At 36.5% G+C, this 71,361-nt stretch overlaps 6 protein-coding genes and 1 long non-coding RNA gene across 8 annotated transcripts; 6 read left to right on the forward strand and 1 right to left on the reverse strand.

Annotated features, from left to right (window-relative positions):
• The first annotated feature begins 1,211 nt into the window (after positions 1-1,211).
• LOC145002242 (uncharacterized) lies at positions 1,212-2,389 on the forward strand. Its single transcript, XR_013661858.1, has 3 exons — positions 1,212-1,974; positions 2,145-2,226; positions 2,339-2,389. It is a non-coding gene; the product is annotated as an uncharacterized LOC145002242 (long non-coding RNA).
• A 3,419-nt stretch (positions 2,390-5,808) lies between these two features.
• On the forward strand, positions 5,809-7,865 carry LOC145003216 (zinc knuckle (CCHC-type) family protein). Its single transcript, XM_078962343.1, has 7 exons — positions 5,809-6,075; positions 6,206-6,268; positions 6,397-6,545; positions 6,637-6,750; positions 6,851-7,052; positions 7,153-7,267; positions 7,371-7,865. Exons 1-7 carry the CDS (start codon positions 5,854-5,856, stop codon positions 7,769-7,771), a joined length of 1,266 nt encoding a protein of 421 aa, XP_078818469.1. The 5' UTR covers positions 5,809-5,853; the 3' UTR covers positions 7,772-7,865.
• A 2,193-nt stretch (positions 7,866-10,058) lies between these two features.
• On the forward strand, positions 10,059-11,121 carry LOC145001208 (SWIB/MDM2 domain superfamily protein). The gene is made up of 2 exons (XM_078960564.1): positions 10,059-10,385; positions 10,796-11,121. Exons 1-2 carry the CDS (start codon positions 10,152-10,154, stop codon positions 10,919-10,921), a joined length of 360 nt encoding a protein of 119 aa, XP_078816690.1. The 5' UTR covers positions 10,059-10,151; the 3' UTR covers positions 10,922-11,121.
• A 5,928-nt stretch (positions 11,122-17,049) lies between these two features.
• LOC145001473 (nudix hydrolase 3-like) lies at positions 17,050-21,867 on the forward strand. Of its 2 annotated transcripts, XM_078960843.1 has the most exons (19): positions 17,050-17,260; positions 17,588-17,767; positions 17,857-17,934; positions 18,039-18,135; positions 18,243-18,458; positions 18,548-18,741; positions 18,827-18,998; positions 19,082-19,305; positions 19,393-19,474; positions 19,866-19,931; positions 20,011-20,088; positions 20,152-20,247; positions 20,360-20,466; positions 20,554-20,722; positions 20,799-20,882; positions 20,982-21,076; positions 21,171-21,261; positions 21,348-21,494; positions 21,593-21,867. In XM_078960843.1, the coding sequence occupies exons 1-19, from the start codon at positions 17,175-17,177 to the stop codon at positions 21,653-21,655; spliced, it is 2,325 nt and encodes a 774-aa protein (XP_078816969.1). In that variant the 5' UTR covers positions 17,050-17,174; the 3' UTR covers positions 21,656-21,867. The 2 variants fall into 2 exon arrangements, with proteins under 2 accessions (XP_078816969.1, XP_078816970.1); XM_078960844.1 differs by lacking the exon at positions 17,050-17,260 and having other exon boundaries at positions 17,628-17,767; positions 18,026-18,135.
• Positions 21,868-26,323: 4,456 nt separating this feature from the next.
• LOC145003268 (F-box family protein) lies at positions 26,324-28,656 on the forward strand. The gene is made up of 9 exons (XM_078962403.1): positions 26,324-26,575; positions 26,742-26,912; positions 27,038-27,111; positions 27,191-27,266; positions 27,385-27,495; positions 27,640-27,814; positions 27,885-28,000; positions 28,071-28,134; positions 28,451-28,656. The coding sequence occupies exons 1-9, from the start codon at positions 26,498-26,500 to the stop codon at positions 28,519-28,521; spliced, it is 936 nt and encodes a 311-aa protein (XP_078818529.1). The 5' UTR covers positions 26,324-26,497; the 3' UTR covers positions 28,522-28,656.
• Positions 28,657-33,294: 4,638 nt separating this feature from the next.
• Positions 33,295-36,799, forward strand: ABCE2 (RNAse l inhibitor protein 2). Its single transcript, XM_078959587.1, has 11 exons — positions 33,295-33,558; positions 33,998-34,083; positions 34,167-34,264; positions 34,343-34,460; positions 34,537-34,626; positions 34,706-35,010; positions 35,095-35,290; positions 35,383-35,568; positions 35,655-35,924; positions 36,012-36,257; positions 36,356-36,799. Exons 1-11 carry the CDS (start codon positions 33,456-33,458, stop codon positions 36,473-36,475), a joined length of 1,818 nt encoding a protein of 605 aa, XP_078815713.1. The 5' UTR covers positions 33,295-33,455; the 3' UTR covers positions 36,476-36,799.
• Positions 36,800-40,304: 3,505 nt separating this feature from the next.
• On the reverse strand, positions 40,305-42,566 carry LOC145001870 (cell division cycle 20.1, cofactor of APC complex-like). Its single transcript, XM_078961203.1, has 5 exons — positions 42,269-42,566; positions 41,721-41,993; positions 41,361-41,636; positions 40,719-41,282; positions 40,305-40,614 (listed from the first exon to the last, which is right to left on the reverse strand). The coding sequence occupies exons 1-5, from the start codon at positions 42,347-42,349 to the stop codon at positions 40,468-40,470; spliced, it is 1,341 nt and encodes a 446-aa protein (XP_078817329.1). The 5' UTR covers positions 42,350-42,566; the 3' UTR covers positions 40,305-40,467.
• Positions 42,567-71,361: the final 28,795 nt, after the last annotated feature.

The following is a 71,361-nucleotide window of genomic DNA, read 5'->3' on the forward strand; positions in this document are numbered from 1 at the left end:
CCGATATCATTCCCGAGACCCGAAGCAAGTTTCGAATCCCCAAAGATCCCGAGAAGTGAAATTCCCGAGCCAAAGCTCTGCCCGCGAGAAGTCCGGTTTTTGTGAAGATCTCCCGGTTTCACCGAAGAATACTACTTCTACAAGTCGTAGCGCTGTCCGATCATCTTCTGATCATGTGAGTGTATAGTTACTTTCTTCTAACACATAAATATAAAGTATTAGCTATGAAATACGTGCTATGTGTTATATATTATTTGTCTATTTGAGATGGACTTGAAATTGATGTTTTTATACGAGTGTTAAATGATTTAAATTGTGTTTGTATTTATATCTACAAAAATGTTAGGTAGAACATGGGTAGATGGAATTGTTGGTGACGATGAGACTTCGTGCCTATTGAGTAAGCCTTGGTGACGATGCGACTTCGTGCCTAAATTCCAAGCGATAAATAAGCCCCTAAATTCCATAAATCAGGGATGTATTCCTATACAATCTGTAGTGATTCGGTACTCATGTAACCTACATTTTTCTTCTACGTAACCTAGACCCATCAGCCACCACCTCAATGAAATTTTTTTGTTTTGGTTTCACAGGTCAATTTATTCATCTCTTTCTCTGAATGTGGTAGCTTTGGTTTAACATATTCAATTTCACAATCTCATAGGTATGTGGTCTTTAGGGTTTAAATGAGGGTTTTGATTTAGCTGAAAATGAACTAGAGTAAAGAGGAACTTTCGATTGTATAATGGTTGGAGAACGTTCAGTCAAAGCATGTGGAGAAGATGAAATAAAAGAGTCCCATATAAAGCATGTATGTAATTGGTCTTCATTAATTGAAGGTTTTAGTTTCTTTCAATCGATTACTATGCCACAATTCTCATTCGATCAATGTTCAATCAATCGTCAATGTTACCTTTTATGCAATAGCTTTCGATTTCTTCCTTTATTTCGTCTGCAATTGTGTGGTAGGTAATAGTTCATGGTTTAGTGAGAAATCTTTAAATCAGTATCATGTCTTCCATCCTTTTTTGGTTTTAATTTTTAATGTACAAGATCGAATTGTAACTTGGTAGTATCATCGTTTTCATCAATGCATGCCAAATGTTTGACAAAATGCCACATTGAATCAATTTCATGTATCATAACCCTATCTCCCTTTTTATAAAATTCTGATTTCTTTTCCATGTTCCCCTATTGCAGGAGGTAGGCTATGGTTCAGTTATATTGTCATCTTGGGATTCCGATCTCATCAATTGGTTTAACCATGTATGAATGATAACGATGGTGGATTCACTTTAAGAATTTATGGTTCACGAATTCTTCTTATTGAGGTTCTTAATTCATGTTATTCAATTTTTTTTTGTTCTATCTTTTTTATTATTACAAGGTCTTTCTACTAAAAATTTGCTCATTCGTTGTTTGAATTCTTAGGTAAAAGTTAGGGACAAACTCTGATTAAACCTAATTTCTTTCCAAGAGAAATCTTCATGATTTCTTAAAATAAATGAGAATTTTTGTATGGAAGCATAATAGAATATGTTGTATTCTCCTTTACCTTCCACTAATTACTGATGAACTCATTTCTCTATCACCTGAGAGGCTAATACTGGTTCCCCTTCTCAACACATCGATGAACAAGGTAATCTATATCATCCTTTCGTATTCTTTTTGAAAAAAAACCATTCCAAGCCCTTGTGTATGTTAATTTTTTTTATAGAATTCTTTGTTCAAAGATGCATGGATTCTCCTGGGCTTTGTAATTCAAGTTTGTCATGATTATCTTCTTTGACCAATAGCTAACATGTTTGTTGGTGATTTAACTTTCAATTCTTTTTGTACTACTGTTCAAGTGTATAGGGGTGAGACAATTATTCCTTTCAGCGATGCTTTGGAACATAATCTTTTTGATCTCCTAGATGATGAAAGCAACAAAATACTATGATGAGAACAATATACAAAGGTTTGTTGAGAATGGTGAGTTAGTTTCTTTTCAACATTTACTCTTATTATGACGGGTAACACGAACTTATGTTATTTCATCAATAAGTCCAAAATTTGTGGAAAGTGCTCACATGACAATAGTAAAATGCTCTTTACTTCCTATATTCTTGTGTAATCTAATCTGAAGATGATGTTTCATGCAGGTGAAATGCTTGACAATTCGAAGGCTAAATAAGTCACTTCAAGTTGTTAGAGCAATTCATACATGTTTTCAAAGATGCAAAAGTTATTACTTGTCCTCCTTAATCAATATGTCTTCAATCTCATAATGTAGTTGTGTTTTTGAATCTTTAAAGGATTGATTTTGAGGATGAGAATTTATTTTTGATATTTGTAGGAAATGAATTTGTGGATCTTAATGATTTGGGAAGTGAGTCCATTGTTGATGTATTATTTTTACTCTATTGTTATGTGTCTCAATCCTAAGTGAAATTTATAGAAAAAAAATCAGTGATAATAATTTATTTTATATGTATAGGGGTGAGACAATTATTCCTTTCAGCGATGCTTTGGAACATAATCTTTTTGATCTCCTAGATGATGAAAGCAACAAAATACTATGATGAGAACAATATACAAAGGTTTGTTGAGAATGGTGAGTTAGTTTCTTTTCAACATTTACTCTTATTATGACGGGTAACACGAACTTATGTTATTTCATCAATAAGTCCAAAATTTGTGGAAAGTGCTCACATGACAATAGTAAAATGCTCTTTACTTCCTATATTCTTGTGTAATCTAATCTGAAGATGATGTTTCATGCAGGTGAAATGCTTGACAATTCGAAGGCTAAATAAGTCACTTCAAGTTGTTAGAGCAATTCATACATGTTTTCAAAGATGCAAAAGTTATTACTTGTCCTCCTTAATCAATATGTCTTCAATCTCATAATGTAGTTGTGTTTTTGAATCTTTAAAGGATTGATTTTGAGGATGAGAATTTATTTTTGATATTTGTAGGAAATGAATTTGTGGATCTTAATGATTTGGGAAGTGAGTCCATTGTTGATGTATTATTTTTACTCTATTGTTATGTGTCTCAATCCTAAGTGAAATTTATAGAAAAAAAATCAGTGATAATAATTTATTTTATATGTATAATTGCAGCTAAGAGTGAGATGATAGTTTATTTCAGATTTTAGGATTGATTTTGAGGATAATAGATTAGTACTTTGATATGGTTGAATGCCCGTGAAAACTTATCATGTAGCTCATGGATTAACACATAAAAACAATTCATTCAATTTATTTATTTAATTATTCAACGCTTGCTGCTACTTTTTATATTGTTCAACCAAAAGACGGAAAAATGTAATTTGCATTGTGATTTATGTTCTGATATTGGTGTGCGTACAAGTGATGGTAACAACAGATAATAAAAAAAAGCGATGTTTTTTTTTCCTCATGTGTTGTTACCATTTGATTGTAGGAACATAGGAAAACATAGATATTTTTATTGGTTAGATAATCTTGATTATCAGGTCATTCATGTTTATTAGATCTCACTTGATTAATACAAAGTTAATTGATTGGTTTCATAATCTTGATTATCTGGTTTATTTACGTTGATTAAATCCTATTTTTCTTTATTAACGTTTAAAGATTTTTGGTGAATTATCATTATTAGGGATAAAGATACTCTGGGGAATCATTTATTAAAGATGTTCAGGTTGTTGTAAGGTTTATCATTCAAATCATTGTTTTGACAATCATTTGTTCATTGGTTCATCATGTTGAAGGAGGAGTACCTATTGCCATTAAGTAAACCCAATTCCCTTTTTATTATAGTGTCATATATTCAATTTAATGAAATTTAAGTATCTTTGTATTGATGCAAAAAATAGCAATGCACATTCGCTTATTCGTTTATTTGTTTATTATAATGTCAAATTATCATATTTATTGAACTATGTTACCTCTTTTGGTTTGATGGATGTTTAATTGGATGGCACCTGGAAAAAAAAAACATAAACTTCTGAACAAATTGTCTTTGACAAAAACATAATCAAACTTTTATTCAAAAAAATTATCAAAATTTTAAACCATTGAAGTTTACGATATAACTTTCTCACTAGATTATTTCATTCTCTTGTATAAACTTGACTTCATCCCTCCGATTCTTCTCAATTGTTTTGTCTTCCCATTTCAACAAACCTCTCTTCTTTTAGTTGAACAAGCTTTGGTCTTCAAATAGGTAATTATCAATCATAATTTATAATTTCTTTGATAATAACGAAGAAAAATTAAACATTTGTTGGATTTTTGCTCACTCTCACCAACCAAATTAAACGTATGAGTGACTAATGTAAGAAAGATTTATACCTTTAACATGTCAAATCCTGTTTTTTGAATGTTTTCACCACCAATTATAGTTCAAACTTTAGTCGTCAACACTTTCTCCGTTTATTCTCCCTTTGCTATAATCAAATTGGACTTTTAATATATGAACTTTAATCACATACTCAATATATGATATTTTCTTTGACTAATTCTACTAACAAAATTTTCAAATGATATCTGCAATCATCTCTGGTCAATGTATTAGTGATAACATTAATGTAAGTATCTATTAAAATTAAGTCATATATGAATAATTTTCATAATTTATGTTGGTTTTTTTCTGTTTGTGTAATTCAAAAATAAAATACTAGTCCTTACAAACATATACACAAACTTCTAAATTTAATAGTTTTTATAAATGTTTGATTTTTTCATTACCATTTTAAATTATCAATAGTTTTTTTCTTTCATATCGTAGTTTCCACTGGTTTTAACATAATGAAAGAAATATAGAGACAAAAAGTAAGGGCGGGGTGAGATTTTTTGTTTTATTTTTTAGATATCAATCATTTAAAAAGACAAAACAAAATGAAATTTTATATGAAATTAACACTTTTTTTTTTTTTTTTAATATAGTTAGTCGTAAGGATCATTGGTGCTACATTTTAATCTTTTAATGATGACCCATGTTCAAAATTTCTCTAAATAATCCATGGTAACCGAAGGAGCCCATTTATGTTCCTTCCACTTACTTTTATTTCATTACAAAGTTCCTTATATTTGTTAACTAAATTTGGGTTTTTAACCTAATAGTTGCATGTTCAAGTCCTAGGCCTAAAAGCGTTAGTCGAGTCTCTTAGTATTCCTAGGGGTTGTTAGGATAAAAACAACCTTAAGGTGAAGTTAACGAAGTTTCTATGATATTTACCTTTGCGTAAGTATTCCTTAATAAGCGATATCAATAAGTACCATGAGTAAAATGTGAAAAGAACCATATTTAGCGAGTCTCTATCAAATAAGCTATGATACGATGGTAATACCGAGTCAGAAATTAACCAAATGACTACCCTTCCTTCGCTTCTGAAATATGGAAAAGGCATTGAAAGAGGTCTCCCATGCCCCCTTCAAGTTTCCCTAACCAAGAAAAATGGATAAAATTGGACTTGTAGCTTAACGTTCCACTGGGTAGGTTTGTTTATCCTTCCTATTTCAAATTTATTGTTAGATAGTTATAGTGACCCAATTACAAGAGATGTATATTGTTGGACGGAAGGATCGTATGAAAATAATACTTTGAGTTAGTGGCCTTTTAGTCCATGGTCCATTGGATGGTCGGTGCAAGGCTACTGTGGTATTTTCTGCGATAAATAAAAAATATTTATATAATTTTTGTGTTTTTCAAGTTGTAACCTTTGAAAAGTAACTGGGTCGGGTCAAGACGGGATTTGGGCCATTGGCCATACCCTTAGGCCTTTGGGTGGTGGCCCAATAAAAAAAATTCGTGAAATTTGCTCCCAGCAACTAGAAAATAAATCTTCGTTCGATCAGAGTTTCAAAGAACGAGAAGATCACCATGGATGATGAAGAAAGAGGGCCAAGGTTGAGCAAGAGATTCTCAGACAAAACTGCCGATGGAGAAGTTGATTACAAAACTAAGTCGGGAACTGCTTGGTCTCATTCTTACCTTAATCAAAAGCCATGGCATCCTCTCTCCTACCCTAACCAACGCCGCAAATGGATTGCGGAACAGACTAACGCCCAACAAGAACGTCGTGCCGAAGAAGTTGCCCGTGAGGTAATTCTAGGTCAATTCACTATTTATTGAAACATTTGTTCAATTTCCCCAATTACTCATCTGTTGGATTGCTCCAGATTTTATCCCTAATGCGCATAACCTCTTGTTTTGTAATGGTTTCGTCACGCAGTATGCTCAAGAACAGGAGTTTTTCCGCCAGGCTGCCCTTGTTTCAAAAAAAGAGAAGGAAAAAGTGAGGTTTCGCATCTGTTTCCCATTGTTTAGACTATTTGTGAGCTTGAAGTTTGATAGAGTCTTAGGTTTGATTTCATGTTACATTTGTTTATCGGACTTGATTTTAATTGACCTGCAACTTTGAAGATGGAGATGATGAAAGCTGTTAGCTTCATGTATATCCGACCACCTGGTTATAACGCTGAAAGCGCCAAAGCTGCAGAAATTGCTGAGGAGAAGAAAATTCAGGAACCCTCACAAGATCCACGTTCAGAGGACACCGATTCAGCCCATATGTAATTGATTATGTCTATGCTTATCATATTACTGATTGCATTTCAATGATTTTCCAATATAAAATAACTTATAGCTATGCTTCTGTTGCAGGTTGCAAAATCCAATTCCACCCGATGATCAAAAGAAGAAGCCAAGACCTAAAGATGTTTTTGGTCGTGTCCTACCAACAGAAGAACAATTTGAAGCCCTTAAAAATGCCCCAAAGTTCGTATCCTGCTTCTATATCTTCCATTGTTGATAATATACGAGGATTGCATTTGCAGATTGTGTAATAGAAATGAAATGACAACATTTTTTTTTTCAGGCTAGAGACGGGTGTAGCTGGAAGGGCAAGGCCATTTGGAATTGAAATAAGGAATGTAAAATGTGTGAGATGTGGAGCTTATGGGCACCAAAGTGGTGATAGAGAATGTCCATTGAAGGATGCTATAATGCCTAATGAAGAAAGCCGATTGAAAAGAGATGATCCGTTAACTGCTATTATAGCTCAAACCGAAGCATCTGAGGTGATATATATTTTAAATTTTTAGCATAACTGGTCCCATCTTGTATAATCATTTAATCACTGTAAAGGATTCTGATATGTAAATTCATTTTGCTTTGCAGCCTCTTAAGTGGGAGTTAAAACAAAAGCCTGGAATGAGTCCACCTCGTGGTGGGTTCAGACCAGATGATCCAAATCAGCAGATTGTTGCAGAGGATATATTTGATGAATATGGAGGTAAGCTCAACTGTAAACTAAATAGTAAATTCCACACACACACACACATATGTAGCTTATATTAGATTGTAGATTGTATAGAATATTGATATACTATGTGTAGGGTTTCTTGGTGAGTCGGTTATCCCTGATCTGCTAGCTAACTTCTCTACAAGCAAGCAAAAGAAGTCTAGTGGCAAGAGAAAACACAAACACAAACACAGAGACAAAGCGCGCTCACCACCAACGATTAGTCATCATAAACACAAATTGTCCGATGATGATGATGATGATGATGATGATGGGGGAAGGAGGTTAAAAAAGAGTAAAAGTGAACAGAAGAAGAAGAAGAAACAAATACGCGCTGAATTAAGTTCATCAGAAGAAGATGATAGGAGTAGGAGGAGAAAAGGGAGTGGACATAGGCGGCATGAAAGTTCAGACTCTGATCAGCAACAAAGATATGGAAGCCGACACCGTAGCCATCATCACCGCCACCGGAGACGTGCCGATTCATCACATTGAGATTGTACACTTGTTTGACATTTTTTTTAATGACATTCCTAAGGTGTTGTTTATTTTTATAAAAGAGTTTAATGTAGACAAGATTTAGGGGTTCTTTCCTTTTTTCCTGTTAAGTTATCCCTTTTCCTCGTTAAGTGAAGTCTTGTAGGAGTAAATTGGATGAATGAATATTTGCTTTGTGGATAAAATTGGATAACAAGGTCTAAGTCTCTAAGATATATAGTCTATAGTCTATATCGAATAGGGAATATGACTTATCAAGGTAATTAACTTTTCGGTATGTTCACATCTGGGTAACTATCTTTTTTTTGTACATATGTAGGTAACAAACTTTTTGAAAGTGTTCACATATGACCATTATGACCTGCTATAGCAGGTTAAATCCTACATGTGAACTCTTTCAACAAGTTTGTTACCTAGATGTGTACAAAAACATAGTTACCCAAATATGAACAAAATGAAAATTAAAAATTAAATTACATGAATGGTCCCTGTGGTTTGGGGGAATTTGTGGTTTTTGTCCCTAATTTATTTTTTTAACTTAAATGGTCCCTACTATTTATTTTTGTTGCGCGTTTGGTCCCCGTCTTACCTAAAAATACTATTGTGCCCTTATTAATTTATTTTTTTAATTAATTTTCTTATCTATGTGTTTATTTTATACATATTTAAAAAAATTAATAGACCACACATATTTGTATCTCCTCGGATGATCTCTACTGTTTATTTTTAATTAATTTTTTTTTTAACTTGGATGATCCTTACTATTTATTTTTGTTACGTGTTTGGTCTCTTTCTTATCTAAAAATACTATTTTTCCCTTATTAATTTTTTAAATTAATTTTCTTATTTATGTATTTATTTTTTATAAAAAAATTAATATACTCCACATATATGTATCTTATTACCGTAAACCTGAAATCACATTTGAGAAATTTAATTTGAGTCTTACCATTCACCATCTTATCTCTGATCCTCCCCATCTTCTATTTCTTTTCCATCTAGTAACATCAACGTCTTCACCGTCCTTTTTTTTGGTACTTCAACTCTGGAGAACCAACACCATAACCTACTGTCTCTTCATATTTAGTGGGTTGTAGTGTTGTTTCGACGGAGTTGAAGGACCGAAAAAAGAAGTGATGATGAAGACGTCGATATCACTAAAGATGAAAAATAAATAGAAGTTGAGAATGATGAAAGATGGGATGGTGAGGAGATACAGATATGTGAGGTCTACTAATTTTTCTTAAACATATAAAGCATAAGTACATAAACAAGAAAATTAATTAAAAAAATTAATAAGGGCACAATAGTCTTTTTAGGTAAGACAGAGACGAAGTTCGTAACAAAATTAAATAGTAGGGACCATCCGAGTTAAAAAATTAAATTAATTAAAAAATAAATAGTAGGGATCATCCGAGGAGATACAAATATGTGTGGTATATTAATTTTTATAAATATGTAAAAAATAAACATAGATAAGAAAATTAATTAAAAAAATAAATTAATAAGGGCACAATAGTATTTTTAGGTAATATGGGGACCAAACGCGCAACAAAAATAAACAATAGGAACCATTTAAGTTTAAAAAAATAACTTAGAGACCAAAACCACAAATTCCCCCAAACTACAAGGACCATTCATGTAATTTAATTTTTACTTTTCGTTTTGTTCATATTTGGGTAACTATTTTTTTTGTACACATCTAGATAACAAACTTATTAAAAGCGTTCACATTTAGGATTTAACCTGCTATAGCAGGTCATAATGGTCATATGTGAACACTCCCAAAAAGTTTGTTACCTACATATGTACAAAAAAAAGATAGTTACCCAGATGTGAACATACCGAAAAGTTAATTACCTTGATAAGTCATATTCCCTATCGAATAAACTGGTTATAATCATTTTATCGTTGCATTCCACAAACAAACGGGGGACAAAAAGGTAAAGAGTTGGTGTCTGAAATCATTATGTTAAGTTTTTTTGATTTAACTGTTTTTTTCTTGTGAAAAAAAGATAAAGAGTTGGTGGTTGAATTCATTAAGTTAAAAATTTTGATTTAATGATTTTTTGATTGGAAAAAAGTAAAGAGTTGGTCTCTGAATTCATTAAGTTAGGTTTTTTGATTGAATGGTTTTCTAATTCATTTTATCCTTGCATTCACAAGAAGTGCTGGGGTCTTTTTAACATTACTGAAACGTTGAGGGTGTATTTTGCAATTTAAACATAAACCAGGGGGGAAGGGAAAAAGAGATACTGGGTCAAAGCTCAAACTCATTAAGTTTAGTACTAGTCTTCCCTCCATTTTCGTCAGGGTCTAGGGTTTTACTGGAGTGCTGCGAAACTCAAGAAATTTTGCAAGCAGCTAAAGTTGAAAAATGGCGTGGTCGATTCGGGCTTTCCATCAAGGTTGCCGAGTTTTGATGGCAGCCGCCAACAGCTCCGCTACCGCCACCGCCACCGCCGCTGCACCAAAGCGTGGCCGCCCCGCCGGTATTCTCAAAGTCGTTCCAGTATCGCAACCTCTTGGAGAGTTTCTCGGCGTCTCTGAAGTTTCTCGAACTGATGCTGTGAAGAAAGTTTGGGGCTACATCAAGAGTAACAACCTACAGGTTCGTGATTCCAACTTTATCATTTCTTTACACTCTGTGATCTTCGCTAATTTTCGTATATGTATTACATGAAAGGGGATCAGTAACTTTAGGATTGGAGAAAGTTTACACCTTGTGTTTAAGGCTTGTTACAACCAGAGGCTTGAATGTTTGTTTCATTTTTGGTTAGGGGAAGGAATGAATCGAATTTATTAGGGATTTGTTGCCTTGAAATTGTGTAGTAATTGCTTCCTTACTTCTTAAAAGTGATTAGTTCATCATTTCAATATGGATTATATAATGTATGCTCTTATCATCCCATGAAATTAAGACATTTTTTTATTAGTCAAATAGATTTTTAAACGTTTATTCCCAATCAAATATTGCAACTTGAAGGGTTTGCTGAATTCTGTTGTCATATCATTGTGCAGAATCCATCGAACAAGAAGGAGATTTTGTGTGATGCCAAATTGAAGACAATATTCAATGGGAAGGACCAAGTTGGATTCTTGGAGATTGCTAAGTTATTGTCCCAGCATTTTGTCAAGTCCAGCTAGCTGATGCTGGTATGGTAATGAATGACAATAATACCCTTTATTTCAAAATGTTACATGGTTTCTAGGTGGTTTTTGGGTGTTGGTGGATTCTAGGGTGTGACACTCAAGTCACAACCTTGTGCTTTGTATGTTAATGTGCTACATTTTAAGTTGTAACCGACTTACCAATGTGGCTTTAAAAAAAAGAATCTAAAACCAAAGGCATATGTAGTGTACTTATCAATTTTACTATTTATAAACCTTTATCTGTTTTCAACTAACTCACAAGTATTTATCACTTCCTTAGAACTTAATGAATCCTAGATTCATTTTGAAGCTCAAAGGCTCAAACACATGAAGATTTCGTCCCTTATGCTTCAATTCCATAATAATCCTCTAATTTGGGTGTTAGGGTTATACCTTTGATTCCATAATAATCCTCTAATTTGGAGTGCTATACTTTGAAGATTTCATCCCTTATGCTTCCAAATCGTTAAAATTGTCTTAAAACTCAAGAAGGAACTGTGTTCTCATCTTAAAACACATTGGTTGTGTAACTCTAATGCAACTTCTTGATAGCTTCCAAGCCATGTAAACCGTCGATTTGGCCATTTTTACCCTTCTCGACCCACAATAGCAACCTAGTTTGCACTCAACTTTTAGTGACATTTGTATGCTTTTAATGCACATTTGTACTCTTTAATTATTTTTAACCACTTGGAACACTTTATACTTGCTAGCCATTTGAGTATTTATGAACAATGCTCATTTGTTTTGAGGATAAAGTGATAAACTACATAAATCATCCTTGTGGTTATGTGAAATTTACGAATAAGGTCATAAACTTGTTTTTTTAACCTTCACAAGTCTTGAAAATAAAACCAGTTTAACCCATTTCCTTCCGTTGGGTACCACCATTTGACCACGATATCCTGCAATTAGGTTCGATTTAAAAATAACATTATACTTTGTAAAAGACTAAACTTCCATAAAGCATGTAGCGAAAACCCCAACAAACTTAATAACATTTTAAATGGCAATATGTTCACAATTTTCTGGGATGTCCAAGTGTCTAATCAACCATCAAAATATAAGTAACATATAAATCTTTAGCCACATTTCCGTCTCTTGTAGTAAAAAAATATACTTCCACAATATCCACACCCCCTACAAAAATGTGACGAATATTGTGTCGTTTGTGAGTTTATGATTTATGTATAAAGAAGCAACTAAGAAGCGAGGTGGGTGTTAGGTTGGTGGGTATACCCCACATGGTTGTGTGGTAGCCACGATAACACCGCTTCGCCCTGTAAAAATGTCGCATGTCAAGCCTCTCATTGTGGAAATTAAGCAAGAATCACCTCTCTCTCTCTCATATATATATATATATATATATATATATATATATATATATATATAATTGAACTACATCTACAAAACAATATTCTCTTCAAATATTTTCCAAAAAGGATTTAAATAATTTAGCCAACACCATCCCTAACATCCACAAGTAATCAATTGTTGGTAATAACTTCAAATACATCCACCGTATGTTAGAAATAGTGTCCAATGTTATTAAATATTTTAATAATATTTCTATTAATAGCAAAGTCTTTTTGGATTGTCCTCAAAACCCAAATGGAATAATCTAGAAGCTTATGGAGATATGGTGGGGATAGTTTTGGAGAGTCCCCGATAGGGATAAGGTAGATTTTGAATTAGATAAGGATACCGAAGAGTTTGATTGTCTTGAGGATTTATCTATTGCATATAAATGGATTGTTTCCAATGCCTTGCTGCTGATTCCCTTTATAAAAATCGTCCACATCTCTCCTTTTATCTTAGAAGTCAAAAAATCATAATCTCTCTCTCTTAGGGTTAGTGATTTTCGATTATACCTTCCTAAGGGGTTTTCCTTATTGGCTTTTGGTGTTTTTATCTGACTACATTAGAGGGATTCTACTTTGGGTCCTTCATCCATTGCAAATTCTGTCATTCATAAGGTCTCAATCAAAGAAGCAAGAGGTTAGTATTCTTCTATTAATATGTGTTTGAAAGTACATTGTTATAACTAGTAAAACCTAGATTTTAGGATGCATGTACACTTAGGTGATTTTTGTTTGTTGTCATGATTAAATGTATTGATGCTAATAAAACCCAATACCATAAACATATTTGGTTTTGATTCTCCAACATCGTTTAAACCAACTACAAGTTTGACGCCCCTATCTTCTTACCTAACCAATTTCAATATCAAGGCTTCCAAACGTATTACCATCGCAAAACCTAATCCTACCTTATTTCCCAACTTAAATCCTTTTCCTGAAACGCAACCTACAACAAGCCGGAACTCGAATATGTTTTAGAAACTCATCTCTCAACCCACTCAAAACTTAAGCATGTAGCCAAACAATCCTAACAAAGAAGAAAAGTTAGGAAACCGTTTCAATTGTGGACAACAAAGGAAGAAATAACATTGGCCAAATTATGGATCAACCTATTGAAGGACACATCGACCGATAATTCACAAGCGGGTCAATATTTATTATGGAAACAATTAGAAAAGTTTTCATCGGGAATGGGGTGTGGCGAATAACACAAAAAATCCAACTTATCACCAAGTATCGAGAGATGAACAAAGCAGGTACGAAGTTCAACGATTTGTACAAGAATCTAAAAATTACAACAAAAAAGTGATCAATCAAACGAAAACATTTTCGTCGCGACACTCAAAATCATCATGATCCTTCAAAGGTTCTACCATGTTCTCTGAAATGGCTCGAAGTGGAGGCATTACACAAGAAACCGGTGGCTCGAAAAGAGCGGAAGCATCTAACTTAACTTACACAACTTCATCTGATACTCGAGTCATATTTAACCTTGAAATTTAAGAAATAACATGTTCGAATAAAGCGAAAAAGAAAGGGTCTTCATCTAGTGTAGTGAGATATCAACAAAACGAACATTTAGAGAAATTGAGAGTTACATTCCAACCATATAATTTTATTTTGACGTGTATTTGGAGTTTGATAAAGAAAATCGGCTAAAAAGTAAAAAAATGAAGAAAAACAACAAGCATGCTACTAAAAATAACCACAAAGACACACACACACACAAAAAAAAAATCAACTTTAGGCTTGTTTTAATTATTTTATGTATTTTAGTTTTGAATTCATGGAAAATATCGTGTTCTTATTTATTTTTAAAATTTTTTTTTATATGTTTTACTAAAAAAGGGTAAGCGAGTTGTTATCATTTCTAAGGTGAGAGGAGAGTTCATTTCTAAAGGTGAGGGGAGAATGAAGAAAATAACAGAAAAAACATCATAAATGGTCCTTATGGTTACCCAAAATCTGAAGTTTAGTCCCTGTGGTTTAAAAACCTCATAGATGGTCCTTGTGGTTTCAAAACTTTTAACAAATGGTCATTTTCGCTAACTCTGTTAACATTTAACCGTTAAGTGAAGAACATTTCTGTCATTTCACAACCACAGGGACCATTTATGATGTTTTGCCTTATTTTAAAGAAAATGAAAAAAAAAATATAATTCTTTAATATTAAATTTCCCCACCATCTCTCTCTCTCTCTCTCTAAACCCTCGATCAGATCCTAAAAGGCACCACCACCCAGAATTTCTTAGCTGCCTCCGTCTTCCACACAAGAAATAATGGTGACTGAGATCTTTCATTCCTTCCTCCCATGCTCGCATCGCCTCCAAACGGTGTCACCTCCTTCCTCGACTTCTCGATTCTGCCTCCTAATCTAGATTCATGATGTGGAATTTGCGAGTCTTCAATCAAATTTTAACTATCATTATCAATCTTCTACTACTACTGCTCATCATCGATTCAATCATAGTCTCGAATATTGAGATTTCATGTTGTGGAATTTGTGAGTAATTCACTCAATTTGGAAGATCTGGTTAATTTGATCCCTATATCTTACTGTATTCCTTCCACTTTGATTGATCATTCCACTCTGTGAATCTACACTTGATGAAGCAATCAATCATTCAATCAATCGTTTTTTTTTCTTGATTAGAAATTTGATTATATGATTACCTTTACAAGGTTGTATTCACAGGTTACAACTAATAAGGGATGAGGCCATCGTCTTCATCAATTCGAGAAGGGAAAAAAACACACAAGAAGCAGAAAAGGTTTGGTGTGGAAGATTTGTTGCCGAGACCGGCGATCCCGTTTTTCCGATGAGTTCGTTTCTTCCTTGGTATTTAACCCAACAATGGGACTGTGGGAACGAAGAGAAAACATCAATGACCAAGGGAGGGTGCTACGCGACGTTGGTGAGCTCGAAGGGTGGTATGGGAGGTCGGGGTTGGTCGTAATCACGAAGGGAAGAGATGAGGATCAGGTAGGCTACTACACCGTCGGGATGGAGGCAACCTCTTCTTGGCCGGTGGTGAAGAAAAACGGGAAGGGAAGAGAGAAGTGAGGGTAGAGAGAGAGAGAGAGAAGGAGAATGAGAGAGAGAGAGGGTGGGGCCGACCATTTAATATTAAATAATTATATATCTTTTTTTTTAAATAAGGCAAATCATCATTATCGGTCCTTGTGGTTGTGAAATGACAGAGTTGCCCTGGTTAAATGCTAACGGAGTTAGCGAAAAGGACCATTTGTTAAAAGTTTTGAAATCACAGGGACCATCTATGGGGATTTTAAACCACGAGGACTAAACTTCAGATTTTGGGTAGCCATAGAGACTATTTATGATGTTTTTTCAAAATAACGTGATGCTGATTCAATAAATAAATAAAATATTTAGTGAAACTATACCTTTTGTTTCTTTCACAATAGACCTGTTTGAGAGTTTTCCCATTTCTAAAAGTTCATGAAATTTGAAAAAACTATTGTTTTGAGCTTTTTCAAAAAACTTGTTAAATCACCAAAGATATTTACTTCAGACTTTTCAACAATTTGATGGAATTAATAGTTTTTCTACCGATTAGAAATTTATAATTACATAATAGTCCTATAAATAAACAACCTAAAACAAGGTCTCCTATTGTTAAGACAAATTAAGTTTTTTTCACTTTAAAGTTTTCATGAAAAAACTTTCATAATGCACTTAGACCCCTTGCAGAGTCCTAGGGGCAACGCCTCTAACGGGTCTAAGAGATAGAGCCCCTAGTGGTGGTCGATGAGTACTGCCCCAAAAAGGTCTTCAAAAATTTAAATCAGAATCATAGTGGAAAATTCGGATTTTAATAGGTAATTATGGTAAAATTGAAAAAACTTATCGGTCTTGGAAACTATTGATTATGCTATTAATTTCTGGATCACTTAACTAATTCGGAAGGCAGAAATCTTGTTTATCAACTATAAATAAGACTCTTCTCTTTGAGCCAAGACACACCCTTCTTAACTCTTATTCTTCTCTGACGACCTCATAATTATTCTAACAATTTAACTTATGTTTTTCTGCCCAAATCTGTGTCTATGAATTTCTTGTAACCCAAACATACAAAATATCAGGAATGTGAACCTATCCGATCTATTGGAAATTCAGATCTCTACCACAAACCTTCTAAGCCCTAACGTGTTATACCTCTCTCATTTTCTCTTTTAACATTTGTGTCATGTTAAGACCGCCTTATTTCCTATCAATATTTCATATAAATGCTCAATGTACACTCCTTTTATGCATATTCTCAACATGGAAAAGAGACAAGGCATCAAGGAATGATTATGGTGTGGCTCGATCGTCGGAGTTAATGAGCGCGACCACTGTGCTAGTCGGTAGAGTGTTCTTTTCGGGCAACATGTACAATGGTACTTGTCCCATTGTGTAGGTACATGTACAATCAACCACTAAGCTAGTGGTATTTGTCCCATCGTATAGGTACATATACAATGGCGGAGGCATGCACCTAGCCTTAGTTTTAGGTGGGGTAGAGCCGTTGAGCCGTATAGGGCTTATTATACTTAACAAAAAAATAACTTTAAAAATATAAAAGAAACATAAAAGTAGAGAAGTCATTTTTTATTTCAGATGTGACAAATACCATAACAAAAATCAGACTTAAATACCAAGACCATTAGCTTCAAAAAAATAAAAAAATTTACTAGACCTACAACTTTGACTGCCATAAAAAAATCCATTTGATTTCTTTGCATTTTCATATTATTCGTATCGGGTGTCTTTTCCTTTGCTTGCGAAGCAATTCCATTTCAGGCTTCCAGCTGACATTTTATGAACTCTCTCTCACTTGAGCTCAAAGCAAAATCACACAATCCTTTAAAAAGATAGCAGAAAAATGAGCGCTACTGATCACTCAAATGAAGAAGAACGCTTCGACGTCCTCACTAAAACTGGTCAAAAAACCGGTATCTCCAAACCCAGGTCAGATTACATATTTGTTTTCTACAGTTATTTGATTTCATAACTGTTTTCATCTTCTAGTTGGACTATGTTTGAAAAGGTTCTTTAATATATGCTTCTAGGGCTTCCTGATCATGCTAGAACTCCCCTGGGAGTGTTTGGATGTGTGTCAAAACTCTAAACTTATTATTGTGATTTGAAGTTCAATATCAATGTTAGAGTGTTCGGAAACTGATTATGATTTCGATTGTCATTAGTTAAGGTCAAAATAATAAGATGTTAAGATTAATTTGAAATCACCCAGCCATCCCTCTAAGTCACAATTACTGTTTAATCTACCTTGTACAGAGGAGCTGTTCACAGAGATGGGGATTATCACCGAGCTGTTCATGTGTGGATTTTTGCTGAAAGTACACAAGAACTTCTTCTACAGAAACGGGCTGACTGCAAGGATTCATGGCCTGGATTATGGGATATCTCTAGTGCTGGTCATATATCTGCTGGGGATTCATCCCTTATCACTGCCAGGTGAATTATTGAACTCTCATGGAAGCAAATTTTGGATCTAATCATTGATATAAGTAACTAATTCATTGTTATATGTTTATTGTTTGCAGGAGAGAGCTTCAAGAAGAGCTTGGTCTGACACTCCCAAATGATGCCTTTGAATTACTTTTTGTTTTCCTGCAACAGAGGTAGACTTTACTTTCTTATTAACATGTTTTTCATTAAGCTACAGAGATTAAATGTTCTGATATTCATTCCATGATTTGCTATTGTTATAAGTTTGTAATTGCAGTGTCACAAATAATGGTAATTTCATTAACAATGAATTCGATGATGTTTATCTCGTTACAACAGTATCCCCAGTTCCCTTGGAGGCTTTTACTCTTCAGGTGATGTATAATTCAATCGTTTTTATTTTGAGAATATATACCAAACTTTTATAAAGTTGTTATTGAAAATTTGAAATCTAAACATGTGCTTGTTCTTTTTCTTTCAGGAATCTGAAGTTTCTGCTGTTAAGTATATCTCCATTGAGGAGTATAAGCAGGCCCTTGCTAAAGAAGATCCTAAGTATGTTCCCTACAGTCTAGAGGGGCAATATGGTCAACTTTTTGACATAATTATGAAAAGGTACCATTGCAATGTGGAAGCACCAAGTTTGGATCTTCAAAAGAAGCTCAATCGTTATGCTCCTATCTCACTTACTGCAGAGGTTGTATAATTATATTCTCACTTTAGCATCAATTTTACTACAATATGAATTATCTTTTTAATATGAATATCTTTATTCTTAGTCCACAGTTGACTGGTTTGACCGAGGAAGACAAGGAAGCATTAGTGTTACTCATTCATGCTGCAAGAATGATGGATGATATTTTCCATCAGCAGGTTTTATTCAGCAATCCATCTCTAAGAGAATGGTTAAAGGGGAATGCTCATAAGTCTCATTTTGACAAGTTGAAATGGAGTTATTATTCAGTGAACAAAAGCCCATGGTAAGACCCTGTTCTGCAAGTACCTTATAAGACCACTCATCATATCTTTGGTATTTGTGTAAATTAAGGTTATTTGGTTTTGTAGGTCTTGCCTTGATGAAAATGAAGCATTTTTGACAACTGCAGACTCTGCCATTAGATTACTTCCGGAATCAACAAAGCCGATTCCAGGGTGGAATGGAATTGAATACAAGGCTGCCTTTCCCTTGAAGAAACCACCTGGTGCTAATTTCTACCCCTCAGACATGGATAAAATGGTAAACTTTTTTTGTTTTTATTTTTACAAGTGGCAAAGTTGTAAATTATTGCTTGTTGACTCAGAGCTTTCTTTTTGAATTAGGAATTTGAGTTATGGACAAAAGGGCTTTCAGGTGATGAGAAACAAGATGCAGCTGGGTTTTTCAGTGTTATTAAAAGGCATAGTGATTTGCATTCCAATTCCAATAATAAAGTTACTCCTTCCAGTGATCTCTATAGCATTCCTTATTCTCAAGAGTATTCTGCAATTCTTGCAAAAGCTGCTGAATTATTGCATAAAGCAGGTGATTTGACAAGTTCACCTAGGTAAGAAAAGAATAGTGTTTGTTAAAAGTTTTAGACTTCATGTTATAGGAAAGTAAAAGTGTTTTAATGTAATTTATGGTTTTATAGTTTGAAGAAACTTCTACATAGCAAGGCTGATGCTTTCCTTTCAAATGACTATTATGACTCTGATATAGCCTGGATGGAGTTGGTTAGTTGCTAATTTTTTAGAGTAAATTACCTTTTTGGTCCCTGATTATAGTTCATTTTTTCAATTTTGGTCCCGAAAAGTTTTCTCTTGCAGTTTTGATCCTTATTTGAGGTTTTTATAATGTTTTGGTCTTTGTTCAAGTAAAATGACTACACTTTTGTGACCAAAATTGCAAAAATCAGCTATACCTGGAGACCAAAAATTAGATTACTTTTTTTTAACCCGAGTATAAAATGGGGCGAAGTAGCCACCTCCAGTGCCTTGTCACATATATAATAATGAATCAAAAGTTTAGTAAAATCAAGTTTAAATCTTCATTCACTAGTAAAAAAATTGGTTTGTTCAATATTTAAATGTTTTTTTGATAGTGTACATCTTTCTTGTTTTAAAGGATTCTAAGGTGGATGTTACTATTGGCCCATATGAGACTTATGAAGATGTACTATTCGGATACAAGGTATTATATATAGGATTTGTCTGTGTTGATTTTTTGTTATATTTACTAAGAAATAATGTTTTTTAAAAATCTTTCTTAGGCCACATTTGAGGCGTTTATTGGAATTCGGGATGATAGAGCAACTGCTCAAGTTAAACTGTTTGGAGACCATTTACAGGTGCAATTTTAGATTAAACCTTAATTTGTTTGTCCTGTATATCAATTAATTAAAATTATGTAGATTTTGGAGCAAAATCTTCCATTGGACACCATTTATAAATCATCAGAAGTAATATCCGCACCTATACGTGTTGTGCATCTTGTTTATAATTCAGGGGTGAGTCCTTTAAAATTACAATTTGTTTTTTTTTTGTTTTGTTTTGTTTTTTTTTAATTTTGATATTTGTCATTAGGCAAAATGATTTAAAAGATTAATAATGTTATTGCAGGATGTGAAGGGTCCTCAAACAGTTGCATTTAATCTTCCAAATGATGAGCGAATAGTAAAAGATCGTGGCACATCAATGGTGATGCTGAAGAATGTTTCTGAGGCTAAGTAATTAAATACATTCTTTTACTTTATTTTTTTCTACTACCTACATTACATATATTCTTAAAATTTATATATTTGTGTTGAAAACAGGTTCAAGCTTATTCTGCAGCCTATAGCTGATGTATGCATTATAAAAGAACAACAAGAACTTGTTGACTTTGATTCTTTTTTCACTCACACAATTTGCCATGAATGTTGTCATGGGATAGGACCACATACAATAACACTTCCAGATGGTCAAAAGTCAACTGTGAGATTGGTGGGTTTCTTTTTCTTTTTACCAAATTTAATAATCTTTATTAAATTATAATCGCTTTATATGAATCAACAAACAGGAGCTACAAGAACTCCATTCAGCTTTGGAAGAAGCCAAAGCCGACATTGTTGGTTTGTGGGCCCTAAAATTTCTTATTGATAAGGTCAGTAATTTGTTGATATATATTTATATTTTAATTAATATATTAATTTGTGTAAAGTAAATTTGAAAATGATGAAAAGTTGACCATTGGGTTGACCAGGGTGTGCTTCCAAAGAGCCTGGTGAAGTCAATGTATGTTTCTTACCTTGCAGGTTGCTTCCGGTCTGTACGTTTTGGGTTAGAGGAAGCTCATGGGTACTCCACTCGATTTGTTTATATATTAATCTGATTAAATTTTTTTTTTTTTTTTACTTCTTAATTAATTATCTTGAAAAATTTTTGTTATCAGAAAAGGTCAAGCTTTACAATTCAACTGGTTATATGAGAAAGGGGCATTTGTTTTACATCCTGATGAAACATTTTCTGTTGACTTTGATAAGGTAGTGTGGTTGTTTTATCAAGTTTCTATTGGGATGATAATGAAAAATTACTTTTGACTTTTTTTGACTGGTTTGATAAATGATAGATTGAAGATGCAGTTGAGGGGTTAAGTAGGGTTATACTAACAATACAAGGAAAAGGGGACAAAGATGCTGCTCGACAACTTCTTATAAAATACTGTGTCATGACACAGCCTTTAAAACTTGCTTTGAAAAAACTAGAAATGGTTCAGGTAAATTGCTTAACATGTATTTACTACTATTTAGTAATATATAACTTTAATTATCCCTTATATTTACTCCTTATTTTATTTTGATTTGTATTTTGCAGGTTCCAGTGGATATAATTCCGGACTTCCCAGTTGCTGATAAATTGCTCCAAGAGAAGTCATAAATGTTTTTTTTTTTTTTTTGAAACCAACTTTTTGGCCAAAAGATAAAGTCGGTTGACTAGTTCTCATATTGTGAAAAATGAGATTTTGCCATTGTTATCATTTAAAAATTTGTCTGTCATTTTTTGCAACTTCAAAAAATTTAGCATTGAATATTAAAAGAAACATGGAACACCCATTTGGAAATGATATGTAGCTGTTAATGATTCTGTTATTTTGTGATTTTCTTCGTAACAGTGTTTTGTTGATCAAATCGGATGGATTATGATGCCTATATAGAGAAGTAATTTTCCAAGGAGATGAATAATTAGAGACTTCACTCATACGTTTCTCTTATGATTGCATGTTTAATTTATGAACTTATAGCTTATGTGTAAGTTATAGAATCATATTCATTGAGTTATAACAAATGTTATATTTATGATACTACATATATTATGTTTACCTTAAAGTAGGGTTTTACCCGCTATGTGTTGTGGCGGCAGTAACATGTTTAGGTTGAATTTTGACGATTGTATTGATGAATGTTAGATACTGTTGCATCTGTTGGTAGATTAATATAGGAGGTTGGTGCCACTAATAACTCCAATTTATACTATCGAATGAAAATATATTATATGTGACTGAATTCATACGTAGAAAACGTACATAAAAATAAGCATGAAAAGATATATAAAATTTACATCAAAACATAAAATAAACTTCAATTTATATCGATAGGTATATAAATAAGCAAGTAAGATTATTTTATAAAGATACTACACGGAAGTTCAAATAATAAAAAACGTATTATATGTGATTGACTCATATGTAAGAATCATATATAAAACAAACGCACAAACATAAAAATAAAAAAAAATGTAGAAATGTACAAAAACTCGAATTCATACTGATATGTACATAAAAAACAAATATATATATATATATATATATATATATATATATATATATATATATCGACAAACGAAAATTCTAAATGTATGATAAAATGTTGACAACCATAAATTTATATCGAGTGATACATAAAAATAAGCGCATTAAAAATTAGTTTTTTTTTTTTTTTTTTTTTTTTTTTTTTTTTTTTTTTTTTGGGGGGGGGGGGGGGGGGGGGGGTGTTAAGGAATGGAAGTTAATAATGAAAATCAAATTATACAAAAGTTCAAAGCCAAAGGGGTCAAAACAATTTTTCAAAGTTTAAAGCTAAAGGCGTGAAGGTGCATTTTACAAAGTTTAAAGGTAAGAGAGTTATAGTGATATTTTACAAAGTTGAAGGGTGGTAATTATAGGAAAATCATATTATATATACTATCGGAAATGCATAGGATGATGGCTTGGGATACTCTTTTGGATATGATTCAAAAAAGACTTTCTGTCTGGAAGATTAGAATGTTATCTCTTTTTAAGATGCTAGTTAATGTTTCTCGGAAGTTGGAGAGAATTCAGACTAGATTTTTTTGGGGTGTAGAGATCAAGATAGAATTCTTAAATAGGTGAAATGAGAGGTTATTTTAAATAAGAAAAAATATGGTGGGTTAGAGATTGGTAGTTTGAAAGCTTTTAATGAGGCTTTAATTTACAAGTGGAGATGATGATTCCTAAACGATGGTAATCTCCTTTGATTTACTTTGTTCAAAAGTTGTCATGGAAGTGATGGTGGTTTTTTGTTGTCTTCTTCTTATAGGTCGAAGTCGGGGGCCTAGATGAGGGTCGTTAATTTAGTTTGGAATCTTCATATTAATGGTAAGATTCCGTTTGATTCTATGAGAAGACAAGTATGTAATGGTGCGAGTACTAGATTTTGGTTGGATGTGTGGGTGGGTGATGCTATTTTAAAGGCTAGATTTCCAAGATTGTTTGTTGTGGTGATCAATAGTGAGACGGTTATCAGTGATTATTGGGTGGGTAATACTTGGGAGATTCCATGGAGGAAATCAATAAGTATGGGAGTGTTGGAATCCCATCTTTGGCAATTACATAGATGTTAGATTTGGTTCAGATTACGGATAGATTGGACTCATGGAGATGAGTTTTGGGTCAGGTGGAATATTTCTATTCCTATAAAATTAATATTTTTATATGGAGGCTTATCCTTAATCGCTTACTGACGAGGAGTAACCTTCATCATCTGAGAATTGATTTGTCTTCTATTTTATGTCCATGTTGTGGGGAGGTGATAGAAGATGGTGTTCACTTACTTTTGAAGTGGTTGATGACTCGTCAAGTATGGCTTAAGTTTATGGTGCCATCCTTTAACTCTATTGAAGATATTTTCGAGTGGATTGATAGTCAAGCTATTGCAAATGCTCGAAGACTGATCATTGAGACGACTTGTGCTACTTTAATTTGGGTTCTTTGGACTTACCGAAATGCGTTAGTTTTTAGGATCGTGAAGTACAAGAGAGCGTTGATTTTTGATTCTATTATCTCATTTTCTTTTAATTGGTTTTGTAGGAGGAATCGTAAAGTTAGGAAAACTAATAAACAAAAAAATTTAGAAAATGAAGCTGCGAAAATAGCAATATACAAAGTGCAAAATCAAAGGGTAAAAATAATATTTTAAAAAGTAAAAGGGTGTAAAATATTATTTTATAGAATAAGGGTTAATAGCAATAAAACATAAAAGAAAATGTTTAAAATGGAAAAATAACAAAGTAAAAAGGAGGGGATGTAAAATGTCAATTTATAAAATAAGGGTTACCAGCAATAAAGGTTAATAGTAATAAAAACATAAAAGAAAAATGTTTAAAATAGAAAAAATAGGAAAAGCGAAAGGGACAAAAACTAAAAGAAATGGCAACCGATATTTGTAGGTATGTCAAAAAGTTCCATACAACCTCCTAATAAATTATACACATATTTATATATATTAATTATATAAATATAATAAAAAATAATATGATTTTGAGCTTCCAAACTTCAACAAAAAACATGTTTTTAAGTTGTTAGTATAATATTTTTAAGATGCAATAATTTTTTTAACATGTAAAATTTTGCTATAAATAAATATTTATTACGTAAAAAATAGTTTTCTTAGCCCAACAAACGGTAACCCAAAATAAATCGAGAGCAGGACGGAGGTAGGAAGTTTGGATATTTCGGAGTCCTATCTCATATGTTTACATGTGATAAACATTGCAAGAAGAGTATGAAGCTATAATAAAAATGTTTTTCTTAACATTTTCCCACTTAACATGTTTTATTATTATGGTCTAGTTAATTTCATCTAAGGTATAAAAAATATATTTAGAAAGATTCCTATAGTTAGATTATTTCTAACATTTTCCCACTTAAAAATAATATTAACTAGCGATCGATGATGAACTGTATACAAAAATGTTGTTAGCTGTCATTACAGTCATGAAATTTATATAAAATAAACTTGTCACTAACGTCTTGATAAACTGTAGTGTTTTGATAAACCTTAAACTTATCAAGTACGTCTTGATAAAATTTGCTCATTACACACAATTTTTCTACGGCTGATATTCATCCTTTCATCCATCGTTGATAGTGATAGTCGCTCTTCTAAGAGTGATAAGCTAATGAATTTTTTTATTAATAACATACGGTTCGATAAAATAAAATAAATTTTTGTATATTTGGAGATGGGGAGAACGATATTTCAACAAACAAGATACTATATTATATTGTAATAGAGTAAATGGATTATTATGAATTAAAACGATAAAAACATATTTTTGTACAAAAGAAAATGTTTAACCACCAAAATTTAACTTAGTTATAAACTATAAAATAAAGAGAAAATTACAAAATTTAACTTAATATAAATTTTTTAAAAAAATTAAGAAATGACCGATATAACCATCGAAATTACAAATAGACCTTCATGTTATGTGATTCTTTACTTAGACTATTTTGGGATTATACATACAATATCATTAAAAACATAAAGAAAATTGTTTTGTGCCATTTTGGTACGACGAAATCATAGATAACATTTTGAGAAAGATGACACAACCTATATGGGTAATGTATTTTTTTTTTCTTGCAAAATAGTTAAAAAAAATTTAATTAGGTTTATCTTTTTTTTTTCACTAAAATAAACTTCGACTTAAAAAAATCAACTCATCTATATAAAATATAGATATGTTAACTGATTTGTACGATAAGTAACTTATATAATAACAGTAAAAATGTTATCCTCCTTAATAAATGAAAGTTTTTTTTGCCACATGTCAATTTCTCATGAGTTTTGATATTTGTCATTTTATGGTAATTTTGAAATAAATATTATCCACTTATCAATTTTTGATTTGTTTTAATTTTTAATTAAAATCATATAATTATATATGTAAAGTATTAAATATTATATATATGATATTAAATTGTAAAAAATACGTTTGTTTTTTCTTATTTTAAAATTATACATAAAAAATTTCTTTTTTATACTTTAAGTTTAATATTTTTTTAAATCAACCCGTATAATATACGGGTTTCACACCTAGTATCTTATAGAATCAATTTGATAAGATGAGGAATAATGTTAAAATATTGATTATTAAAAATACATTTAGTCATTTATTCAATATACTATCGTTAATTAGACATGTAATTTATTTTTTGTAAAATGAAATTGACGGTTCCAAATAAAAAGAAAAGGATAATGGTGGTGGATGTGTAGCTACCCGATTGACGCGACCCGACCCGAATATGTGCGACGCAAAGGAGCCCCCAATTTTCTCCTAGGGGATTTTTCCATTCAGAACTCATCAGCGGAAAACCAGATCTGCCGGCGTGCTTTTCCGGCGGCCTGTTCCGGCCGTCTAAATTTATATTTTCTACAACAGATTATTTATCTAGATCTAAGAATTTGTGGTGTAATCATGACCGTTTCAGAAGATGAAGACGAACATCTGGCTCATTTTTTAGAATCCGAAGTTCTTTCAGAGATCTCCGATCAGGTAACACGTAATTCTTTGTTTGAAAATGATCAACTTGGGTTTTCGATGTTGTTATCTAGATTCTAGCTTTTTATGTGTCTGTGTGTGAAAAATTATATTATATGGTTAATTTAGTTCGGTGATCTAATATTCCGAGCTTAAAATTGGATTTTGGTGTGATATTCAGGAAGATGCAAGATCAGAGAAAGAGGAGGTGCGACAGCCGAAGCGGCTTCGGATGGAGCAAAATGGTGGCGTGAATAACAGAGTAATAAATCCAAGGAGGATAGATGATGGTTTCTTCAGCAGGATTCCGCCAGAGCTCTTCCCTCATATCCTCAAGTTTCTCTCCTCTGAGGTGGTGCTACTACTAACTGCTCCCTTTGATTACTCTTTTCTAAATACAAGTTGAAATAGATCTATTTGATTTTTTGCTACAAACTTTCCTCTGATGGGTTTGATGATGATCTTGAGAAATTGCAGGATCTTGCTTCATGCTCATTGGTCTGTAGATTCCTAAACTTCGCATCTTCAGATGAATCTTTATGGCGTCGCCTGTGAGTAATTTCTGTCTCATAACTCCAACTACAATTATAAGTTTACTGTTTACAAATTATCTTTGATTATTGTATGTAGGTACTGTATGCGGTGGGGAATCTTGCCACCAACAAAAACCTTGCGTGATCGTGCTTGGAAGAAGCTTTATATTCAGGTAGATTTACTAACTAAAACACAAAATTCATCATTTTGATATTTAAATCATAACAATTTACTATTCCTCCATCCCTAAGCTGCTTACCTTTCAAAGAAACAAACTTTCCCTTGTGTAGCGTGATGAAGAAGACATGGTTGAGTTTGTTAGAAACTGCCCTAATGAGTTCAAAGAGTACTACATCCAAATGCAAGTAGCAAAGAGAAGTCAAGCACCTCTCCCTTGTCAGGTGAATAAAGTTCATTGCTATTCAGGAAATTACAGGACAGACAATGACATGACATGACAGAACAAAACAGGCTGTACTGTGTTTGGCAAACACAGTACAACCAAGAAGAGTTGACTATTATTGATTACAGTTACACATGTGTAGTTGAAAGATGATTGGATGATTCTAGACAAGTCTGTTGCTGATCAAGTCTCAATATGGAAGAAGAGCAAAGGACTAACAGACAAGGTGTTCTCTGATCACAATTGTTCAGGAGAAACCTGTTCTTACTATCAAATTGGAGATGTTTTTGTTTGTGAGACTACTGGATATGTTCATGGTACTTTCTGTTTCTCATCTTCATATGTTGTTGCAAACATTTTAATATGATTATTACTTTGGTTATGCAGTGTGTGATGATACTTGCAAAGATGTTGTCCTTGATCCAGAAAATGAGCTCTTGGTTTGTACAATTTCTGGCCATTGTTTTGACCGATTGCTTTCTCCATCTGAAACTGGAGATATGGTAAGTTGACCTTAAAATACTTTCCTTAAAAAAAAAAAGACATGATTTTATTTTTGTTGAAAATTACTAGGAAGAACAGCAACAAGTTGGTGTCACTGATGAAGCAGAACCATTCATGGGATCGGGCCGTTTTGGTACTAATTTAATTTTACATCCACTAGATTATAAATTGAGTAAATTACAGTTTCAGTCCCTTAGTAGTATAACTGATTTTTGCAATTTTGGTTCCAAAAACTTTTCTCTTGTTTGGTCTTCCTTTGAGGTGTTTGGTCATTTGCTTGGAACATGGACACAAAATGTTACAAAAACCTCAGATAAGGACCAAACCTGAAAGAGAAAATTTTTGAGGGCCAAAATTGCAAAAAGGTTACTATACTTTAGGACCAAAAATGCAATTTATTCTTATAAGTTTCATGATTATGAATATATGTTTGTTTATATATGTTGTAGCGCGGGCATACCAATTGGGTTATAACTGTGAAGATGAAAAAGAGCTGGAAGCTTGCTTGAGGTTCTGCTAAAGCCGATTTTGATATTACTATATTTTCTGGAATTTGATATTTAAGTGTTGTTAAATAATTAATATTTTCTATACGCTATTTTAAATTAGTTAGTAGCTTATAACTCAGTAAAAGCAATAATGGAATTGCCTGTCACTGTGAGCTTGCCATGTTGGATTTCACAGTTTATACTGAAATCCCACATCCATCATGGGTTAAATTAGAGATAGGCAAAACCTAACACCACATAAAAGAGGTTTGAGTGAGAGATTTCTACCCGTTTAATTAAACGGATTGACAATTTCACAAAACGAAAATTGAACGGGTAAGTTTAGGTTGAGAAACTCAACTCTAAAGTTTAGGTTGAGAAACTCAACTCTAAAATGACCCGTCTATTTATTAACATATAGGATGATTTGATTTTATTTTCATTTTAATCTTTAGATAAATTGGACAGACCCAAAATCAAAACATAAACCTGATATAAAAGAAAAAAGTTTTGGTAGAATCGTTTTGTAATATGAAAACGATTTAGCCACCTAGGTCAATATTTTTTTTTTTTTTTTGTTTTTATCATTTTTCTTACATCCTCCATGCACCCGATTAGCCACTCCTTCCTCATGACCTCGCTTCTCGATTTATTAACTCCTATTATTTCCATTTTGTCTTCTAAACTTACTAAAATATTTGCCATGATGCCTTCCTGAGTCCAGCTTTTTCAACATTTTGAATGTTTCAACTTAACATGAAAAAGTATATCTATAAGGTTTAACCCCTAACCCACTAACTCGATACAAGCCTGAGATAAAATAAATTTGTTGACATGGCATAATTAATTCAAGAAACATCCATAATGTATTGAATTCTATAAAGTTTAATAGATTATCACATCAATATTTGATGTTGTCCTTCATCTTTGAGGTCGAGGGTTCAAAACCCGTCGTGGACATATGTAGAAGTAGTGTTACATTAATAATAGATTAGATTTGCCAGTTAAAAAAAAAAAGATCATCATTTTATCTTTCATACAATCTTATTAGGTTACAATTTCAGTTATCATGTTCCAATTTCCGAGAGTGAATACAGTAAGGGCATCCACAATGGATTGAACTACATAGAGTTCAATGGATAGTTATATTATCTTTCTAGTTTCTACAATCTATACAATCTATCATTTTTTTTCCTTATAATGTATTGAACTCTACGAAGTTCAATAGAATATTAAAAAAAGGGGGTAATTTATAGTATATATTTAAGAAATTAAAACTTTTATTTTTCCATTGAAGAGTTCAATGACTATTGAAATTCCAAATCTATTGAATGATACATAGATTTGTCACCGTATTAATTTCTCTTATTAAACTCACCATTGTGAATTCTCTAAGTGTAGATGATGGATTTTATGTTTCAATTTATGTAATCATGTTGTATCTGTTATCATTTTGTGTAAACATTTATATTTAACATTTTGGTCCATGGTGGTATGAGGTATCATGTTTGATTCCCAATATTGTCTTTTAAAGCCTTCCATTAGCTAAAATGATTATATTTGTTCGATTTAAATGAACATCCAAAATCACTATACAAAGGTAAAAACTTATATTCTAGTTGGTATCTTTATATGGATGTTAAAAACAAATAGTGTAAAATTTGGTGATGAGTCGATAACTTGGATCGACCCATGACCCACTAAACCCCTTTGTATTAATTAATTGGTCTCAATTCCTTGAGTTGTCGGGTATACTGGGCATGAGCCCTGTTTATGGTCGGGTTACATGGTCAATACGATCGTACACACTATCCCCATGGCTCTTCGTGATACTTACCACGACTTGCAATGAACTAATGATGGGTAATCATCCTTTGTCTCTCCTTATTCTCTCTTGCCCTTCCCCCTCTATTCTCTCTCTCTCTCTCTCTCTCTCTCTCTCTCTTCGTTGGCAGTACACCGATGACCACAGTGATAGGTTATTTGCTGATCTGGAAGCTCTCCACGTTCATTGGCTGTAAGGAGTATACCGGAAGGCCTTATATATGATATCTTCTATTTTTTATTGTCTTTTCTGCTTATTAGTTATTACAAAATGTGATTCTTTTTAGATACTAACTTTAAATATAAGGGAAAATGTTGCAAAACCCTTTAATTTTTAAATTTTATTTTTAATCATTACCGAATTGCATTTTTCTGGATGAAGATGTTAAGATGAAAATAGAAAAACTTGTTAGCCGCAATGTATCGAACTCTCAACCTTAGGGGACAAAATAACGTTTGATGTATCATTGTTACCACTTGTAGCTTGTTTTACAAAACTTTAAACCCCAACATATACTTGCATGCATGATCATACATTTTTTATTTTTAAATAATTAATAACCCACTACTTCCACATCATCAAAATCATTTTTCTTGGTTTAAGTTTAGACAATCTAAAATATTTCATGGAATGATTGGTTGAAAATCGCTTTCTAGTTTTCTTTCTAGCTATTTGCTAGGTTGCTTATAAAGTTTTGTTGGTTGTTTAAACAATAAAGGAAAACCTCTAGTAACCTAGAAAATAAAAACCAAGAAAAATGCTCAAAGTGCTAAAAAGAAAATTTTTGGATGATATATGTTAGGATCAAGATCCTTAATCCTATCCAGGATTCTGGATTTCAAAGATATCTAAAGATCCTTAAACCTATCCAGGATTTCAGATCTTAAAGGACTCTTGGGATCCCGAACATATATCAAGATCTTGAACATCACCATTATTATTTCCTAACAAGTTTAACGACTATATTTATTGTTTATTTCTCATATGTGCAGAAATGGTTAACATATGACTCATTCACAACGAAGAATCACTCCAACATGCTTGAAACCTAGAAATACAACGTAAAAGCACGTTGTAAATACCAGTTCAACAGGATCCCGAAAATCTCAGACTTGTATTTACTTAACTTAGATTATAAATACAGTTGTAAAACACACACAACAGATACAACTCTCTGACACCTTACTCATCTACACTCACTTTATTATTTGTAATTGTATTATCAAGCTCATTTTTGTAATTTGCATACAAATCAATAATATCATACAAGGTAGATGATCATTATCACCTCCCCGTGTTTTATATCAGAGATCCTAGTAAGGATCAAAGGTTTGCCCTGTAAATCTCTTGTGTTATCTTGTTCTCAGTTCACCATTTGCATTAGTCATAACACCATAGTCTCTTATGCAATTTGGTTGATATCCATTTAGTCGATTTTTGACAAAAATAATATAATTTATCCTAAAAATATATAAGGGATGACTTTTGTAAACATCGAAACCTAACTACAATTGCTTTGTAACATTTACCTGAATATAACCACATTTAGTTAATCAATACATGAATCATATATATTTTTAAAACATGTTTGTTATAATTTAAAAGTAATTTTGTGTGAAACTGATAATCAATAAAAGCATTTTTTTATAAAAAGTTGTTGCATATAACAAAAATTAAAGATACTTACAAAAAGTTTGCGATTATTAGAAATTTAGAATTCATCAGGTTAAAAAAACGAAACCCACCCATACCGAATAAAGTTTTGGTTATTCGTTTTTCCAGATAACCCACTTCCATTAATCGGATAAAAAAACACTATTTAGTTTGTGTTTTGTATTGTAGATAATGTTAACCATTTATGTGATGACATTTTTGTTCTTACATTTTAAAATTTGCTAAACAGCAAATACATTTAGTTAGCATTTAAATGAATTGACCCACATATTGATCCAATTAGATAGGTCGATCCATTAGATCGACTATCATTGATACACTTGACAAATATTGATATAAACCCGACACGTAACCCATAGGGTTTTGAATATTGATATAAACCCGACCCGTAAGCTTCAAATATTGATATAAACCCGACCCGTAACTCATAGGGTTTTGAATAATTAAACACATATCCTTATCCAACGGATCAATGAATTTCAATCATTTTATGTGATCAATTTACAATATTAACATTAGACTATAGTTACACATTACAATACATACAACATGAATTGCTAAAACCAGACAACATTCATTCATAAACAAACTTCAATTATACATTCATAAACAAACTTCAATTATAGCAAACATGCATTAGAAAAATATAAACATCAGAATGCATCTTTAAAAAACTCAAAATCCAACCGATCCACTAACTCAGAGATCTAATCACATATAAGTATATATTAAATTAATTAATATAAAACTCTAAGTAACTTCTAAAGTTAAATAAATACTTTTTTTTTTTCTGTTTTCTTAAGGGTAACTAATCTTTTGTAGTCACCGACGTTCTTAGTGTTTTGCATATTTATTTGTATTGGCAGTCGATTGTAATTTGATCATCAAGAATTGTAATGATTGTACTCATTGAGTCCTGTACAAAACATGTATGGGTGATAAAAAATTTATAAATAAGAAATTTATATTTTAAAATTTTAGACATGACAAATCATAATCGGATTAGATCGATAATTATCTACACCCAACCTTTTTAATAAAAGGTTAACGGATATAAATTGTTAACATGTAAACGAATAATAAAATATAATCCAAAACCATTAACTTTGCATGGCTTTGAGACGGATGAGGGTCAAAACCCATTTCATTGCATTGGGTCATATAAATAAATCATACTACAAATATGACCCGACCCATTAACAACAGCCTAACGTGCCGTGATGAAGAGGATTATTCATGGACAATTACCAGTTAGCGGGTATATATTGTTACGTATTGTATGATTCAGGGACTGTTGATGCAATCTTTCCCAAGTACAACTAAAGCAATCCCCTCCACCTCCAGAACCCTAGCCTAAGCAAATTGTGCGTGCGTGTCTGCTGGGGTTCTACCTTCACTCATCATCGTGTGTTCCAAACACACGCCGAATTCTTTCTTCTCACAACTGCAACTGTTCGATCCCTAGCAATGGCTGATCGACTAACGCGTATTGCCATCCTCAAAGAGGACCGTTGCAAGCCAAAGAAGTGTCGTCAAGAATGTAAAAAGAGCTGTCCTGTCGTCAAAACTGGTACAATCGCCTAACTCTTTCGTTATCGAATTTGGATTAGAAACCTATTTTGTGTTTTCTGATGTTGTCTTTTTTGCTCTGATGATTTAGTCTTTGATGTACTGATCTGTGTAGGGTTTAGTCTTTGTTGTAATTGAGATTCATTTGTATGATTTATCTCTGGGTAGATACAGCTGCACAACTTTGTGGATGCCGATCGATTTATTAAATACTATAATGGAATTGGGTTTGGGGGGGGGGGGTGTATAACTTGTTGTATGGTTTCTTTTCTAATTGATGGTAGCTTTAGCTTTGATGGGAAGTAAATGGTGAGTTTGAGAAAACGAGAAATGGGATGTGTTTTAGCTCAACTAACAATTTCGAGGGTAAATGGTGATGGTGCTGTAACATTTCTGAACTTAAGATGTTTGAAACACTTATATGCATTTCCTTTTGGCAGGTAAGTTATGTATTGAAGTCACTTCTGCATCCAAGGTGGCATATATCTCTGAGGAGCTTTGCATAGGGTGTGGTATATGTGTTAAGGTATGTGTACATTGTGATACCCTTTGGTTGGCTTTTTGTTTCCATACAGCTAGAACATGATATCCTTTGCTTTGTTAATGCAGAAATGTCCATTTGATGCAATCGAGATCATCAATCTACCAAAAGATCTGGATAAAGATACAACTCATCGTTATGGGGTCAACACCTTTAAATTGCACAGGTGAACAAGCCACTCTGCTTCTTTACAATTGTGTTGCTGTTTACATTGGACACTGACTTGATAAACCTCTAATGGCAGGTTGCCTGTCCCAAGGCCTGGACAAGTTCTTGGTTTGGTTGGCACAAATGGTATTGGGAAGTCTACAGCTCTCAAAGTTCTAGCAGGAAAATTGAAACCTAATTTGGGTCGTTTCAATGTAAACCTCTTGATCCTTTATGGTATATCTGTTTACATTCTTTTAATATTAATGAAGGCTTCATTTATTCTTCCAGAACCCTCCAGATTGGCAAGAAATTTTGACCTACTTCCGGGGATCAGAGTTGCAAAACTACTTTACACGTATTCTTGAAGATAATCTAAAGGTGTGTTCTACTTCATTTGATTTATGTCGATATGATTATGTTTTACCATTTTCTAATTGTTTTTCTTGTATTGAAACAGGCTATCATAAAACCTCAGTATGTTGACCATATCCCAAAAGCAGTTCAAGGGAATGTTGGGCAAGTGCTTGATCAGAAGGATGAGAGAGATGTGAAGGCAGAACTTTGTGCTGATCTTGAGCTTAATCAAGTTATAGATCGTAATGTTGGAGATTTATCTGGTGGAGAGCTTCAAAGATTTGCAATTGCTGTTGTTGCCATACAAAATGCAGAGATTTATATGTTTGATGAGCCTTCCAGTTATCTTGATGTCAAACAAAGGCTTAAAGCTGCACAAGTTATTAGATCCTTGCTTAGACCCAACAGGTTATTCTACTTATTTCTTCCTATTGCAGCATTGTGGTTTTACTATTTTAAGATATTTAAATACCGAGAGAGTTTCAATTTCAGCTATGTGATTGTGGTAGAGCATGATTTAAGTGTGCTGGATTACCTATCAGACTTCATTTGCTGCCTTTATGGGAAACCTGGTGCTTATGGTGTTGTCACACTACCCTTCTCTGTCCGAGAAGGAATTAATATATTTCTAGAAGGATATGTGCCTACTGAAAATCTTCGTTTTCGTGACGAATCCCTTACTTTTAAGGTAAACTTTTCACATCTTTTTACAATCATTCTGTTTTGTTACAGTTTCACCATTTTCTTCTGAATCAACTTTTTCTTTTTATGGAAAAAAAGGTGGCTGAGACGCCACAAGAAACAGCTGAAGAGATTGAAACATATGCACGATATAAGTACCCATCAATGGCTAAAACTCAGGGTGGTTTCACACTTAAGGTGGTTGAGGGTGAATTCACAGACTCTCAGATCATAGTAATGCTTGGTGAAAATGGAACAGGGAAGACAACGTTTATCCGTATGCTGGTGCGTGTTTACTAGATTGATTACTGGCTGGGTAGGTAGGTGGCTTTATATTATTGATGATGATGAAATAAATTATAAATGTGTAGGCTGGTTTGCTGAAGCCTGACACTGTGGAAGATTCTGATGTGGAGATACCTGAATTTAATGTTTCTTACAAGCCTCAAAAGATCAGTCCCAAGTTCCCTCATTCAGTCAGGCATTTGTTGCATCAAAAGATTCGCGACTCTTATATGCATCCTCAGTTTGTGTCTGATGTCATGAAGCCTCTTCAAATTGAACAGTTAATGGATCAAGAGGTTGTTAATCTTTCTGGTGGTGAATTGCAACGTGTTGCTTTGTGCCTGTGCCTTGGCAAGGTAAGAATTTTCTCTTCAATTTTTGCATCATTCTACTTTGATTTCATCTTATACTGTTTTGATTTGTGGGTTTTGTTTATGTTTCAGCCTGCTGATATATACCTGATAGATGAGCCGAGTGCATACCTGGACTCTGAGCAGCGTATTGTTGCCTCAAAAGTTATAAAGAGATTCATCCTCCATGCTAAAAAGACTGCATTTGTGGTTGAACATGATTTCATAATGGCAACTTACTTAGCAGATAGGGTGATTGTTTATGAAGGGAAGCCATCTATTGATTGTGTTGCAAATTCACCTCAGTCATTATTAACCGGAATGAATCTCTTCTTATCTGTAAGTTATATTTTGTTTTCTGTGTTAATAATAAATAATAAATAATAAATATAATAGAATGGGAATTCATCATATTTGTTTTTGTTGTTGTGCTGCAGCATCTGAACATCACGTTTAGGCGGGACCCAACAAATTACAGGCCAAGAATCAACAAGCTTAATTCAACAAAGGACAGGGAGCAGAAATTTGCTGGATCTTATTACTATCTGGATGAATAAATTTCTTCTCTTCTCATTGCAGGGCAAACCCTACCCTACATGACTCGTAGCTCTGTCACATACATAGCTGTATAACCAGAGAGAGGCATGAGCTCATCTTCCTTCAGTTGTTGAACGTGTTTGATGTTTGATGTTTGTTTTGTTTGAAAAGAGAGTTTTAGATGATATAGCATATGCAGTTACATGTTGCAGATGCTAATATATTTGTTTTATAGTTTGTAATTTCCGGCTTCCTCCATGATTGCTTTACTTTACTTTGAGCACATGTTTTTTTTAGCCGGAGGTGATGATTTTTGAGATGACTGATGATGATGTTTTGGAACCTCTTTTTCTTTTCTTTTCTTTATTTATTTTTTTGACGCTTAAAAAGATAGTATTTCCAGGTGAGAATGAATAGAGTAAAAGACGAGATTTTATTTTAAGCTTCATTTATATTTTTTTCACTCTTATTCTTTGGGGAAGTTTGGAACCTCTTTCTTAGTTGTACATATATGCTCTTAAATATCATTATTTATCTAGATAATATTTTATTAGTCTTATTCAATTGGTGAGAATTAATTTCATGTCAACACATAATTCGGTCAATCCTCAAACTAGTCCAGGTATAGGAGTGGCTTAAATCTTTATAATCATGTATATATTCACTTTATCATACTATAATTTTTCATGATTTAGTAAAACTATTTTAAGTAAGATTGTTTGAAAACGTAATGTACACAACACATAGCTTAAACAAAATTGCAAAAACGGTCTCTGTGTTTGGCAAATTTATGTACTTTTGGTCTAAAATGAAATGTTGATGCATGTCCAATTTTGAATACCTTGTGCGATTTTAGTCTCTATGATTGATATTTTTATGTAGTTTTGGTTCACACTCAACTTAAAAAGATGGATATATCCTTATATTTCTTTTATTAGTTTCCTTTTTAATTTCTTATTATTAAAAAAAAGAAATAATACCTACCCCACCCCTTGTACTCACCTCTCTCTCTCTCTCTCTCTCTCCACCATCACCGGTCACCTTACCACCTACCGATGTTCATCGTTGTCACCTCCTTTCACCACCACCGAATCCGACACTGTCACCCCTTACCATCAATACCCTCACCGGCGACTGTTATACCATCAGAACCGATGAAAAACTATAGCCCTACCGTTAGAAGACCACCAACACCACCTATGGGATCTGCCATGGAAAGCCCAAAAAAATCTCACCTTCTTTTTCTCTGCTCTATCTCCGATCACCATCTATAAGATTGGAGGAGGTGGTGGCTCAACAACTCGAGATCCGATCTAATCATCGCCGCACATTACCTTCGTCAACCTGATGTACGAGACCACTGCCACCAACCTCCTTCGTCACTTCTCCCTCACCCTTTCTACCAGGTTTGCTCGATTTCTCTCATATCCTTCTATAACCCCACCGATGTCGTTTGTAGGGGGATCGAGGAGGTGTTTCTTTATAGTTGTGCATGAGGCTGAAATAGATGGCGATGGAGGCTATGGAGGTGATGAATGTGGTTGTTTCAGGCGAGACAGAGGAGAAAACACGATGGATCTAAAGTTGTCGGAGTTTTGTCCTCTTCTACAACCGATCTTCCACCTAGGCAGGGGTGGACCTTAGTGGAGCCCGGGGGGTTCCCGGGCCAATGCTCAATTTATGGCACGTACTATAATTCTTTTTTCCTATTAGGTGCACTGACTTGAAGTATGAGTGACACCCCTACTAAAACATTCTGCGTCCGCCGCTGCACCTAGGAGTGTTTGTTTGGATGGATCGGTTCGATCCGATCCAATTAAGTAAATCCAAATTGATTTTGGTTTTCAAAATATGGATTCGAATTGTTAAAACTAAATTCAAATCCCATTCGAACAAATCCAAATACAATTTGGTTGGATCGGTTTCTATAATTCGATTTTCAAAAGCCATAACATTTTAAAACGATATATAATTATAATATTATCCAATTTTTATAGAAGAAGCAAAAACAAATTATTTAGTTGTGATTTATAATTTATAAACAACTACTAAGAATGTATATTATAATTTAATATTTATTAGATAAAATACTTTTGAGAGAAAATCATATTAATTTTTTTATTAGGTGAAACTTTTTGAACTTTTTTGAAAAACATAATTTATAAAATTAATAAACAATTATAAATATATTAAAATAAATAAATAATAAATTGTTATTCGGTTTTTTTGGATTATTTGGTTCTTATTTTATAAACCAAAACCAATCCAAAATCCAAAATAATAATTCGGTTTTGGTGAAATCCAATCCAAAAATCCGAACTATCTAAACCAATTAGTTCAATCCAAATTGTCCAATTGGATTATCTAGTTTTATCCAAACAGTGAACAACCCTACTTCCACCATTGAAGGCTCCATGTTCGGTAGGTGATCCGATTTAGGTTTAATGTCTCTCGTTGTCTTTGTTGACCCGATTCCTTTAGCATGTCACCCACCTGGAAACGATTTTTGGTGGGCGATTCAATTTGGGTTTGAGCACCCCTTGGTTTGATCTGAGCACGTCTTTCCGACGAGGGAGATGCGTGGGGAAGATAGGAGTTTTCTAGCAGGAGAGAGAGAGAGAGAGAGAGAGAGAGAGAGAGAGAGAGAGAGAGAGAGAGAGAGAGAGAGAGAGAGAGAGAGAGAGAGAGAGAGAGAGAGAGAGAGATGGGTGGGCGACGGATGGTGGTGGTTGGCGACGGATGGTGGTTTACGGTGGTAGTAATTGCTGGTGATGGTGGCATCTAAGGGTTGTATGTTCTTAAGTGTGTGTAGGTATGTTTTCTTGTGAACAAAAATAGATAGAAAGAGAGAGGGGTGGGTGGCTGGGTCATTTTATTTTTTATTTTTAATTAATTAAAATATTAACATAAAAAATTTAAAAACAAATCTAAAGGGTAAAATAGTCATTCTAAGTTGATAGGGACAAAAAATAATAAAAAGATTCAATTTTAAACCAATGGTGCATCAATATTTCGTTTTACCACAGAGAGCATTTTTGCAAATTTGTCGCTTATTTATGTTCAAGAGTTATGTAGATTTTACAAATATGTGTGATATAATACTACCATAATAATGTCATGATCAAAACACAGTATATATATCTTGGAATGTAAGCAAAACATAAATTATCATCTAAACAACTCACTGAATTGTTGTTGGACGTTAATTATTAACATTAAAATTAGAGATTGCTAGTATACAACGCAAACACGTAGTTGCAGTATCATTATCAACAATATTCTCTTAAATCAACTTGTATATATTATTTAAGACAATGTTTATGCACTGTAAATCAAATAAAATACTGAGTTAGCGTTAGAAATATTGGTACTATGATTTATAGTGGTTCGAACCAAACCGAACCTACTCGTCCTACTGAGCTGAGCACTTTTCCGGATTTTCAATCCATTAAAAAATTCCTTATAAGGTAAAATAAAACACAAGCCTTTCACAAATCAAAGTATCAAGCCAGTTTTTAATTAATCAAATATATTCTTTAAAATCAATCCACAAAAGCCTCCTCATTTTAGGCTATTATTATTTCCACATTTCCATTCAGTTAATTCATTTGGGAATATTATCACACTTAATATTCGTTATCACTCAAACTGTCAAAACATATATTTTTCTGAAATTATGCTCCAAACTGATTTTCGTTCCCCCCCCCCCCCCCCCCCCCCCTTTTTTTTTTTTCAGATTTCTCAATGTTACAAAAACCAACAAAATACCAAGCTTGTCAATGTACAAAGGGGTCAATTTTGCCAATAATGAAAATAAGACGATGTTAATTGTAAATTCAAAAAACCACATTTGCACCAACAACTTATATTATCAAATAAACTGCCTTTTTCATGAGTACGTTGACACATACATGTTGTCATTCAAGACCTAACTAGTTATATAAAAACAAGTATCTGTTCCACACGAAATTCACAATTTATACAAAAAACTAGTTACTTGAGATTGATTACTTCATCTAATACGTGCAAATGAAGCAAATGGTTCTTCTGCCTTTGCAGCATCTTGCTTACTCTTACTCATTTCTGGTGTACCAAAAACATTCCACAATCTTAGCGTTTCATCAGCACCCACAGATGCCACTTTATACCCATCTGGACTCTGAAACACACAACATAACACAATCACCACAAATTACAAGAAATAACAACATGGGTAGATTAATATAAGAATGTGGCGATTATGGGTAAAAGATTTAGACATACCTGTGTCATGTTTAGCACCCTTGAAATATGGCCATGGAGTTGAGTCAACTGAACCATAGAAGGATACTTCCAAAGAATAAGTTGATTGTCATTAAATCCATGAGAACTCAAAAGCTCCCTTTCATGTCTACTCCACAACAAAGATGACACCTGTGACCCCGTGTTGACAGAATTCAAGCACAAACCCGTGTTTGAATTCCAAAACTTTATACACTGGTCTCCTACTCCACCACCAGAAGCCAGTAAATTGCTCTGAAATGGACACCAAGATAAGGCTTTTACAGCAGAAGTATGGTCAGAAAAGCGGTGGACCCTTCGATTTGATTGGAGGCTCCATATATTGATAAGGTTGTCATTGCCACCACTCGCCAGCTGTTGACCGGATGTTGACCATTTTAGTCCACAAACTTCTTGATGATGACCTCTGTATGTTTCAATGATATGTGATCTTATTCTCACATCATTGTTGATGATTAAACTGTCCATGCTTCCTGTTGTCAGTATGTGATTGTTCCAATCCAGTGACCCCACCCTCCCTCCATGTCCTTCTTGTAATGTTCTCAGCTGATTAAATAATAATAATATAAGTTTGAAGATCTTAAAGAGTATTGAAAAAACAAAAATTCATAACATGTTTGTTACCGGTTGATTGGTGGAAATGGAGGCATCCCAGAGCTGAACCTCGGAATTGTTGAAGCCGACTGCAATGTGTCTTCCATCTGGGGCCCACTTGACACTTGTAACAGGGCCACTATCATCATCGGTTGATAAAAGTTCAGAGGTTGACCCATGTGAAGCATCCCATAGATACACAGTATTTCCAAGAGCAATAGCAAGCGTGTTTGTGACACCCCAATCAAGTAGATTCAAATAGTAGTCATCTACAATGTCAGGTGCATCTAATGTTCTTTCACTAGACTGTTGAACAACACATAAGAATGAAGAGTCTTATCAACTGACCACAAATGAAAAGATGATGGTTGAAGAAAGAAGAAGACTTACTTGTGAAATATGTCTGGCACAACGCTTTGTGGATCTCAACTTAGGGGAAACTGGGGAAGTCTCTTTGAGACTATTGAGTGAAGAGGGGGGTTTGTTTTTGAATGAAAGGATCCGTGTCCTGTTCATGTTGAAGATTTCTGCAAGCTGCTTCCTGTAAGATTCTTTAGCAGGTGAACATGGAGATGTACTTTTGTTTTCAACCTTCCTGCCCGAAAGCATGTAGTTTGCATAGTCAAAATCCATTGCAGCACGATTTGGTATGAACCGGTCCAACTGTCGTACGAAAATGAAGATTTCAATTCAAAAACAAATGTCTAACGCCCCATCAGAAAATTCTGATCGACAATGTGATTATAAATCACACATCAAGAAGAAGATAAATTATAACAAGATTCCACAATCGGCATACAAAACCTCATACAACACAATGAGTCTCATAAAATCGAGATAAACCCTAACTTTTTCCCACAAAACCTAGCAATCATAACCAGAATAAAACAACGAAACCGAAACCTGTAGAAGAAGAAGACAAATACACAGGCGCTTACATTTTCATCACGAGAACTCCTCCTTCGATGCTTGCCATGGGAAAGAGAAGATGATTCGACGGACAGATTTCCTGCATCCATAACCAATTTCAAGATCAACTAACAACAAAATTATATAGAGAAAACAAAAGTATACGCAGAAACAAATAACGGTAAACAAAATTGAAGTATGTGACGAAGAGTTCGAGCAGCGATTGCAAGAAGATGGAAGAGAGAGAGAGATGAGTTGATGGCGGAATCGAGCAGATTGGCAGCAAGAAAAAACGCGTTTCAGAGAACTTGGATATGGTGGTTAATATTTTTCTGCAACGGCTACATAAAATATATACGTTATTGTTTGTGAATAAATGGGCTGGGTCGGGTTAAAAGCAATGGGTCGGACTCAGATGGGGTGGGTATTTTTCTTTTAATAATTTATATACTAAGATTAGGTTTTAAAATTAGTATTGCAAGGGAGGACGGTTAACCAAATCAAAATTATAATTGTTAACTGAAACGGTCGGTATATTAATTTCTTAAATCTAAACCTAAACTGATAAACTTTATTAAATTGTTTTTTCGGTTAACCTATTAACCGTCTATGAATTAATAAATGTTTTTTCGAAACTAAAAAAATCCAAGTGTTAATATTCAAAACAAGGATAACAATTCACTACAATCTTTAAAAACTAAAATGATGAATATAAGTTTAAAATTTAATAAAAAAACCATCTAAATTATTTATTTGTTACGATAATTACCATAATTTTAGATGGATATTACAGTATCAGATAAACAAGATTGTTTAAATTGACTCGCAACATTAGTTACTAATAAAATTTGATATGTTATTAGTCTAATAGATTCATAATGTCATTTTTTATTTTGAATTTAAATTTTGGTGTAATTGGCACCACTATAATGAACAATAATATGTTATTCTATTGCAAATTGCAAATCTTATTTGGAAAAATTATTAAGACAATAAAAATTTGAATTTTTGGTTAACCGTCTATGATAGATGTAACATCCCAAAAAATCATGATAAAAAATTTTGTTTTTTAATTAAGTAACTTATAAAACTGTTTATTGAAAAACACCATCGAATTATATCATTTCATAAAACCATAGTCACATATCTCAAAACCATATCATAAATAGTAACAATGTTAGAGTATAATCTCATGAATCTCATAATGCGGAATCCTGCGTGTGTGATGCGCTGCTACCGAGCTGACTCCTTCCCCTTCGAAGAAGAAGTACCTGAAAACAAAACTGAAACTGTAAACACAAAGCTTAGTGAGTTCCTTTAATCATACCACATACCATATAATAACATATCTAGCCAGACATATCTGGGTGTCGACCTCCCATTCGGTCTATTTCAACCGGATAGTTGCTTAGCATATCTGGGTGTTGGCTTCCCCTTCGGTCTATTTCAACTGGATACCGGGGACTATTTCACCCCTAACACTACCATATAAAATCATAACATACTGGCACATATAACATAACAGATAGTGGCATACCAAATAATTATCACACATATAATTATCTATTACGAACTCCTACTAGTGGACCGATATTGTGGCCTTAAACCCACTTCTAATGGAAGATAACTCACCTCGCCAAACTGAGTGTTGAATCCCACGAGAGGTAACCTCTAACAACTACTCTGATAACTCCCATCTATCATAATCATAATAATACTTAGTTAGCATCTATAACGCCCTTAGGGTAAAATAACCATTTTACCCCTTGGTCTGAGTGGAACATTCATAAGTCCCAATTCTAGCTTATTAAGTCCAACCCTCTTATGGCCCATCAAGGACTCCCTAAGGGCCTACTAATTGCCTAGTAACTGAATTGGGCCTTAACCCCCAAATGGGCCCAATAAGTTCTGAGTCCTAATACCATATAATAACATATCTAGCCAGACATATATGGGTGCCGGCCTCCCATTCGGTCTATTTTAACCGGATAGTTGCTTAGCATATCTGGGTGCTGGCTTCCCTTTCGGTTTATTTCAACCGGATACCAGGGACTATTTCACCCCTAACACTACCACATAAAATCATAACATATTGGCACATATAACATAACAGATAGTGGCATACCAAATAATTATCAAACATATAATTATCTATTACGAACTCTTACTAGTGGGCCGACATTGTGACCTTAGACCCACTTCTAATGGAAGATAACTCACCTCGCCAAACTGAGTGTCGAATCCCACCGGAGGTAACCTCTAACAGTTGCTCTGATAACTCCCAGCTCTCATAATCATAATAATACTTAGTTAGCATCTATAACGCCCCTTAGGGTAAAATAACCATTTTACCCCTTGGTCCGAGTGGAACATTCATAAGTCCCAATTCTAGCTTATTAAGTCCAGCCCTATTATGGCCCATCAAGGACTCTCTAAGGTGTAACGCCCATAGATTCGGGCTAGTCAATTTAGAGATAATAGGGGTCGAAAATGACTTTTCGACAAAATATTATTTAGAATAAATAATTTGAACCAAGTTGTAGTATTTGTCACAAGGTTTCCGTACATATAAAGAATGCCGAAATCCGAGTTATAACGAAGAAGTTATGACCGGTCGAAGTTTCGCGACGGAACCGGCACGGCACCGGGAAGTGTAAAAAGTGAATTTACGATAGAGTGAGATTTAGACTTAGTGATCTAAATGAAAGTCGTAGAAAATGTTAAACCGAGAAAATCCATAAAAAGAACGCCCAAATCTGACTTCGTATGAAGAAGTTATGATTTTTCTAAGATTCGGCTTAGCAGTGTACAGCCCGAAACTCGAATTTTAGTTCGAGCGGTTTTTGGCTTATGTGACCTAAATGAGAGTTGAATATCTCATTAATAGGAACTCAAAGGTAAAAGGACAGACGAGAATTAGCCAACGGAGTCAAAATGAAAGTTGTAGATATTATTTTTACCTACGCGTGGATATAAAGAACGTCAAAAACGGAGGTCGTATGTGAAATTTACGGATTTTAAAAGTCGAAAGTGTGCTGTGCAAAAATGGGTGATGTGGCAAATTCTTGTCCATTGCTTTCTCCCCCAAGTCTTGCCACTAGATGGTGACATGTGGAACCAAGTTCAGCCATTTTCACCCTATAAATAGAACATCTCCCACCCTCATTTTCTTCACACATTTCTCATTCTTTCTTCTCTTTACTCTCTCTAGAACCTCTCTCTAGCCCCGAAACCCCCCGAAAAGCCTAGGGAACCTCCCTAGCACAAGGCGGAAGCCCCAGAGTGCTCGACGGCTCCGAGAAGAAGAGCTTTTCCGCATGGTAATGCTGCTCCAAGAAAAGCCTGGTTTTCTATAAAACCCGCTGTAAGTGAGCTACGCCTACGCTATTTTTAATATAGTTTTTATTTAATTATATTAACGTTATTAAGAACATATAATAAGAAATTAAACTATTATTATGGGTTATATAAGTATTATTTAACGGTTATATAATAGTAATAATAGCTAGACTATTAATTAGTCTCGGTGAATAATAGACTAAACTCTAGTGGTAATAATACTAGGTTTCGTCGAAGGAAATTATTTTTTTCAAGAAGTGAAGCGCTATCTGAGTTTGGAATCACCACCTTTTCAAGTGAGTGCATAGTTACTTTCATCTTACACATAGATATGAAGTATTTTATACAAATTACATGCTATGTGTGCATATTATCTGAATACTTGTTGTCTATGCTGGATGAACGATTTTATACATGTTTGAAATGATTTAGATTGTATATGTATTTTATATCTACGATAATGTTGGGGTAAGACATGGGTAGATGTAATAGATGGAGTATGAGTTGGATGATGAGTTGAGAGGTGAAATAGACCGCGAGGTGAGGATGAGAGGTGGACGATGTGAGAAGCCATTTTCCCAAATGATGGTCCCGTCATTCAGCAGAGTATGGATGACAACCACAGACTATTCTAGACAGTCCAGTGGAACACTAGCAGGCTCGCAACCTGTAAGTGTTGTGAACGACGTGTTCACCCGGTGTACTCTAAACCCTGGTGATCATGCAGACTTGATGCCTAAACCTTGGTGATCATGCAGACTTGATGCCTAAACCCTGGCGACTATGCAGACTTAGTGCCCGTTGTGTAAACCGTGGCAATGATGGACTTTGTGCTGATTCCTTAGGATAATCCTTAGGAATGAATGAACGAGAAATAGCTGATCCTTAGGGTAGATCCTTAAGAGTAAAAAAAGATAATGGGGATGAGTAATTGGGTTTAATTGCTTGATTGTTTAAGCATAATAATTATATTATTGTGGGTTGAAAACCCTATGTACTCACCAGGTTTCCCAACCTGACCCACTCAGTTTATTTATATCACAGGTGTTGATATGAAGTCACATTACACTGAGAGATTAAAGAGATGTAGATCACTAGTGTAAATAAATGTAAGTTCTATTTATGCTTATGTTCTTGTATTGACGATGACATCCCAAACGTTTTAAAATGAATAAAATACGTTTCTTCGAAAATGTTTTAATAACGTATTTATCGTGTTTTTCTGGGAACGAATTCCGCAACATTTTTATTAAAAGAAGAACTCTGATTTTTATAAAGCATAAACAACATCGGTCTTTTCTGGCCGTGAAAATGGGGATGTCACATAAGGGCCCACTAATTGCCCAGTAACTGAATTGGGCCTTAACCCCCAAATGGACCTAATAAGTTCCGAGTCCTAACATATAATAATTCCAAAGGGTCCAATCATGGCCCAATAGGCCCAATACTCAAGTTCCAGATTCCCAAGTCTAGAATTATACTTCACAGTGGGCCACAGGGCCCAAAAGTTCCAGGCCCATTTTTAAGGCCCAAAAGCCGAAAACATTCATTCTACATGCATACGCGCGACGTACTTGGCACGTACGCTGACCAGGACGGGGAGTTGACCCAGTACGCATGGCGTACCAAGGAGTACGCCCAACGTACTGGCCAACTTCTTTGGGACTTCATTAATAACTTAACCCGTTAAGTCTTTACGTCCAAAATGTAGATCCAGGTCCTTTAAGACCTCCTAAACCATAAAGTCATGAACTTTATGTGCTTGCATGCAAGGTTGGGGTCAAAACATGATTTTGGTCCTTTTAAAAAACTTTATGACCCACAAACACTTGCATGGTTTTGGCTTAACCATCAAGGTCTGATTTTTATGACTCTTAGTGCCTCTAAGAGCCCAAAAGGACAACTATTATGGTCTGAAATCGTTAAGATGCAAGAAGCCTCAACAATTGAGTCCAAAAGTAACTTTAAACACCCCCATAAACAAATCTATGAATATAATGGACAAGGTTTGAACTTGATACCTCAAATAAGTCAGAAATGGTACTAATCTTCTGGATCTATAATCTCTTGGTGGATCCTTGATCATTGTTCAAGTTCATTTCTCTTGCAAAGCACCAAAAATACATCAAATACTCTCAAATAGATCCCGAATCACAAGAACACACAAAAGTAGGCTAGGGTTTTCATGGAGGCTGTATAAGGGTGAAAGGAGGATGAACAAACTGGGGTAATGTTCTTTATATAGGCAGTAAACCCTAAATTTTAGGGTTTAAAGAGTTGCACACGTATGTTGGGCGTACGTGCTTGGCCTCCGCGCTTCCTTTCCACGAGTACGCTTGGCGTATGTGGCAATGTATGCCCCGCGTACGCAGCTTCCTCAGCCCACTAGCAAGGCCCATAGGTCAAAGCCCAAAACAAACCACTCCACACTTCAATTAGGATGAATAATAATAATACCTGGAAAATCTCGGATGCTACAAATCTCTCCCACTTGAATTAGACTTCGTCCTTGAAGTCCGTTGCCGCTGCTGAAAATAACTCGGGGTAGTGCTCTCTCATCTCCTCCTCTGGCTCCCAATTCCATTCTGAGCCTTTATGGTGCTGCCACTGCACCTTCACCAACTCAACTTCTTTGTTACTCAGCACCTTCATCTTCTTATTTAAAATGGCTGTCGGTCGCTCGATGTAGTTCAGGCTATCATCCACCTGAATATCCTCGTGAGGTACCACTGTAGAGTCGTCTACCAAGCATTTCCGCAGCTGGGAGACTTGAAAGATGCTATGAATCTGACTAAGCTCGTTTGGGAGATCCAGCCTATATGTCACCTTGCCCACCCGGGCAGCAACCCTGAAAGGACTGATGTACTTGGGCCCAACTTTCCCCACTTCCTGAACTGGAAGACACCTTTCCAAGGTGACACCTTCAGGAGGACCATATCCTCGACCTGGAATTCCAGGTCCGAATGACGCTTGTCGTCATAACTTTTCTACCGACTCTGAGCAGTCTGAAGCCTGCTCCGTCATCTTGAGTACCACTTTGGTACTCCCCATGAATCTCTGCCCAACCTCACCCCAACAAATCGGGGTCCCGCACTTCCTCCCGTATAACATCTCGAAGGGAGGACGATCGATACTCTCATGATAGTTGTTGTTGTAGGAGAACTCAACTAATGGAAGGTAGGTATCCCAACTACCACCAAAATCTAGAACGCATGCCCGTAGCATATCCTCCAGAGTTTGGATGGTTTGCTCGCTCTGACCATCCATCTGCGTGTGAAAAGCGGTGCTAAAGTGTAGACGAGTACCCGACTCATCGTGGAATTTCTTCCAGAATCTGGAAGTAAACCGCACATCTCTGTTAGAAATCATGAAGACTGGCACTCCATGTCGGGCCACAACCTCCGGAATGTAGATGTCAGCCAGCTTCTCGGCCGATATGCTCTCCTGAATCGATATGAAATGGTCACTCTTGATTAATCGATCCACGATGACCTATATGGAATCCACTCCCCGCGCGGTCCTAGGAAGTTTGGTGATGAAATCCATCGTAATATCTTCCCATTTCCATATGGGAATATCTAGCAGCTGCATCTTGCCGTGTGGCCTCTGGTGCTCGGCCTTGACCTTCCTGCAGGCCAAACACCGCTCTACATACCATGCTACATCTCGCTTCATGCAGGGCCACCAGTAATCAGGGCGAAGATCCCTATACATCTTCGTCGCCTCGGGATGAATAGAAAACCTGGATTTGTGCGCCTCCTCCATCAAAACCTGACGTACACCCCCATGATAGGGAACCCACACCCTACGATGTAGCGTCAACAACCCATAGCTATCGTAGTCGAAGGAGGAAACCTGTCCCACAATACGCTCGCTCTACCGATGTTCCTCCTTCATGGCCTCCTTCTGGGCCTCTCGGATCTGCTCCAGAAGCGGAGTCACCATTGTCATCCGCAAGCAAACATCTCAAATTGGGGCAGCCTTGCGGCTAAGAGCATCGGCCACCACATTGGCCTTTCCCGGGTGGTAGAGGATCTCACAATCGTAATCCTTCACCACATATATGTTGGGTTATAGTATACTACAACATCATATGGTACACATACAACCCTAAATACATTGGATCTATGTTTTCACTAATTATACATGCAAATGGTTTCCAAGGTATTAAACCTACAACTAGCTTGCATTTCATATAAACCATATAAAATACTAGTTAGGATAACATACCTTTTGATGGAGCTTGAAGTCTTGATGTATTTAGTCTTAAAGAGCTTAGCCCCAATAGTATGGAAGCCTCAAGTGGAATCACAACACATCATGGACAAAGGAGAAACTTGAGAGAGAATTCCCATGCACACAAAAACACCACCAACTACAAGAATATGCTAGTGGCCATTTAGGACAATGGAGTATGTATTTATATGTGGGATTTCATAGGTCATGGATATAACCCAAATCCATACCTATGGGTTTTATGATCCATGGTTCATGTGGCCCACCTCTTTATGTATCCATACATAGACTTGCTCCAACATGGATCATAAGCCCAACACATATAAATATAACTAATTAACATAATTAGTCCCCATAGATTTAATTAGTCTCTTTTGATCACTAAATTAATTCCAAATTAATTCTTGATCAATACTAATTAACTCATATGATTTCATATTAATATATTATAACTTATAACATATTAATAAATCATATATAACCTCTTCTCTCAAAAGTCTATCCTAACAAATTGTCCTAATGATATGCAACCTAAACGGACCATGCTAGTCTCGGGTCGAGTACATACCAATAATAGGTATGGGCTTAGACATCTAATCCAATAGTATCCCACTTGGATAAGTCTAAAACTATTATTGCAAGTATGAGTTTGTAATCCGACTAGCAATCGTAGCTCTTAAAGCCGATGTCGAACTCTGAACAAATCAATGACACGTCCATTAGATAAGTGATCAAATATTCCTCCATTCTAGACATCATATGGATTGAGACATGGATTATAATCATTCTCTCTATCCATTTGTTGTTTCCTAATTTTCGATTTATGACAACTAACTAATTGAACAAATCAAATCAGTCCAGGCTTGGCCAAGCACTTAGGGGTCTCATCACTAAATCATCGAGGGGCCCACATATATCGCTTTTATTCTTATGAGGTAAAAGGAATGGATAAACTTTGACTCATATGCTTGTACTAACTACTTGTTGAATCATACACAAAGGCATGTTTTATAACATCAAGTTACTGATGCATTTTCGTACAATCAATGTACAACCAACTCATAGTCAATAGCTCATATCTCCAGGTTTGAAGAATATAAGATATTATCGTCTCATGATTCACTCATGATAAAATCCATGAAGTGATTCAAATGAGTGTGGTTTCAATCTAATACTCAGAACTTATGAGCACACATGAATGTTGCAGCAACCATTGCTATGTCTAATGCACCTTAGACAAATCTTACAAGCCAAATTCATGACAGTCTTAATTCAATACCTACTTCCAACGTATGACCGACTGTGGAGAGTTTGAATAAAATAATTATTCTGGAAGTCAAAACATGCAAAGTGAAACACAAGAATAATAATAATCATATATGGCCCCAAACTCTTGAGTGTAAATAAAAAAACCCTTTTATCTAAGCACCATATTGATTACTCATTATTCATTGTATAATGTTTTGATTTATCAACTTAATACTTGAATTAAAATAATAATCATGCCATGCTCCAAGCATGCACACTATGTTTACCTATGGTCATTTCTTTTGTGAAGTAGATCAATTGAATAAGACTCCAATGATGCTCATTTCACAATCCCAATCCCTTTTGTAAATGTAAGAATACCAAACTCTTGCCATTTACTGTAATTGAAACAACCCAAAAATACGACCCAAAATTTTCGTTCTTCGATATAATCAAAACCATAATCAGAGTGTCATATAATAAAACCATACGTGATGTATCCCAACATAATAGAAAACACTGTGCGGAAACTGTATCATACTATGGCAAATCAAAACAAACTAAATCAATCCCAGGCTAAAAGCTAAAACTGTGGTGTGTGCGATGCTATCACCCCGAGCTCTTCCCTTTGCTTGCGGAAGTACCTGAAACCAAAACTGAAACTGTAAGCACGAAGCTTAGTGAGCTCCCCCAAACTACCACATACCATACAATAACATATAACACATATTGGGCCTCGCCCACTGCATCGGGCCGAAGCCCGGAAACTGCATCGGACCGAAGTCCGGAACTGACTGGGACCTTGTCCCCTGCATCGGACCGAAGTCCGAAACTAACTGCATCGGACCGAAGTCCGGAACCAACTGGGACCTTGTCCCCTGCATCGGACCGAAGTCCGGAACTGACTGACTGAACATGGCATAGCATAACACATCAACTAGCATGAACACATATACGGCATACTACATCGGGCCGTAGCCCGGAACACATAACACTTAACGCATAAAACATAGCACACAAATCCTGTTCGAGCCACGAAGGCATCAAACGTACTAGCTACTGCATCGGACCTAAATCTGGAAACTACTGCTAACTGAACGGGCCGGCATTGTGGCGTTAGACCCGTTCCTACTGGAAGGAAACTCACCTCGTAAGCTGGCTGCTGAGTGTGTGGCTCGGGAAGCTAACGGCTGCTGCTCCTGAATCTCCTCGGCTACAAGTCCATAAACACACTCAATCAAATACTAAACACTGCGCTTGGGGTAAAATGACTCTTTTACCCTTGGTCAAAGTTACTCTCATTTGGACTGACTCGCCGAGTTGGGCCACCCAACTCGCCGAGTCCTACTCTCACGTTTCACTCTTACTTGCTGCTACTCGTCGAGTCTGGCATCGACTCGACGAGTACCCTCTTGATTCAAGAACTCAGACAATCTTCATCCGACTCGCCGAGCCGGATGAACAAACTCGATGAGTTGTTCTTGATCTTAAGGAGATTGCCTTGGACTCGCCGAGTTGTATGAACAACTCGCCGAGTCCCTCCATCACTGAGTCTACCCTCAACTCGCTGAGTCCACTCTCTAACTCACTGGATCCACTCGACACTGGTAAAACTGAAGGAATTGGGAACTCGCGACCCAACTCGCCGAGTCGTTCTTCCCGACTCGCCGAGTTGCCGCCATGCAACAGATTTTTACTCGATTTTGTTTGAATCCACCACATACAATTGATAGATCTGAGTCCAATAAGCTGATTTACCACGTAAAGTTTCCAACTTTACGTGTACAACCTCATGAATAAGGGAAATAAGGCTAAAAGATGCACAAAATGGGTAGATCTATGGTTAATATGCAAAGTAACTCCAAAAAGACAGTAGATCTGGGCTCTACAACACCCCATCATTCAGATCCAAAGACATTTCGACTTATTAAGACCTTCATGCAAGCATAAGGCTTGGAACAAGCATCAACTAGCTCTTAGGAGAGCTCTAATGGAAGTTTGAAGCATACAACAAGAAGGAAACTCCGAAAATACCTCAATTAACTCAGATTTGCCCTTGGATCTTTGCACTACAGCTCTTCTCCTTGCTTCTTTCTTCTTCTCCTTCTTCAAACCTTCACAAAATGGCACAAAACACTTAGCTCACACAAGGGAGGATTAGGGTTCTTTCTCACAGTGTTCTCAGGGTGAGGGAGGCGAGAATGGGGGCTATAAGGTGGTTTAAATAGTGGGCAACCCGGGGATTTAGGGTTTCACCCAGACGGATGGACTCGCCGAGTCAGGGATATGGACTCGCCGAGTCCCCGGCTCACGCGTGCTCGAAGTCGCGACCCTACTCGGCGAGTCAGGCTAGAACTCGCCGAGTCCCTCTTGAAAACTTACAACAATTACTAATGAATTAACGTACCGGGAACGGGTCGTTACAGTAATCTGTTAGATTCTAAACTTATATGCAACGATTCTCTTGTAATGACTATGCACAAAAGTCACAAAGACTTGGCAACAGACATTACAAAGTATTCCAATGGAGATCAATTCCATGGAAACGAAGTCTCATATTCAAAGTACATTCCTTTGAACATCCTTCTTTGCATTAAGTTTTCTAATCTTATACAGATTCAGAGAATAACTTCCACCTATGGAAACAATTCCACATTTCCATTTTTACCATCACTTCCAAACAAGAGTTGCCTATTTTCAAAATATGTCAATATGGTCCTTTCCAAAGTTTACATTATACTTCCAATTGTCCACGATCAACCAATCTTTGGTAAACCTCAGATTGTCCTCGACAATTGTTTAATCATTTTAGTCATATGTGGTTCTATTCGTTTTTATTTGCCATGTTCTCACAATTTGAACTATGAAGAGGGATGCATTAATCATAATCGAATTTTGAGAATGCAACATATATATCTTTGACTAAAGTTGATTAAAATCTAAATCTAAGCTTGCAGAATTGGAATGAAGTATAAAATACTCTCCCTTAATTATAGCAAAACAACTTTTTAAAGCGAATTGAAAATTTTGTTTTTTATAATTAACATTGCTAACCTGCAACATGCAACATAATAATCATGCTCCCACTAACATGATAATTATACTTTAACTAGCATAACACTTTATGCTTGACATGTACCTAGAAATCAGCTGGACTTTTAGAAATCAATACTTTGTTGACTTTCTTACCAAAGTTCAGTTTTCTGATACGAGATGCTTTGATAAGACTTTATCAAAATCAAACACCTTTCCTTAGACAACTTACATGTGTGTCTAAACAATTTTAGAACTATGAAAAGGGATGCCGTAATCGTAGTCTCAATTTTTTAGACCTTTTCTGTTTCTCACAAGTCTATGTTAGTGTGCCGGTTACCGACACATGCTGCACTAATGACTTTGAGAATGCAAATATCACATTTTCTATCTACTTAAAACCTACTTAGTGAAAGCATTTCCTCACCATCATTTTCATGAATCAGAGAGAAACATTATGACACTTACATTTTCTGATGTATGTGTTCCTATCCATGTGAATTTGTCATAACCATAATCTGAAGACAAGGTTAGTGACAAATCCAAACTCATATGGACTGAACTTTTGGGATCTCATTTTCTTGCCACCCGGCAGCTAGGGATGAGCAGTTTGTCCCAAATCTCGATCCCGTACCGGTATCGTATCAGAACCGGTACCGAACCGTACTGAATTTAAAAATACGGGACGGTACTTGGTACTCCAAATACATGAAATTCGGGAATCGGTACCACCGGTACTGGTGATGTTAATTTGGTTCGGTACTCGGGATTAACTTTCGATCAAATTCGGTATTCGGGAAATCGGGAACGGGACGGGTCGGTACCGGTTCCATCCTACGATCATCCCTACTGGTAGCACAAGGGCCTACCATTGCTTCCAGATTGTTATGAAAACAATTGAGAACTTACAGAACTCACAAGCATAGTCAAATTAAATTGGAATGGGCACAAAACAGAAATATGTCAACACAGTGGGTTACAAACCTCAAGTTGTGTGCTAGCGATTAAACATATGTTTTTATTCTTGATTAGTTCTTGAAACTTTTTCCAATATCTTTAAGGCTCCCACTGTCTTCTTGACATATGAGATTCTCTTGTCAAGAACCATTCCTTGACAAAACAAATATTCAAGAGTTAGTGTGGATTCTTATCAAGATAAACATTTCTCACAATTGGTCTTAGTTGGTCTCTGTTTTATCCAAAACATCACAACTTACCAATCTCAAATGTACAAGAATAAGAAACATGTTACTCTACATTTGATAAGTATTATAAACCTTTTTTAAAATTATGTCACTCAAGTTACAATCTTAGAGTATGACTCTAAGAATTTCTTTGGAACGAAGTATGACTCATCTTCTTGATCTAACCACTTCAATAATTCATGACTCCTCTTCTTAGCCATAGGTGTGACAACCCGAAACTTTCATCCTATGTAATTGGTCCGCGTATTGTCTTTAAATCTTAAATTCATCACCCATTTGGAAATCTTGTGGTTCCGAATGCGTTTTGGACACAATATAGTCTAGTTATGGGTCTTAGGAGGTGTTGGAAAGTGTTTTGCATCATGAAATTGAATTAAACACACCAAAAGTGGTGTGTGCGGCCACACTTTTGTGTGAACGGCCAGACACCCATGTGTGCGGCCGCACACCCAACCACACACCCTCCAGCCTCACACTCAAACATATATATAGCTGGGTACCTTCTTCATTCATTCATTTGGATACTCCTTACTCTCTCCCTACTTTCTCTCTCTAAAATCTTGAACCAGGAACACCTTGTAGACCTCATATTTGTAATCTAGTACATCTTCAAGCTTATTAGAGGTAAACACTTGAGTCCCAAGCCTTAAAACTCATCATATTCATCATATTCATGGACCCTTGAAGGTGAACGGCCGCACACCTTCATGAAGGGGCAGCACACATTCAAAACTTCTTAAAGTGAAGAGCAAACACTTCATTTGGACACACAAAAGGAGTGTACGACCGCACACACTTGTGTGCAGCCGCACACACACACATGTCAGCACAGAGGGCCGCACACAAGTGCTGGCAGCACACTAGGCCGCACACCAGGCCGCACACACATATAGTGTGTGTTTTGGCCATACACCCTCTTGTATAGCCTTATAAACCCTCATACAGTCATATATGATTATAACACTTCATTATAAGTGTTTACTAGTCCCTATGATGGTCCCAAAATCATCAATTAGTTGTTCATAACACTAATTATATCCATACATGTGCCAATATATGCTAAATAGGCTTCGCGTGTGTACTCAAGTCACCACTTGACACCTAGCATCAAATCCAACTTTTTCATCAGAACCACTCACTACAGGTGAGTTCATACCCATTAAATGAACCTTTCAAATGTTTTATATGTTTTAGGGGGGGGGGGGGGGGGGGGAAACAAGTCAATTATACATGTTTATGGAAATTAATCACATGTGATTCACTATTCGTAATTCAAACCACATGTGATTTACCACTACGCCTTATAAAAGGATTTAACGTTTTCTAAACTATTTTGAACAAATAAATAACTATTTAAATGTTCCCTTTAGACAAGATTTTTCTTAAATAAAATTTCTTATAAAATGTAACCACACGAATATATTTATATAAGTAGGACTTGAAGGACTTAGGACCGATAGCTCGCCTTATTTCCTGTTCTTGTTTGATTATGGGCTTATGGTAGTTGTTATCCGTCCGAATGTCGTTGATTTCTTAGTTATATATCATGTATATTAGTGTTGGATACGAGCATTTTCAATTCATCCGATGCTTAAACCACTAAGTTGGTAAGAACTATACACACTAAGTTAACTATAATAGGTATAGTTAAGGCCATTACTACTCGCTATCACTATTACTCTACACACTATAATACACACTATTACGAGACGATACACTAATAAGAGAACACACTACGAGTCATACCAAAGACTACTACACTATAATACAAGAAAAGGGCGCTAAACAGAAGATAACACACTAACCCACTATGAGATTCTCTATTCGCTATATACTATGCCCAGAGTTTTCCGACCGGAAGACGACACTACATGTATAGATCTATACGGGGCAGACACTATTACATCCCGACTGTTAACTTCAGTCCGAACCGTAAAGGCCCAGTGATGCCACTACTTCACTACACTATGTATGACCAGGAAGGTCATGGGGTTCTTTATTGCTCACACTATCGGTAATATACAAGGAATACACTATATCCACACTAAAATACTAAACTAAAGTAACATTTAACATCCCGACTGTTAACTTCAGTCCGAGCCGTACAGGCCCAGGGATGCCACTACTTCACTACGCTATGTATGACCGGGAAGGTCATGGGGTTCTCTATTGCTCACACTATCGGTAATATACAAGGAATACACTATATCCACACTAAAATACTAAACTAAAGTAACATTTAACATCCCGACTGTTAACTTCAGTCCGAGCCGTACAGGCCCAGGGATGCCACTACTTCACTACACTATGTATGACCGGGAAGGTCATGGGGTCCTCTATTACTCACACTATCGGAAGCATACAAGGAATACACTATAACCACACTAAAATACTAAACTAAAAGTTAAGTTAATATCCCGAAGTAACCAAGTATTTAGCACTAAAGGAAGTTGGTACCATTATTATTGACTTCAGGCATGACTTACCAAATTGCATTACTTATTAGAGAGTCACTATTATACTCTTAGGATAAATGGTTTTCAAAGAAGAAAAATGACATGTTTCTTAATGTATTCACTTACAATGTATTTCTGGAAAATATAGGATTTTCTAGGTTTTCCCTACTACTTATGACTGTGAATTACAGCTTTTCACACTATCGATTCTAATGCTTTTGATACAAAAACTCACACTAAACTCTTATGAACTCACCAGCTTTATGTTGATATTCGTTTTCAAAATAACTTGTATCCTCAAGTCAAAGATATACAGGTACAGGTGCAGCATTTTGGAGAAGGTGGAGCATGCAAGATCCATCTCCTATTTTTGTATTACTTTTGGTGTTTGTTGAACATTACGAAACACACTTGTAACTAAACTCGCTATGTAAATGAAATGGTTGTATGTTTCTTGTTTTTACTATTATTCAGTTGTGATGATACTGTACATGACGTCCTCCACCCCGAAACGTATTCCGCCGTTATCGGTTTTGGGGTGTGACAGATTGGTATCAGAGCATTGTTTATAGTGAATTAAATATATCAACCTATAAAAGATATATGAACTATAAACACTTCGGGACTAAAACACTCTGACCAAGAATACATACTGTTAAGTATCTAAAAGATTTAACTAAGTATGTATATACACACACCACTACAAAATACAGAAGTCAGTATCACACTAGAACAGAACAAAAGTATTAAGATTGTTGGATAGCACAATTGGACTTAGAGACATATGGTCACATTTGGGGGGATGTAGCCTGATCAACTACGTTTTCCTGGGAGTGACTAGCATGTGCCTAAGCTTGGTTGTGGTGTTGCAACAAGTCTAAAACTTACCAACACTACCACAATAACGTTAGCATAAGAATACTATAAGAGTATTTTGTACCTCTAAAACATACATGTGTGAGAACTAAAAAGGTTCGTTACTGATAGAGCAATAGTTCCTAAGTGGATACTTTCCGGTTACATGTGACTAGGGCGTTATAGACTTAGAATCTGTGATCTTTGCTTTACTTCCTGTTCCTTGTTTGGTTGTGGATTTAGAGTTAGGGTTACTTATTCGACGGACTATCCTGCCACGGCCACATGTAATTAGTATGCATTATGCAAGTATTGGTCTAACTCGTGAAGATCATCTTATAAGTAATTTAGGTTAGTGCGCCTATTAATCTTCTTTTCCCCTTTTCTCGCCTAGATATCATGGCTGGCTTCCACCTTCCAGGCGATCCGTACTACCCAAACCAGGGTAATGGAGGATGGCTCAGCGAAGAGTCGGACGATGATCACCCAATCTCTCTGGATGACCACCAAGCAGAAGGCTTTTCGGATAACTCCGACTCCGAGCCAGAGGTTAATAACTTACCTCCCGGAGTTCCGAACCCTAACCCCCGTCCGACATTTCAGGGTCCCACTCCTATGTGGGCCACATCCTTGCACCGATGGAGCGAGGAGCAAGGCCAGCCCTTTCCTTACAATGGAGACCGAAGCTTCTACAACATAAACGAAGTAGGATCAGCGGATCGGGTTCTGCCTATCATGATCCGAAGGATTGCCAGGAATGTCGAACAGGGTCAAGCTGCTATAGGTCGAGTTGTAGAAGTGGATGCCAACTCGAATCTCAACACTGTTCGCATCCGCCAACTCGAACAAGCCATGGACAGGGCAAGGAGGAATAACGAGGCTCTGCAGCATCAGCTAGCTGTATCTCGAGCCGAAGTTAGGGAACTCCGAGCACGCCAAAGGATTCATGGTCGACACCTTCAAGAAGTTATGAGTCAGCTAGCGGATCTGAGGGTTCGCCCAACCAGTAACCGTCGCTAGTAGAAGACGTTTAGTACCCCACTCTTTTGTTTAAAGGACTAGCCTTTCCTCTCTATGTTTCGTAGATCTCTTGTCTGTAAACATTCCTAGCTTAAAAAGTACTCTAACTAGACCTCTAAACTGCCAACATTTTCTCTATGGTTTGATGTATGACCTACCGTTAGGTCGATTTTTCATGAACTTGTGTTACATTATTAATACCAGTGTATAGGCAGTTAACTACTCTATTGCTATGACTCTCATTCTGATATTGGATTATGTGATTTAATCCATGAAACACTCTATTCATCCTCGTAATAGATTTTTACTATTGCTATCATTTCTATGGTCTTCTAGTGAAATATGCCTCCACGAAGGCGTTCAAACAGAGGAAGACCAGCAACTCATACCTCTCCTCCACCACCACCACCTCCTCCGCAGTTCGATCCAGTGTTGTTCCAAACGGCTGTGACAACAGCTGTGATAGCAGCCATGGCTCAAGTCAACTCCGGTGATGCGAGCGGTGGCAACTCTAGATTTGGTGAAGTCCATCAAAGAGTGCAGGGATGCACTTATAAGGACTTCATGAACTGTAAACTTACCTTCTTCGATGGTACGGGAGGAATTCTGGCACTGTCCCAATGGTTCGAAAGAACCGAATCTGTCTTTGAGATGTGCTCTTGCCCTGAAGAGAGCAAAATCAAGTTCGCAACTGTCACCCTCACTAACAGGGCATTAACATGGTGAAACGGCCATGTCAGTGCACTCTCCTTGGTTACAGCCAATGCCATGGGCTGGGACACTCTAAAGGACCTCATGAAAAAGGAGTACTGCCCTAGGGGCGAAATTCAGAAACTTGAGGAGGAACTATGGAACCTCAAGATGAAAGGGACTGACATAATAGCATATACGGCCAGGTTCAGTGACTTGGCGGCTATGTGTCCCAATATGATACCGTCCAAAAGCAAGAAGATCAAACGGTACATCTGGGGTTTAGTACCCCCGTATCGAGGAAATCTTCTAGCCTCACGCCCTACCACCTTCGACAGCGCCAAGGAATTGGCCCAGAGTCCGATCAATCATGAAATCTCTTCCACTCCAGCAACAACAACCACAACTAACACTGCACCACACGAATCATCTGACAGAAAGAGGAAGCGATGGGATAAGAAGAAGGGCAAGAAGACTCAAACCTCCTCTAGGGACCAGCAAATTGTAGCGGTCCATGCTGTCACCACTCCAGCCACCCCTGCACCACCAAAAGCTTATAGTGGGAATCTGCCCAAGTGTCCCAAGTGCCCTTTCCACCACAACGGCCCTTACCGTGAATTGCAGTGTTCTAACTGTGGTCGGAATGGCCATACGGTGCAATTCTGCAAAGCCCCTCCTAAACCTATTTCGCAAGTTCCCGGTTCGGGAGTGACCCCGACGTGTTACGGCTGCGGTGAAGCTGGTCACTTCAAGAAAAACTGTCCGAAGGCTGCAAATGCTGGGGGAACAGGAAGACTACTCGCTATTGGTCACAATGAAGCAGTAGCGGATCCCACAGTAGTCACGGGTACGTTTCTTCTCAACAACTCTTATGCCCGTGTCTTATTCGATAGTGGTACAGAAAGAAGCTTCGTAAACCAAACCTTTAAACACTTACTCAAACAAACCCCTCAACCACTAAAAGAAACATTCGTCGTAGAAATGGCTAACGGGAAGACCGAAAGCTCTAACGAAATCTACATAGGTTGTACCCTCATGTTAGACGATCACTCATTTCCAATCGATCTTATACCAGTCTCCATCAAGAGTTTTGATGTCATTATTGGTATGGACTGGTTGAGTCTCTATCATGCCGATATCTTATGCTTTGACAAAGCCATTCTCCTAAATCTTTCGAATTGTGAAACCCTATTAATCTATGGAGATAAACCCGGTACGAGTCTTCGTATCATCTCCAGCATTCAGGCTCAGAAATACTTACGTAAGGAATACCGCGCCTTCCTTGCTCACGTCGTCGACACAAGCCAGAAATCAAACAACCCAAAGGACATCCCCGTCGTATGTGATTTCCCTGATGTTTTCCAAGGGGACCTTCCAGGTTTACCTCCCAAACGTCAGGTTGAGTTCAGAATCGACCTAGTCCCAGGAGCTACCCCTGTAGCTAAGTCGCCCTACCGTCTAGCGCCTGCCGAAATGCAAGAACTCTCCGGTCAACTTAACGAACTGCTCAGCAAGGGCTTTATAAGACCAAGCTTCTCACCTTGGGGAGCTCCGGTCTTGTTCGTGAAGAAGAAGGACGGATCGTTCCGTATGTGCATCGATTATAGGGAACTCAATAAACTCACGGTAAAAAATCGCTACCCTCTCCCTCGTATCGACGATCTATTCGACCAACTACAAGGAGCGAGTTACTTCTCCAAGATTGATCTTAGGTCCGGGTATCACCAGTTATGGGTTCTTGAGGAAGATGTTCCGAAAACAGCCTTCCGAACCCGTTACGGGCACTACGAATTCGTGGTGATGCCCTTTGGACTGACCAACGCACCTGCAGTATTCATGGACTTGATGAATAGGGTGTGTCGTTCATACTTAGATCAGTTCATCATCGTCTTTATTGATGATATACTCGTCTATTCTCGGAGCGAGCTAGAGCATAGGGATCATTTGCGATGAGTCCTAGAAACCCTACGATCAGAAAAGTTATATGCGAAGTTCTCTAAGTGCGAATTTTGGATCCGAAGAGTTGAATTCCTAGGACACGTGGTTAGTGAAGACGGAATCCACGTTGACCCCTCCAAAATTAAAGCTATTAAGAACTGGTCAGCACCGAAGACGCCTACGGAGATTCGTAAATTTTTAGGCCTCGCTGGCTACTACCGCAGATTCATCCAAAACTTCTCTCGGATTGCGAAGCCTCTCACTATGCTGACACAAAAGGGTGTATCATTCGATTGGGAGGAGAAACAGGAGAAGGCATTTCAGACCCTGAAACAAGCCTTATGCATCGCACCAGTATTATCCCTGCCCGAAGGAGTTGAAGATTTTGTTGTATACTGCGATGCATAGAATCAGGGGCTCGGTTGTGTCTTGATGCAACAAGGTAAGGTCATCGCCTATGCCTCAAGACAGCTAAAGACGCATGAGGTGAACTACACTACTCACGACCTCGAGTTAGGAGCGGTCGTCTTCGCACTAAAAATCTGGAGACACTACTTGTATGGGACGAAGAGCGTGGTGTACACTGATCACAAGAGCCTCCAACACATACTAAACCAGAAGGAACTCAACATGAGACAAAGTCGATGGGTCGAGCTACTTAACGATTACGATTGTGAAATTCGATATCACCCGGGAAAAGCCAACGTGGTAGCAGACGCCCTGAGTAGGAAAGAGCACTCTGGTCGGAGAACCAAATCGTTAACAATGACTATCCATTCGCATCTGTCATCATAGATCAAGGAGGCTCAGCTTGAGGCCTTGAAGCCTGAGAATGTGACGGGAGAATCCCTGCGCGGAATGGATAAGAGTTTGGAGGTCAAGGGTGATGGAGCCTACTATCTCGTGGATCGAATCTGGACTCCGCGCTATGGAGGTTTCAGGGATCTGGTCATAAAGGAAGCACACAACACTCGATACTCCATCCACCCAGGTTCAGATAAGATGTATTTGGATCTCAAAAAGCTATACTGGTGGCCTAACATGAAGGCAGAGATCGCTACCTTTGTGAGTAAGTGCCTAACTTACGCGAAGGTCAAGGTCGAATATCAAAAGCCATCAGGACTCCTCCAACAACCAAAGATACCAGAATGGAAGTGGGAGAGGATTACAATGGACTTTATAACCAAACTACCCAAGACAGCAGGTGGCTTGGATACCATTTGGGTCATTGTAGACAGATTGACCAAGTCTGCACACTTCCTACCCATCAAGGAAACAGATAAGATGGAGAAACTCACAAGAACATACATTAAAGAAATAGTATGGCTGCATGGTGTTCCTATATCTATTATCTCAGATAGAGATAGTAGGTTTACCTCAAGGTTTTGGCAATCACTACAAAAAGCACTAGGGATGAGGCTGGATATGAGTACAGCCTACCATCCGCAGTCTGACGGACAAAGTGACAGGACGATCCAAACTCTAGAAGATATGCTGCGCGCTTGCGTGATCGACTTCGGTAAATCGTGGGATACACACTTACCTCTTGTGGAGTTTTCCTACAACAATAGTTATCATACGAGCATCAAGGCGGCTCCATTCGAAGCCCTCTACGGCCGGAAGTGTAGATCCCCTCTGTGCTGGGCTGAGGTGGGTGACACTCAGTTAGCTAAAGGACGAGTTCCTGACAGTGCTCTCACTGGCACGGAGATCATTCGAGAAACGACTGAGAAGATTGTACAGATTCGTGAACGATTAAAAGCCGCTAGGGATCGACAGAAAAGCTACGCCGACAAACGAAGAAAACCCTTGGAATGCCAGGTGGGAGATCGAGTTCTTTTGAAGATCTCGCCCTGGAAGGGCACGATACGCTTCGGAAAGCGTTGAAAGCTGAACCCAAGGTACATAGGGCCTTTCGAGATTCTCGCCAGAATCGGCCCTGTAGCTTACAAACTTAACTTACCCCACGAGCTAAGTAACATACATCCTATCTTCCACGTCTCAAACATGAAGAAATGCTTGTCCGACGAGACTCTCGTGATTCCACTAGATGAGATCGAGATCAACGAGAGCCTCAAATTCGTGGAAGAACCCGTAGAAGTCATGGACCATGAGGTCAAGCGGACGAAACAAAGCCGTATCCCTATTGTGAAGGTTCGCTGGAACGCCAAGCTATTTTGAACAAATAAATTTTTCTTATAAAATTTACCACTACGCCTTATAAAAGGATTTAACGTTTTCTAAACTATTTTGAACAAATAAATAACTATTTAAATGTTCCCTTTGGACAAGATTTTTCTTAAATAAATTTTCTTATAAAATGTAACCACACTAATATATTTATATAAGTAAGACCTGAAGGACTTAGGACCGATAGCTCGCCTTATTTCTTGTTCTTGTTTGATTTTGGGCTTAGGGTAGTTGTTATCCGTCCGACTGTCGTTGATTTCTTAGTTATATATCATGTATATTAGTGTTGGATACGAGCATTTTCAATGAAGGACTGGAAGGACTTAGGCCCAGTGATGCCACTACTTCACTACACTATGTATGACCGGGAAGGTCATGGGGTTCTTTATTGCTCACACTATCGGTAATATACAAGGAATACACTATATCCACACTAAAATACTAAACTAAAGTAACATTTAACATCCCGACTGTTAACTTCAGTCCGAGCCGTACAGGCCCAGGGATGCCACTACTTCACTACGCTATGTATGATCGGGAAGGTCATGGGGTTCTCTATTGCTCACACTATCGGTAATATACAAGGAATACACTATATCCACACTAAAATAATAAACTAAAGTAACATTTAACATCCCGACTGTTAACTTCAGTCCAAGCCGTACAGGCCCAGGGATGCCACTACTTCACTACACTATGTATGACCGGGAAGGTCATGGGGTCCTCTATTACTCACACTATCAGAAGCATACAAGGAATACACTATAACCGCACTAAAATACTAAACTAAAAGTTAAGTTAATATCCCGAAGTAACCAAGTATTGAGCACTAAAAGAAGTTGGTACCATTATTATTGACTTCAGGCATGACTTACCAAATTGCATTACTTATTGGAGAGTCACTATTATACTCTTACGATAAATGGTTTTCAAAGAAGAAAAATGACATGTTTCTTAATGTATTCACTTACAATGTATTTCTGGAAAATATAGGATTTTCTAGGTTTTCCCTACTACTTATGACTGTGAATTACAGCTTTTCACACTATCGGTTCTAATGCTTTTGATACAAAAACTCACACTAAACTCTTATGAACTCACCAGCTTTATGCTGATATTCGTTTTCAAAATAACTTGTATCCTCAGGCCAAAGATAGACAGGTACAGGTGCAACATTTTGGAGAAGGTGGAGCATACAAGATCCATATCTTATTTTTGTATTACTTTTGGTGTTTGTTGAACATTACGAAACACACTTGTAACTAAAACTCACTATGTAAATGAAATGGTTGTATGTTTCTTGTTTTTACTATTATTCAATTGTGATGATACTGTACATGACGTCCTCCACCCCGAAACGTATTCCGTCGTTATCGGTTTTGGGGTGTGACGATAGGAAGGCCCTAGGATGTCCTTAGAGGATGAATTATGATATGGTCTCACAATCATTATGATGATCATAAAACATGATATTAAATTACTCTCCCATCTTTTCAGATTTGAGAAACTTCTATCTTTCTGCCAAATTTAATTCTTCTCATTCGTTCTGCCATACATCGAAACTCTTCCAATGCTTCAAAATTATACTTAAACTTGTAAGTATAACCATATTTACTAAACTTTAGTAAATCATGACGAAGAGTCTTATCGATTTTTTGTGGTGGACTTGACCAGTGCACAAGAATGTGTACTCGATCCCTTAGTCCTTCACTTGACTCACATATACATGTGAACAAGGAATTAGTCTTAATTTACAAAAGATGAAAATTCTCATTAATCATATAATGCAAGTTGCATGATTCCAAGTTTCTATCCAACTGAGTTTCTATCCAACTGAAACTTGGGCGATGGGAATCTTTCCTTATTTGGTAAATTATAACACTACCACAAATGAAATAATCAAATCCATTTTCCAATATTGCTATAAAATGGAAACATATAAACGATGATTTTTCAAAAATGCCATTGTAAGGATACTTAAAATAAATAAAATCAAAACCTTTTTCTTTTATTTTAAAACTTGCGGAAAAACTTATCCTTACAATGGCAAATAGATATGAAAAACATGCTGTTATCTATTCCTAAACAATCTATCATAACTCTTAAGTAGCAGGTCAAAATTCTGATCATCGAACCATGCAATCGAAATCTATCTATTCGCGATCAGAATCAACTTACTCTTTTTTTAAGCTTCCTTACTCTTCGTAGATTCTACAAAAAAATCAAAATGTAATTACATTACATCATGTATCGAGAATCTCCAAATAAGAACTTAATAGAGTTAGATAGTGGACTTTACCTAAAGTAAAGTCAAACCTTTTTTACTTTACCATCCTTATGATCTTTCAGGTATATTTGGCAGATTCCCAACCAATGCCCCTTCTTTTGGCTAAAGAAACATGTGGACTCTTTGTAAATGGTACACTTGATTGTCCAAACTTAGCCTTTCTCTTTACCATTGAGTCAAACAACTTGACCATGACCGATCCCTTTCCAATGGGAAGAGAAAGGTTTTCTGGACTTCCAATGTCACCATTGTCAATGTCCAAATAGGTTTGGGAAGTTGATCTTCTAATTAAATTTGCTTTACCAGTCCTCCAAATCATTGCTGATTCAGCAACACCAATCAAATAGATAAGATCATTAAGGGTCATGACATAGTCTGTTTCATAGTGGTCCTAAAGGAAACTTACTATGTGACTTAGAAAGTGATTGAACAACCAGGTTTCTCAAGACTTTGACAACCAACTCTCCCGGTTGTTAATATGTGACTTCATCTCCAAGATCTGAGCACACATAGACCTTGCTTGCCAATAGGGATTGAGTGACTTTGAACTATTCAAGAACTTGTGGGTTAGGGAGAATAATTGGAGGAGGTGGAGGAAGTAAAGTATGATATCTAGTCCTATTAATGCACAACAAAGGGATTGATCTTTCACCTTGATTGCCATTTGGGATATCATCTTCTTTAGGGAAGCTCTATCTAAAAGGATGAGGAAGACCATAGTTGTTTGAACTTAGACATCTATGAGGGATAAATTCAAGTTTAGTTGGTTAAAGTCCTTAATATAACACCCAATATGAAATATTAAGGTTAGGACCCAACAAACTATTTTATAACTTGGAAGAGGGATGCCGTAATCTAAGCTACAAAATATTTGAAGGTAGGTAAATTACGATTTACCAACTTCCACCATGAAAAACAAAATAAATTATTAAGTTTTAATTGGATTTGAAACTCCTAGATCTTTTGAGATTCATTGAACTTTCAATGGCATGTTTAAATCTCGATTGTGCCCTCTCAAGTTTGTGACTGGGATGCCGAGGATCACAAAGAAGGTGTGAATAACCATGCAAATTGACTTGGTACCCTTAATTTTATCACCCAATCGATGTGCCGGTTAACCACACGCACTCTGCCGATCTATGATAAAACTTAAGTCACCCATTGCCACACATTTTCAGTCCCATGTAAGTGTGCCGGTTAACCACACACGCTCCACTAATGACTTAACAAGGGTGCAAAGTGTAATTTCATGGGTTAACACCAAATTAACATTTTCCTAAGTAACTAATATTCGGAATTTATAAGTGTTTAGTTACTTAGTATTTATCATTATACTTTTAATGAAGGGAAAATTATAGTCCTTTCCTACCCGTTTGGCTAACGACCCTCCACCAATCAAGGAAGCAGTGGGTGAGAGTGGACACCCATTAAACTGTCATTTTATAGGAAGTAACCTTATACCCCCTTATAGACTGGCTTCGTGAATGAGGCCTACTCACAGTAAGACTGACTTTGTTCTTATATATATATATATATATATATATATATATATATATATATAAGTATTAACTTTTAATATTATAATAGTATAAGGGTGTTGTAACACCGTAAATTTCAAAACAAAATTTTTCAATTTTCTTATAAAACATAATTCGATTAATATTCATCAAACATCCATATTAATTATCCACTAGCGGTTAATACAAAATCCCAAGATCACAATGTAAAAACTCCGAGTGTGTGTACGGATCAAGCCGGCGCCTTCCCGCGGTCGTCATTAGTACCTGAAACAATAACATCAAACATTGTAAGCACAAGGCTTAGTGAGTTCCCCAAAATACCACATATAACACATATTAGCCACTTGAGGCTATAACTCTGTGGGTCCGTGCACCCAAACTCTATGAACCCGCAGGTTCTAGCTCTGATAAACATGCACTACATAAATCACATAGAAATAATGCAGTACAACACATAACATACATAGCATACAAATACTCTATCACATAACTCTGGTTACCTACTCAAGGTAATATAGTATAGTGAGTAGACTCACCTCGCGTATCTCGGTATCTCACGAATCCTGGAAATCCCTCGTGCTCGATCCTCCGAGCTCTAATCCTCCTATAACATTATATGTTTCTAGTTAACACTTTATATCTCTAAGGTTGACTATCCATAAGAAGTCAATCACAGGTCAACTCTGGTCAACGGTCAACTGTCAACGGTCAACTCTGACCGGACTCGGCGAGTACCATCCCGACTCGGCGAGTCTAGACGTTTTCACCAACCCTCTGAAATCCCCTTACTACACATCGAGTATTCCCCCTTTTACTCGACGAGTTTCACCTGAATGAATCGCAGGGCCACCCCGACTCAACTCGCCGAGTCTCAAGGACAACTCGGTGAGTCCAAGTTTGACTCAGTCCACTCGTCATCCCTCTCCAACTCACCCTGACTCACTGAGTCTACCCATGACTCGATTGGACCACTCGCTGAGCAGTCCCAAGGCAATCTCCAAGCTACTCGCCGAGTCGGATGAACAGACTCGGCGAGTCCATGCCATGCAACCACTCCAACTCGCTTCTAAGGTCAGATCTGCTTCCAAAAACTATAGATCTGGCCTCCCTCGACTGATTCATCACGTAAAGCTCCTATCTTGGTGCTCATAACACACCCGATAGCTCATAAATGGAGTTTTGACCTAAGGCATGAGGATTCCAATCCAAAGCCTCCATTGATTCTCAAAAATCTTGGGTAAAGGGACACTCTGGACCTCTAAGGGTCCAGATCTATGGTTCCAACCTCATAAGGGACCAAGAGGACACTAAATCTTGCCATAAAAGGGTTCAACAAACCCTAAATCTAGATAAACAACAACAAACAAGAAGGTAACTCGGATTTATTACCACAAACGTGATGCTCTGGACTCCAAACCCACAGAAGTGGCTCCTCTTGCTTTCCCTTGGCTAGCTCTTCTCCTTCCTTGCAACAATGGCACCTCCAAGGTCAATAATGGCCTGCTACTTAGCTCCAAATGCTCACACTCGATTAGGGTTTCACTCAAGGGGCTGGTGAGCACAAATGACGGCCATTAGGCCCTTTAAATAAGTCTCAAACCCGAGAAGTTAGGGTTTCATTACACAGCGCTGACTCGCCGAGTCCATATCCTGGACTCGTCGAGTCCAGGCGCGATCCCGCGTCCAGATCTGCATCCCTACTCGGCGAGTCTGAGCTCCAACTCGCCGTTTCCCCTCTCAAATCAACAAAATATAATAAACAAGATACCTGATAAAATCCGGCTGTTACAACTCTCCCCCACTAGGACTAGACTTCACCCTCGAAGTCTCGATCTAAAAACAGCTCCGGATGCTGCTCCTGCATCATACGCTCTGGCTCCCAGGTCATCTCTGATCCCTCCGGTGTTGCCACTGAACCAACACCAGAGGTACCTCCTTGTTTCTCAAAACCTTGATCTTCCGATCCCTGATGGCCACTGGTCTCTCGGCATAATTCAGGCTTGCATCCACCTGAATATCCTCTAACGGAACCACTGCCGATTCATCGGCTCTACACTTCCTCAACTGCGACACATGAAAAGTGTCGTGAATCTGTCCCAACTCTGCTGGCAACTCCAACCGATAGGCTACTCGGCCTACCCTCGCAATCACACGAAATGGACCTATAAACCGGGGCCCCAACTTGCCCCTCTTCCTGAACCGAATCACTCCTTTCCAAGGAGAAACTTTCAGGAGAACGAAGTCGCCAACCTAAAATTCAAGCTCGGACCGGCGCCTGTCCGCATAACTCTTTTGTCGGCTCTGGGCTGTCAATAACCTCTGTCTGACCCGATGTATCTGCTCTGTCATCTGAATCACGATCTCTGTACTGCCCATCACTCTCTGTCCAACCTCGCCCCAACAAATGGGAGTCCGACACCTCCTACCATACAACAGCTCAAAGGGCGGCATACCGATGCTCGAATGATGGCTGTTATTGTAGGAAAACTCTGCCAAGGGTAAATACGTATCCCAGCTACCTCCAAAATCCAATACACATGCTCGAAGAATGTCCTCAAGTGTCTGAATCGTCCGCTCACTCTGGCCGTCTGTCTGGGGGTGATATGCGGTACTAAAATGCAGCTTAGTACCCAACTCCTCATGAAATTTCTTCCAGAATCGGGAAGTGAAGCGCACATCATGGTCTGAAACAATCGAGATCGGCACCCCATGCCGAGATACCACTTCTCTCACATAAACCTCCGCCAACTTCTCCGCCGAAGAACTCTCACTGATGGCAAGAAAGTGAGCGCTCTTCGTCAACCTATCCATAATCACCCAAATTGCATCAACTCCTCTGGCAGTCCTCGGCAATTTGGTGATGAAATCCATAGTGATCTGTTCCCACTTCCACTCGGGAACCTCCAATGGCTGCAACTTGCCATGCGGTCTCTGGTGCTCGGCCTTCACCCTTCGACAGGTCAAACACCTCTCGACAAACCATGCGACGTCCCTCTTCATACAAGGCCACCAATACTCTTTCCTCAAATCCAAATACATTTTTGTAACCCTGGGATGGATCAAAAATTTCAATCTATGAGCTTCCTCCATCAATGTAGTACGCGT

This window comes from Lactuca saligna, chromosome 6, assembly GCF_052625555.1.
Source record: "Lactuca saligna cultivar CGN05327 chromosome 6, ASM5262555v1, whole genome shotgun sequence".
NCBI classification, from domain to species: domain Eukaryota; kingdom Viridiplantae; phylum Streptophyta; class Magnoliopsida; order Asterales; family Asteraceae; genus Lactuca; species Lactuca saligna.

Excerpts from the sequence above, each read along its gene's own strand:
- LOC145003216 (XM_078962343.1), top strand. The coding sequence starts at position 5,854 with ATGGATGATGAAGAAAGAGGGCCAAGGTTGAGCAAGAGATTCTCAGAC. Across the intron at positions 6,546-6,636 it reads GACACCGATTCAGCCCATAT|GTTGCAAAATCCAATTCCAC; the intron begins GTAATTGATTAT and ends CTTCTGTTGCAG. Across the intron at positions 7,268-7,370 it reads TATATTTGATGAATATGGAG|GGTTTCTTGGTGAGTCGGTT; the intron begins GTAAGCTCAACT and ends TACTATGTGTAG.
- LOC145001208 (XM_078960564.1), top strand. The coding sequence starts at position 10,152 with ATGGCGTGGTCGATTCGGGCTTTCCATCAAGGTTGCCGAGTTTTGATG. Across the intron at positions 10,386-10,795 it reads TCAAGAGTAACAACCTACAG|AATCCATCGAACAAGAAGGA; the intron begins GTTCGTGATTCC and ends ATCATTGTGCAG.
- LOC145001473 (XM_078960843.1), top strand. The coding sequence starts at position 17,175 with ATGAGCGCTACTGATCACTCAAATGAAGAAGAACGCTTCGACGTCCTC. Across the intron at positions 20,723-20,798 it reads AAAAGTCAACTGTGAGATTG|GAGCTACAAGAACTCCATTC; the intron begins GTGGGTTTCTTT and ends ATCAACAAACAG. Across the intron at positions 21,077-21,170 it reads GGGTTAGAGGAAGCTCATGG|AAAAGGTCAAGCTTTACAAT; the intron begins GTACTCCACTCG and ends TTTTGTTATCAG.
- LOC145003268 (XM_078962403.1), top strand. The coding sequence starts at position 26,498 with ATGACCGTTTCAGAAGATGAAGACGAACATCTGGCTCATTTTTTAGAA. Across the intron at positions 26,913-27,037 it reads TCAAGTTTCTCTCCTCTGAG|GATCTTGCTTCATGCTCATT; the intron begins GTGGTGCTACTA and ends GAGAAATTGCAG. Across the intron at positions 27,815-27,884 it reads GACTACTGGATATGTTCATG|TGTGTGATGATACTTGCAAA; the intron begins GTACTTTCTGTT and ends TTGGTTATGCAG.
- ABCE2 (XM_078959587.1), top strand. The coding sequence starts at position 33,456 with ATGGCTGATCGACTAACGCGTATTGCCATCCTCAAAGAGGACCGTTGC. Across the intron at positions 35,291-35,382 it reads ACGAATCCCTTACTTTTAAG|GTGGCTGAGACGCCACAAGA; the intron begins GTAAACTTTTCA and ends ATGGAAAAAAAG. Across the intron at positions 35,569-35,654 it reads CAACGTTTATCCGTATGCTG|GCTGGTTTGCTGAAGCCTGA; the intron begins GTGCGTGTTTAC and ends ATAAATGTGTAG.
- LOC145001870 (XM_078961203.1), bottom strand. The coding sequence starts at position 42,349 with ATGGATGCAGGAAATCTGTCCGTCGAATCATCTTCTCTTTCCCATGGC. Across the intron at positions 41,994-42,268 it reads GGAGTTCTCGTGATGAAAAT|TTGGACCGGTTCATACCAAA; the intron begins GTAAGCGCCTGT and ends TTCGTACGACAG. Across the intron at positions 40,615-40,718 it reads GGGTGCTAAACATGACACAG|AGTCCAGATGGGTATAAAGT; the intron begins GTATGTCTAAAT and ends TGTGTGTTTCAG.